Source organism: Periplaneta americana, chromosome 17, assembly GCF_040183065.1.
Source record: "Periplaneta americana isolate PAMFEO1 chromosome 17, P.americana_PAMFEO1_priV1, whole genome shotgun sequence".
Lineage (NCBI taxonomy): Eukaryota > Metazoa > Arthropoda > Insecta > Blattodea > Blattidae > Periplaneta > Periplaneta americana.
The window spans coordinates 92,985,500-93,049,943 of NC_091133.1; the positions used below are offsets into that span (position 1 = coordinate 92,985,500).

General features: G+C 35.2%; 1 protein-coding gene across 1 annotated transcript; it reads left to right on the forward strand.

The window, feature by feature from the left end:
• Window positions 1-16,220: 16,220 nt before the first annotated feature.
• Window positions 16,221-59,637, forward strand: LOC138692757 (sodium channel protein Nach-like). The gene is made up of 12 exons (XM_069815951.1): window positions 16,221-16,319; window positions 21,994-22,237; window positions 32,946-33,152; window positions 37,892-38,052; window positions 39,791-39,798; window positions 40,548-40,693; window positions 49,503-49,635; window positions 51,764-52,049; window positions 52,455-52,508; window positions 52,679-52,847; window positions 54,967-55,076; window positions 59,240-59,637. The coding sequence occupies exons 2-12, from the start codon at window positions 22,029-22,031 to the stop codon at window positions 59,494-59,496; spliced, it is 1,740 nt and encodes a 579-aa protein (XP_069672052.1). The 5' UTR covers window positions 16,221-16,319; window positions 21,994-22,028; the 3' UTR covers window positions 59,497-59,637.
• Window positions 59,638-64,444: the final 4,807 nt, after the last annotated feature.

A 64,444-nucleotide genomic window follows, 5' to 3' on the forward strand; every position in this document is an offset into this window, starting at 1 on the left:
AACTGAGGTGGAGTACACATTATTTAAACTAAGTTATGTATATTTTTCTGTTTTATAGATAGAATGAATAGTTACAATTATAAATAAGAATTCTAGTTCTAAATTCTAATTCTGAATGACTAGAATTAAAAAGATAATGCACACCACATCGGAACTGGTCAATTAAATTAAAATAGCAACATAGTTTAACATTAACACAGTGGAGAGTTGTTTATTTAAATAACGTAACAGTTTTTTTAGTGAAAATGTTGTTTTTAAGTTGTTTTTGATTTATTGACGGTTTGTTTTCAATTAATTGTGTTATAGCAAATAAATTATCTATTATAGATATCTCTGCTCCAAATATTGATTGTTCTTCTGCATCAGCTTATTTACTATTTTATTTTATTTATCAGAATATTTTATATACTTTTCATTTTATTTTATTTATTACAACCATAATTATTAGGGACCGGATTTTTATGTAATATCAAGGTGTGAAATATGTACATATTTATGTAAGAAAAATAAGCTGATTATGTACCAAAATATGTAAAATCATGAAAATATTTCGCTCTAATCATACTGATTTAAACTATCACTGACTACATTTTTACTTCTTTCTTTAGACATCATCCTGATAGTGCTGTATTTTCAAAATTGTCTCATAATAATCTCTTTCTATTATCTAATATTATTTGAAATATATTAACATTCTATGTATTTTAGCTTAATTCTGCTACACAGTTTATTTCAGTGTTTAATTAATAGTTCATAGTATTTTGTTGTTTAATTGGTAAATAACTCTTGTATACATGTAACTCTCATCTAAATCAAATTGTTACGATTGGTTTAAACATGCACTAAAACAAGACGTAAGTGCAAGTTTGAACCAATAAATTATTGAGATTTGCGATAGATTAATTAGTTTAGGAAATTGTATATTTATTATGTAGAACTACATTTGTATATAGATCTTTTGTTAAATTATTAAGTTTGTACTTTTGTGAACTATATCAATAAATCTATCTATCTATCTATCTATCTATCTATCTATCTATCTATCTATCTATCTATCTATCTATCTATCTATCTATCTATCTATCTATCTATCTATCTATCTATCTATCTATCTATCTATCTATCTATCTATCTATCTATCTATCTATCTATCTATCTATCTATCTATCTATCTATCTATCTATCTATCTATCTATCTATGTATCTATCTATCTATCTATCTATCTATCTATCTATCTATCTATCTATCTATCTATCTATCTATCTATCTATCTATCTATCTATCTATCTATCTATCTATCTATCTATCTATCTATCTATCTATCTATCTATCTATCTGTCTGTCTGTCTGTCTGTCTGTCTGTCTGTCTGTCTGTCTGTCTGTCTATCGATCCATCCATCCATCCATCCATCCAGCCAGCCATCCATCCATCCATCCAGCCAGCCATCCATCCATCCATCCATCCATCTATTATTATTATTATTATTATTATTAATATTATAATTATTATTATTATTATTAATAGACTGCCAATAGTAATTATTTAAGTCTCGTTTTGAATTAAGAGAACATTCAGAGAATGTGAAATGAAGTTACAGCGATGGTCGCACTAAATTGTAATGTTAATATGTACAAACTGTTCTGTCCTCATAGATTGCAGTATTGGACGGTTCCGAACCTGTCCTGGAAGATTGATAGTGACGGAGGAACTCGTCCGTGACTAGTAAGCGCACCCGATGTGACAACCGTGGACTCATTGTGCGGAGGCATAAAGGACACCGTGCACGTTGCCAATTGGACGACCTGAGTTGACAATCTCTGCAGACGAGTGCCAACTACCGCCTTCTCCGATGCGTCCGACAACACCCACGGGGAAATCCAAGTATCTCTCTGGTTCAGTCACCCGAAGGCCTTGCATCGAAAATTCAAGCGGACTTGATCAAACCAATGAAACCTAGTCTTAAGCCCTACAATTCAATATTGTAATTTCTTAAAAGTTAATCTGGAAATCAGGATTACAGACAACTTATCGTTTTATGTTACTATTATCTTTAGGGACCGGATTTTTATGTAATTACATATTATATTTCTTTCAACCTAACCGTATATAAATAACAAATCTTTCCGAATCTTGTAATTATCATTATTATATTAAAATTTCATACTACATATTTTTACATATTTACCCCACATTACATATTATGGCTTGGTATTACATAAATCTACATATTTAGGGATTTTATTCATTTTTATTCTCCGAAAGGAAAAAAAACTTATGCTGGGGAAGTTAACAATTTGAAGTACATAGATTTTAAAAGCCTTTTTACCTACCCAAGAAAGGATATATTTCGGGACGAAACATAACGTCCTTAGTTCCAGGAAGTAATAGAGGCACTCACCCCATACCGCCCACTGTAAATATGAGTGAACAAAAGGTAACAATTCTCATACAACTACCTTGTATTGTAAAAATCACTCAGAAAGTAGCGTTGCCTTTATGCGGTGGATGGGACGAGGACGACATGATTTGTCTCCAACTATAATTTGCTCTGCACACGTCTTAACAAGCCGTTCCCATGCGATTTGCAACCTTACCCACCCTCTTCCTAATCCTTCCAGGGAAAACCCATGTCAAGTTTGGCATGAGACTTTCAGGTTTTTGCTTGACTTCTTTATTTTAAATTTAGTAGACCTATACGGAAATTGGATTTTCCGACCAATTAGAAAGTATGGTTCTGGGCTGGAATAATCCTACCCTTTTGAATGGGACAGGAATGTCAATTTTCAAACAACAGTTTGTAAATGCCTATAGTTTGAGGTTTTAGTAGGTACTTGTTTCTTACAGGGAGCAGCTAAAATGCGTGTGTCCCACATCTCCTCTTATTTTCTCCTAATCCAGTAAAGCGAAACAATGCTTGCAGTACTGTTGTGTTATTCATTTCAGTCAGTACTAGTTTTAGTACTTCCAGTACCTATAAAGTGCAAATGAGTTTATCTACTGCTTTTAACTAACTGAAATGGCCCCTGTATCTTCAATCCTAACGACAAAAATAAAATCATGGATTGCGATGGACGAAGCTTTCACTACAGATGGAAAAATAGTAATGTGTCAAGTGTACGGTAATAAAGTCGGATGCTCTATGAAATCACAACTGGAGAGTTTTATCTATCCTACACCTGCCAGATATTGATATTAAATATTTTCATGATTTTACATATTTTGGTACATATTTAGCTTATTTCCCTTACATAAATATGTACATATTTCACACCTTGATATTACATAAAAATCCGGTCCCTAATTATCTTCATTGTTTTTAAATGAGCTATAAAAGGGTTTGCCTGTTTCTTTCAAGAAAAGTACGTCGATGAAAGTTAATCTAAAACTAGAGTGTTCATTTCCCACTCTAGAAGCTAGAGTTCAAATCCGGAAATTTCAAGTCGTATAGGCTACATGTATTTTTTTTTTATTTTAGACGATTATTTAGCGACGCTGTATCAACTACTATAGCCCATTCAAAAGGGAGATTAACTAACCTACCCAGTAATGCGCCAATTTTCAATTTGTTTATTTAATGGTCCATTCCATTATCTCAGGAACTACTGAAGATATCATACATAAATTTTACAGGATGAAGATACAATAGGCCTATACCTCAGCGAACTGACGTAGATTTTTATCTATAAATACAACTTCTAAAAAATATTTGAATTTTAAAAATAATGTTGCTATTTTCTTATTATTTTTATGCAGATGCCATATTTTCTCAGGAGCCTTAAATTATATAATAATAATAATAATAATAATAATAATAATAATAATAATAATAATAATAATAATAATAATAATCCGTCGCACCGAACAGACTGCTGCTGGTCTCATGCCGAAGCAGAGGTGGACAATCATCCAACCAGGATGGAGGTATCGTGTGGTTAGCACGATGATTCCCCCCAGCCGATATAGCTGCTTTCGTAACCGGATTTCGCTACCTATCGTAGCTCCCCAAATGCATCACTATGCTGGGTGGGCACGGGTCCCATACACTGGCCGAAATTTCATGAGACGATTTCTTCCCTCATAGGACTCGAACCAGCGCGCATTTCGTAACGCTAATCCTAGACAGGATGCCTTAGACTACGACGCCATGGCGCGGATACCTTAAATTATAAAAAGATGAAATGTTAAACACATGTTGATAACAATATATTAATTAAATGGATGCAGATTAAGTAGTGTACGGTATGTCTATTAGTTTGACCAGAAAAAAAAATATTTAGATAAAAAATAAGAAAATAAATCAACATTATTTTTAAAAATCAAATATTTTTTAAAACTTGTATTTATTGATAAATTTACGTCAGTTTGCTTAGAAACTTTGCATCTTTATCCTGTAAAAATTTCAGTATGTTAACTTCAGTGGTTCCTGAGATAATGGGTCATTAAAGAAGCAAATTTAACATTAACGTATAGGGCAGTTAATCTCCCTTGATGTAAACACTGCCAGAAGTACAACTCTCATCTGTGATAACAGAAGGAAAGAATTCTTTATTTTTCATTTTTTTCTCGGGCGTACGAATTGTTATTTTACAATTTATAGTAAAGTCATGGTGTACTCTTATTCGTTCTTAGAATAATATAAGACAGCCTAATGTCTAACATGAAAATATCCATAAAAGTGATATTTCTATTATTGACAAACGAAAGCTTGTTATGGCAACGTACTTACGAATAATATTGTTTGTCGAATAAATTGAGAATTGTAAAAATGTGCGACCTAGTTGAAGAAAAACATCCCAGTGGGAAACCACTAACAAGTAACGTCAAAGAAATAAATTTAAATGTATTATCTAAACGGTTAGAAAGAAACCTTGGCGTATTAGCGAATAACGTTCTGAAACTAAAGCTGGAATAGAGTTAGTCGAACATGTGCGCAAAGTTGGTCTAATACATAAAGCATTTGTTATGTCAAGATAAGTTCTTACGCTGGATAGACTATAGGTTATTTAGCGTTGATGGAATTGGTGATAGTCAAATGGTATTTGGCGAGACGAGCCTGAGGATTCATGGGATTACCTGACATTCTCCTTACAGTTTAGGAAAATCTTTGAAAAAAAAAAACAACCAAATAATCAACCCAAGCAGGAATTGAAGCCACGCCTGAGCGCAACTCCGAATCAGCAGGCAAACGAGCCTTTCGGCTGAGGCGCTCTCGTAATCTGAGATATGAGACACTTCAAAGAAATAATCACGAAATAATCAATGTCATGAAGACGACACTTTCTCATGAATTTTGCACTTTCCCAAAGAAGTCTGATCTTTATTATGTTAGCAGTCATGTTTCTACTTGTAATTTACAATACCTGAGAAAATGTATTTTATTATTATTATTATTATTATTATTATTATTATTATTATTATTATTATTATTATTATTATTAAATAGATGTACAGCATGTAACTAATTTTGAACAAATACTTATTCAGTACTTATTTTCATACAACATTAACTTCTAACACTTTTGCTGTTTAATAAAAGTATCTGCATTTAAAAGTGATGCAAATATTCAAGATTTCAATAGGCCAAGATAGGTGGCCTGACAAGGAATGTTGTTTACAATCAAGTTCTTACTTTGGAACTTTACACACAGTTAGGGCTTAAATACTGTAAAAACAAGTTAATTATAAGAATGTAGCTGCCAACATTATAAATAGGGAACAAATTTCTAGTTGTAGTTGTTTGCTGGCCTTAAACGTATGTTATTCAGATATCTCTACGTTTTATGTACATAGGATCCCCCTATTAAAATTCTAAGTGTAGGACCTTACTTACTTACTTACCTACTTACTTATTTACTTACTTACTTATTTATGGCTTTTAAGGAACCCGCAGGTTCATTGCCGCCCTCAAATAAGCCGCCATTGGTCCCTATCCTGAGCAAGATTAATCCAGTCTCTATCTTCATATCCCACCTCCCTCAAATCCATTTTAATATTATCTTCCCATCTACGTCTCGGTCTCCCCAATGGTATTTTTCCCTCCGGCCTCCCAACTAACACTCTAAATGCATTTCTGGATTCGCCCATACGTGCTACATGCCCTGCCCATCTCAAACGTCTGGATTTAATGTTCCTAATTATGTCAGTTGAGGAATACAATGCGTGCAGTTCTGTGTTGTGTAACTTTCTCCATTCTCCTGTAACTTCATCCCTCTTAACCCCAAATACTTTTCTAAGCACCTTATTCTCAAACACCTTTAACCTATGTTCCTCTCTCAAAGTGAGAGTCCAAGTTTCACAACCATAAAGAACAACCGGTAATATGACTGTTTTATCAATTCTAACTTTCAGATTTTTGACAGCAGAGGACCTAAAACGCCTAAATAAACCATAACTCCTATAAATGTCTAAAACACATATATACATATATCTGTACCTGAAAGGTTATTAGACCCTTCCGACATATGTAGGCTACAATACAAAGTTCTAGGTTCTGAATTCCTGCCTAAGACTTTCGCATACTAATGTGCATCAACTATAAATGCCAATGAAAAGATTGCAAGGTAAAACTCGCTTCCGAAACCATCTTCCATCCTATTTTCCTGAAACTATCTACCGTACTCTCTGTCCCGCTAGTTCTACCACTGTCACATCACAGACAAAGAAACAACATCCCTTTCTTCTTCTACTGATGGTATCGGTTTTCGCATACTGTACTTCCGAAGTCAGACATCCAGAGAAAGAGATTAGCGTCAGGTGCGAAAGTAAAAACGAACATGCTAGTTATTCTTTGCCATTTATTGAATGTCAATGGCTTCGCGCAGAAAATGAAGTGATAGCTACTGGTCGCGAATTTTCAGCGCAACCCAATATTAGTCAGTATTGGAGAAATCAAAAAGAAAAACTTGCCGCTACAACTTCGAAAAGGAAACGTGACATCTTTTCGTGGTGAGAAATCGGGAAAGTATCTGTACTTATTTGCATGGTAAATACCGTAATTTACCAACAATGCCGTATTTGGAATTTTTATCTAATTTCTATATTTAGGTTACTGTTACCGGACTTTAAAAACTTTATTTCTTACTGCTTTTTTACATTTGCGTATATAAACTCCTTACTTTTTTGCATTACCAAGAGGGAAAAGGAGTCTAATATACGAGTAAATACGGTAGCAATTAGGTACTTAATGATTTATTGGCCGTAAAATAACACCTGTTTGAATTTGTAGGTAATTCTAGTTGAAACTAATTAATTAGGTACTAGGAAGGCCAAGGACCATTCTGGATTGAAGAGCCAAGATACGAGAAGAAATCATACTAATACTTTCTCAGCGCATTAACACATGCATTTAATAAAAAGAAACGTATTTTCATCTGTTTCAACACTAATCCTATTTTATTGTCAGAATCAACTCTAATGTGTAAGTTACTCTCTAACTCCATCGGCTAGGCTCGTTATGAGGAGGAGTACGATACGCTGAGATCGTTAGCAGAGGGCGTAGCTGCAGTGAAGAGAGTGCCGCTATACTAAAACTGCCAATAAACAACTGTCTGTTGTCGTGCGGGCTGACTGCTAACCAGGCTGTTCTTACAGCGGCAGCCTAGCACTAATAATAAATTGCACCCCCTCCTCCTCTCCCTCGCCCTCAGCGTTAATTTAACACGCGCTTACTCACTGGAATAAACTTTACAGAGCGATAAAGCATCAAATTACCTGGGATTATGGTCGGCGTCATACAGTTTGAACGGTATGGCTACCTCGCACACTGCCGGAAGTCTCGGAACAAGCCAGCTTAACTGACCACAATAAACCTATCGATCTGAATAATTTCCACATTTGTATGAAAACCCTCATCGATGAGATTTGTGTAATGGGACGCTTCAAGTAAGCATAAGAAAACTTACGGTAAGACACTAAGCATGATTTAAGATTATTGTGTGTTTTAAGGTAATGTGCTACTGAAAATAGTAGAATTTTGACAAATTTTATCATTTTTTTTTTATTTTCGTGCTAAAAATGTAGGGTTTCATGTGGAGTATTTTCGTGAAAATTTTATCTCATTATCTTAATTATAAGTAGGCTATACTTTTATATAATTTGGTAGAAGTTGTGTTAATGCACGTGTTATGACGTTAACATAAACTTTAAATTTAATTATCTCACAAAAGAAATTCTCTACGTTTTCAATGACAAATTGTATTCATTTTAGTTCTCAGCGGTTAAAGCTAAAATGATGAAATTCGGCATACTTTTTCATTAATATTTCTATTCGAAAATGTAGAATTTGATTGGCTGTATTCAGCACAGATTTATTGCTAGAGAATTATACGTAAAACAGTATTATTTTTTATTAATGTTTGAACATTGAAGAAATTATACTTTTTTTTTTTTTTTACAAATGAAGAGATTAGAGTGCTCCACTGCACAATATGTAGTGTTACATTTAAGAAGAATTATATTCTTAAAAAAATATTTTTTTTTTTATAAATAGCATTTTCAAATACTTCCTTATGGCTTTTAAGGAACCCGGAGGTTCATTGCCGCCCTCACAGAAGCCCGCCATCGGTCCCTATCCTGAGCAAGATTAGTCCAGTCTCTATCATCATATCCCACCTCCCTCAAATCCATTTTAATATTATCCTCCCATCTACGTCTCGGCCTCCCCAAAGGTCTTATTCCCTCTGGCCTCCCAACTAACACTCTATATGCATTTCTTGATTCCCCCAAACGTGCTGCATGTCCTGCCCACCTCAAACGTCTGGATTTAATGTTCCTAATTATGTCAGGTGAAGATACAATGCGTGCAGTTCTGCGTTGTGTAACTTTCTCCATTCTCCTGTAACTTCATCCCTTTTAGCTGGGTGGTCCTCCAGCTTGGGTGTTGGGAGAAAGGGCTAACAACCCATCACCGTAAAAATACCTTGTTACGAAACCAAACACTAAGCCTTGGAATAGGACTGATTCTCCAGCACGACCACAGCAAAGGAATAAGCATTTTAACTAAGAAAATTAAAGAAAAGAAAATAAGTTTTTTTAAGTGTTTATAAAAGAAATTAAAATGTAAAGCGTGTGATCAAGATAGGCCTATTGATATGCATATTCGGTAAAAATTTCAACTCTCTAGGTAAAAATTGTGGATTTTAGAAATTTCAGTAGCGCATCACCTTAAAGTTGTGTGAAATGTTTGGCCTTTTGCACTGTTTCATAGACGGAGACGCTTAAAAAACTCTGATCCATGTAACGAATCAATCATTAAGGAACAAAATGAAAGGTCAATATGTTTGTTCAATCAATTACCAGGACCACGGCTCTAAATCCATTCTTCATATAGACCCAATTTTTTTTAACGTGACACGTTTATACACGACTGTCAAATGAATAAATGTTACGAAAATATCAACATATTATACACTACAAGCCTATCCTCCTGGTTCCTGGAGTCTAGGTCTAGTACAGTATATTATGCTTCTTACATGCGTTTAGTTTTAAATTAGCCACTAGGTGGAATTATCGATCACTTCTTTTCTATTCTTGTCAAGCTCCTAACATGTCTAGAAAGCACAAGAAGGTTCATTCAGTCATTGCAATGCGTGTTTCAACTATTTGTAAATGAAAATTGAGATCAGCAACTGAACGCCAAGGCACCGTATGGCATGGTTTCGAAGTAAATACACACTAAACTTTATATTTAAAGGATAAAAAATTATGATATAAGATGTATGTGCAGAGACCAGAAATATAGTATCATATACCTGCATTTGTGCTCTAACTGTAATCTTCAGAATTTTTTCAGCACTTTTTCTCATTTCAGTGACCTTTTTTGACGTGTAGAAATATATTGAACTTTAAAAATAAATCAATAAATCTCTCAGGACTCAGGAGGTTAAACAGAGTTTTCAAAAGTAACGCCAAAATTTTAGTCTATGGACAGATCCAATAAAAATATTTAGGCCTACTTACTTACTTATGGTTTTTAAGGAACCCGGAGGTTCATTGCCGCCCTCACATAAGCCCGCCATCGGTCCCTATCCTGTGCAAGATTAATCCAATCCCTACCATCATATCCCACCTCCCTCAAATACATTTTAATATTATCCTCCCATCTACGTCTCGGTCTCCCCAAAGGTCTCTTTCCCTCCGGCCTCTCAACTAACACTCTATATGCATTTCTGGATTCGCCCATACGTGCTACATGCCCTGCCCATCTCAAACGTCTGGATTTAATGTTCCTAATTATGTCAGATGAAGAATACATGCGTGCAGTTCTGCGTTGTGTAACTTTCTCCATTCTCCTGTAACTTCATCCCTCTTAGCCCCAAATATTTTTCTAAGAACCTTATTCTCAAACAACCTTAATCTCTGTTCCTCTCTCAAAGAGAGAGTCCAAGTTTCACAACCATACAGAACAACCGGTAATATAACTGTTTTTTAAATTCTAACTTTCAGATTTTTTGACAGCAGACTAGATGACAAAAGCTTCTCAACCGAATAATAACAGGCATTTCCCATATTTATTCTGTGTTTAATTTCCTCCAGAGTATCATTCATATTTGTTACTGTTGCTCCAAGATATTTGAACTTCTCCACCTCTTCAAAAGATAAATTTCCAATTTTTATATTTCCATTCCGTACAATATTCTCGTCACGATACATGATTATATACTTTGTCTTTTCGGGATTTACTTCCAAACCTATCTCTTTACTTGCTTCCAGTAAAATTCCCGTGTTTTTCCTAATCGTTTGTGGATTTTCTGCTAACATATTCACGTCATCCGCATAGACAAGCAGCTGATGTAACCCGTTCAATTCCAAACCCTCTGTGTTATCCTGAACTTTCCTAATGGCATACTCTAGAGCAAAGTTAAAAAGTAAAGGTGATAGTGCATCTCCTTGCTTTAGCCCACAGTGAGTTGGAAACGCATCTGACAGAAACTGACCTATACGAACTCTGCTGTAATAATAATAATAATGATAATAATAATAATAATAATAATAATAACAACAATATGAATGAATAATAATAATGTTATACATTATTATACATCAATAGTATATGCAGTAAGACAGTGTTCAATAAATCAATAATAATTTGCATATTATACTAGTAAGAGATGTTCTTGCCCTAACAACCCAAGTTCAGAACATTACCTGCTATGAAGTTGTCTGGCATGTGTGCCCATATTTCACTCGAGTTATAACTATAAGCTATGGCATGTCAATGAGCGGTCTGGTCTGACCACCCCACCCGCCTCTGACAGTTCGTCCTCTCGGTCAAGAATAAACAAACCTGCTAATAGCTCAGCGACGATCGTTTCCTGCCGTGCCACCTACTGCGATATCTTTCTTCTACAACATGAATCAAACTACAACATATTTACATATTCTGAATAGGGGTCAAGCCAATTCACATCGAGGGCTTGTATCGATTTATCGAATACTTTGAAAGTCGAGTAAGCTCAAATTGCGGATTCGGGAATTACAAGTTCAATCCCTGGAGAAGGCAAATATTGTCGTCATTTTTTAATTTGTTTCATTTCATTTAATGTATTCCATAGATCTTGCATCAGAATTGAAGCTTTAAGGTGCGGAAAAAGTAAAAATTAATACAAAATATAAATTTTTATATTAAGTTATTTAACGACACTGTTTTATCGTCGATTGGAAATTTATCTTTTGAAGAGGTAGAGAAGTTCAAATATCTGGGAGCAACAGTAACAAATATAAATGATATTCGGGAGGAAATGAAACACAGAATAAATATGGGAAATGCCTGTTATTATTCGGTTGAGAAACTTTTATCATCCAGTCTGCTGTCGAAAACTCTGAAAGTTAGAATTTATAAAACAGTTATATTACCGGTTGTTCTGTATAGTTGTGAAACTTGGACTCTCACTTTGAGAGAGGAACAGAGATTAAGGGTGTTTGAGAATAAAGTGCTTAGGAAAATATTTGGGGCTAAGAGGGATGAAGTTACAGGAGAATGGAGAAAGCTACACAACACAGAACTGCACGCATTGTCTTCTTCACCTGACATAATTAGGAACATTAAATCCAGACGTTTGAGATGGGCAGGGCATGTAGCACGTATGGGCGAATCCAGAAATGCATATAGAGTGTTAGTTGGGAGACCGGAGAGAAAAAGACCTTTAGGAAGGCCGAGACGTAGATGGGAAGATAATATTAAAATGGATTTGAGGGAGGTGGGATATGATGATAGAGAATGGATTAATCTTGCTCAGGATAGGGACCAATGGCGGGCTTATGTGAGGGCGGCAATGAACCTCCGGGTTCCTTAAAAGCCAGTAAGTAAGTAAGTAAGTTTTATCGTCGATGAAATTGGTGTTAGACAGACATTTGTCTTTCAATTGGGGAAAATCTCGGAAAAAACACAACCAGGTAATCAGATCAAGCGGAAATCGAACCCAATCCCAGGCGCAATTCCGATCAACAGGCAGCGCCTCTGCCGACTGAGCTACGCCGAAGGCTGTACAGAAATAAGCAAATTATTTCCATTTACACTATTTTGTATTGTATAAGAACGTACTTGTACCTGCGCTGTGACGTTACATAGGGGAGAGTTGGGTAGTATCGGACATCGGGTAATATCGGGCAGTGAGTCATCAGATGACTGAAAGCAAGCAATGGTCTCTTAAACCAAATTATAGTAATTTAGCAATTACTTCTGATGAGAAAATTTAGTTAAATAATAACATTATCTTGTCAAGATAAAATTATTCATATGAATAATTTTCTATTCCACAAATAATACCTCTAAGATGATTAATATTATTTTTATTTTTCTCTATTATATTTATATCATTTATATTCAGGTACTAACATCTGGTGGTAGTTTATTTCATCTACCACCAGATGTTAGTACCTGAATGACATGGTTACGTTTCTGTGATGTCGCATATAGAAACGTAACCATGTTATTCAGGTACTACCATCTGGTGGTAGATGAAAGAAACGCACTGTCCGATATTACCCGATGTCAGATACTACCCAACTCTCCCCTATACTTCGAATCAGGCAACCTCATTCCAGTTTATAGGTAGCTGGAATAAGGAGTCTAATAATAATAATAATAATAATAATAATAATAATAATAATAATAATAATAATAATAATAATAATAATAGGAAAATATTTCTGAAGTGTGACTAGCTTTCACAACTTGCAGGTATGAACTGGATATATAGAATTATTTAAAAAACAGATGAATAACCACACAGAGGCATGAATAGTGACGTGTATACAGCAGCCATCTTACAGACTCGATAACTCAGCAGTCAACAATCAAATTAACACCTTTTCGACGTATAATAAACATGGTTAACGCATCGATACTTCCGGAATTACATGTTGTGTTATTATCAACAAATACACAACGGTCATATTTGGGAGAGTGTTTTACATCTTGATCTGAAGAAGAAGAGTTTGTGATCTTTCCTTTTCTGTTTTACACGCATTTACGAGGCGTACAGACTGAATTAAAAGTGTTCATTCCTCTTTCAAAGAGTGGAGTCTTCTCTCTATATAATCTAGCAACAGACGGTTAAAATAACGTTGGAATCATAGGAAGCAAATTTGTTTTGTACATAAGACAACTTATAACGGGCCCCGGTGGAGGTGCGTACTCTAATAAAGGCACGCATAGAATTCCACGTTCTTTCTTCCGAGTACCTTTGCGTGGTGAATACAAAGTAAAGGTTTTGTGTGCTCTCATGGCACGTGATTCTTTTGTAAATTTCTTTCAGCCATTGCATCTCCAGTAGTGTATTAATCAGTGAGAATTTACATATTCCTTTATGTTGATAGTAAACTGTAGCAATAACAACTATTCCGAAGACACAAATATATCGGTAACAATACTGTCGAATAAAGTGAAAACTAGATTTTAAAGAAAATGGCAGTGACATATTAGCACAGTCTAGTATATACAGTCACGAAGCTTGAGTTGTGAGAGTGCTAGGAACAATAGACTGTGCCGATACTATTTCTCATTGTTTGTAAAGAGGCGATATTAGCGATCCTAGTGATTAGCAACTATCTATGGTTGCATATTTACTACGTATTAAGCTTCGTGACTGCATATACTAGACTGTGATATTAGCATCAGCAAACACGAAACATTTAAGAATGCTTAAAGTTTCTTCACGACTTAATAACTAGAAAATTACAACAAGAAAATGTTTAAATACATTTCAGTCACAAAATGCTTAACTTTAAACGAAAAAAAGTGGGACTTCTTAATATCCCTGTATAAAAAAAGTTGACAATAGAAGCTTGCCGGTAGTTCCGAAGAATTTGATATAAATATGTATTTTATTAAATTTACTCTTTTTAGGCAATAAATTATATGAAGAGTTTATAAATTATCCTCTAGACCTACATTGCTTTTTATTCCCAACATTTATTTTCAATTATAACATACCCTTTACAACTGAAAATGTCACTTTAATTTAACTTAGTTATGCATTTAAAATAGGTGTATACGCTGAGTAACATACTTTATTACACATAGGGAAACCTGCAGAAAAGTATATTCTATTATCCTTGTGCTAAAAAGAATACATTTTCATCTCCGCTCTTGCTTAAAAAAGTCCCCTGTGCAGACACTTGCATTTCCCTATTTTGACTATACTGAAAAATTACTGACTGACCTTTCCAGCGACAACAAAACGAAACTTCAACGTGCTCATAATTTGTGTGTACGTTTTGTAAGCAATGTTCATAAATATGATCATATCACCCCATCCCTGGAAGCAATAGGTTGGCTTAAACTAGATAAGAAAAGAAATTTACATTCACTTCTCTTTCTCTCCGAAATCTTGAACTCTTCTATTCCTTCGTACCTGTCGTCTCGCTTCACTTACCTTTCTTCCCACCATAATCTGAACACACGCTCTCGCCATGAAACAATACTAACAATACCATCCCATCGCACCTTCTCATACTTATCCTCTTTCACAATAGCCCCTCCAAGACTCTGGAATTTGCTACCTGCTAGCATCAGGGACTGTCGAAATAAAATTGAATTCAAACGCAAACTTACTAGGCACTTGGTCAGTAATTGATTTCTTGTAAATAGTCTCCATAATCTATCACAAAATATTTCAATATCCGATAATTTCATCACTATACAATTTTGTTATTCTAGGTTTAATTTGTAATTCAGTAAATATAAAATATTCTTTGTTTTTCTGTGATAAATTATCTAGCTTTCATTAGTCAGGTAATGTTTTCGTATTTTGATTTTTATTGTAATTGTAAATTTAATATTGTAATTTTATTTGTAACTGTAATTGTAAATTTAATACTAATTGTAATTTTATTCTTCATATTATAGTTGGAATCTCCTGGTAGAGGGGCAGAGAAGGCCTAGGTTAAATAAATAAATACTACTAAATACTACTAATACTACTAATAGGGATTTAACATAGAAAACTGTAGTGTAGTTTTTCGAAGTATTAAGTACTTCGTAAGTGTTAAAATTGGTTAAGATTTGTGTAAGTGTTACAAATGTTACGTTAAAGTTTAGTACGGTACTTTCTCCAGCGTAGTGCTAAAAGTGATTTAGTGTATTCTAAAATCTTTATTTCTGTCGTGTTCACGTTGTGACCTTGTATTTGTGTTGGTTATTGTTTAGTGAACTTTGGTAGGCCTATTTATGACTGATATGAATACTTCCACATTATAACCTTTACTTCTGATAAATTTATAATATAGACTCAAACTTAAGTAATTTGTACTTGAAGTAAGAGGGGTAGTCAAATTAACGGGCCGTCATATAGGCTTATATGTTATTCAGTGTTAGTGAAATGATTTTTTTAACGAGACTTTACAACATTGACAGCTGCTAATTTGACGTTCGTCAAATAAAATCTGACAGCGTCGGTAAAACCGTCTGATAATATTCCATTTACCGACACCCCTTCTATATCCTTGTACAAATTTCCATAATAATATCACCGTGCAAGCCGCCATTCCTGAAATGCACGCATACTTTTATTCTTGAGTCCTTTGTTAGGGCTCTTTAGTGTGTGTCCAGAGGGCGTCTCTGACATTTGTGTTACTAATTGGTTCACCGACAGTCCGAATTGTGTGCAATCAATATCGGGACCAGATGTATTGAGGAAACCTTCCACATCCCGTCACGTGAAGCCGGAGGCGAGGCAGTCTGTTGATTCATACGCCTTTATATCCTGTCACATGACTGTTCGAACTTATTATCGTATCAAAGGGCAAGGTTGGCTGGCACAGTAGCCGGCGCGGTGCACATGTGTTTGGACCAAGACATTGCAGCTCCTCTCAAAGGTAAAGTAACAAGTCTTCACTAAATAATTGTGTCGACCTTGCTGCCATCTGTGGCAGAAAAGGAAGAAATCTGGCTAAAAGGTCTGAAGTTGTGTTTAACATATTTGTGCAATTTGTAAAATGTTACGTATGCGTTCGTTTGAAATTTACATTTTAAACTTATCAGTCAAGATAAATGTAATGATTTTTTTATTTAAGTTTATTTATATTTTATTGTGGGTCCCTATCACCACGGCCTGGCGCGTCCTCAGGTTGCGGATAGAGGAGACGGCCTCCAGATATGGAGGGTAGCTGCGAATATATTGAATAAGCAGTCGTGAACAGCCGATAAGGGGTGGTCCTCCAGCTTGGGGGTTGGGCGAAGGGCTAACAACCCATCACCGTAAAAAACAGCTTGTTACGAATCCTTCAAATATTAAAATGGATTTGAGGGAGGTGGGATATGATGGTAGAGACTGGATTAATCTTGCTCAGAATAGGGATCAATGGCGGGCTTATGTGAGGGCGGCAATGAACCTCGGGGTTCCTTAAAAGCCAATGAAGTAAGTAAGTTATACAGCCTTAACATCTAGGTCATTCTGCGTTTGTAGAATCTTTTGGTATATCAGTAAGCCGTGAATTTTTGTTGAGGATTCTGTTTCCATTGACATGATTTGTGTAAAATTAACTGCTGTCAATTTTTGACGATTGTAATAATGGTGAAATGAAATGATGAAATGACTAGCCTAAAAGTGTCCCGTTAAGGGCAAAGGCCTCCTCCTTTAGAAGGAGAGCTCTATTTGTCTCACGCGGTGAGCTACTTCGCGTAAGAGATGTTTACAACCTTGAAATTGTTCACTTGGTTCATATTCTGCACTGTTTGGTATTGTTTCTTTGTTTCTGTCGCACTGGTTTTAGTCCCTGTTCACTTGTCTTCTTAGGTTTTTCCAGTCTTCCCTATGTCTTGCTCTGCTTGACCAATGGCTTCCTACACGTTCACTGAAGAAGTCGACCCATCTTCTTCTTGGTCTTCCGCGTGACCTCTTGCCAGTGCGGGGATCCCATAGTGTGTCTGCGTCCATCTTCCGTCTCTAAGTCGTGCAACATGGCCTCCCCACTTCCATTTGGTGTTGGTGGCTTGCAGTGCTGGATCTTTAATTGCTGACATCTTTTGTACCACTTCGTTTGGAACTCTGTCCCTCAGTGATAAGCCTAGTATCCTTCTCAGCATATTTCTTTGGCATACTTGGAGACTGTTACGGAGTTTGGAAGTAAGAGACCATGTCTGACACCCATATAACAGTACAGAAGTTACGCAGGTCTCCAATATTTCTATTCTGAGTTTCTTGCTGAGTGTTCTCTCCAGTACGATGAACTTGAGATTCCAGAATGCCTTCCACGCGAGAGAAATCCTTCGTTTCATATCCTTCTCTGTCTTCTGGTGGAAGGAGACTAGCTGTCCTAGGTATACGTATTTAGACACGTATTGTAGTTCTGCACCATCAATTATTAGGTATGGGTGACTCCGGCCCGTTTGACATTACTTGTGTCTTGGTCATAAGAGTAAGGCGATAATGAATATTGCTATGTAAATTTCCTATCCGGCATTTATTTTTGTGACTGAGAGAAACCATGAAAAATGCAGATTGGCCGGCCACGGAGTTTGAACCAGGAACCTACCGAATGCAAGTCTAGTGCGTCACCGTTGGGCTACCTCGCTCGGTTGTAATTATTCTTGTTTTGCTGCCAAAGTGACGTGAATGAAAGAAAAATAAACAAAAAGAAATAAACTTACAGCGAAAGAATTAAAACCTGTCTTTTAAACTATCCGTACACTTAATACTTGTACAGGACTGCTTAATAGACTAATAGTATTGCATCCATGCCTTACATTAATTACTTCCTGCTTTAATAAATCTAATAATATTTTCATTACTCAATATTATTTCAATTTCTTCGTTATTTCCGATTCTCTACTTATCTCTATGATAAATAGCTCCATAGATTCGTCTTACAATTTTCCTTTTTAAAATCTTTAATTTATTGCTATCTGACTCTGAAAGTGTTCAGCTTTCTGCACCTCTGAAGTTAAGTATTTAGGCATAATTTTCGATAATCATTTAAAATGGAACCAACACATTAATTACCTTTGTAATAAATTACGTAAAATAGTATATTATTTTGTTTTATTGAGGAATTACTTATCAATAAGTTTATTACGCACAATATATTTAACTTTATTTCAATCCGTAATTATGTATGGAATTATAGGGTGGGGTCGCTCATTTAAATCCAATTTTAATCCACTTTATTTATTACAGAAGAAAAATAATTAAAATATGTCTTCATAAACCTATTGATTTTCCATCTCAACATTTGTTTTTAGACTTTAATGTACTTAACGTAAGACAAATTTATTATATTGTATTAATAAAATGCATACATAAAAATCGAAATAATTCTGAATCGTATTCTCATAGTTATGAAACAAAAGGTATGAATTCTTTAAGATTGTTTGAACCAAAATGCAACACTGTTACAGTATTTAATCATAGTAGTAATTTAGGTCCAAGAATATATAACAAATTTATATATAAATATCCTAATCTTGTCAATTCTAATAGTTCTAGTATTAAATTTAAAACGTTATGTATGGATTTTATAAAAATTGCAAAAATTGTAAATTTAAATTTATATATTATAATGGCATAGTAGACATAAGACAAATTGTATTGTATAATTATTAATTTCAATTCAGGAATCCGCCCCTGAGCACGAGTTCTACTCTTTCAGGGGAGAGCTAAAGTTTTTCTGTATATATTATATTTTATGTTACAATTATTAGCAAAATAATAAATAAATAAATAAATAAATAAATAAATTAATTAATTAATTAATTAATTAATTAATAAGTAAATAAATAAATTGGCCGTATCAAAGTTTTGTACAGTCTAAGCTTTGTTACTCCTGATAATAATCGTGATGTGAATAATTTTATATTAGCAATATACGCTCTATTTGCTGCCATTAGTAGGCTATTTTATTAACTTCCTTTTCAATGTTATTTGTATTATTAACAACAGACCTCAGGTAAGTAAAATCATTCACTCCTTGAAAACTGTAGGTCTACTATCCTTTTATAAGGCTTTGAAACGATCTTTTTCTTTCATACACAGAAAGCTTCATATATTTAGTTTTAGCTTCATTAATTTCCAGTCTTCATGTTTTGCTTTTCATTTGAATTTTAACAAATACATCTCTCAGTGCAGCTAAATTCCGAGCTATTGTTACCAAATCATCCGCATAGGCACAAATAATAGTATTAGCAACAATATTAAAATGGTCTATGTAATAGCTGCTGATCCGGAGCTGCGTTCGGGCTTGGGTTGGATCCCCCTTTGGTCTCATTGAATGGTTTCTTCCGAGGTTTTCCCCAGACGTGGGACTGAAGCCGGATGGTCTATGGCGAGTCCTCGGCATCACTTCATTTCACCCCTTTGATCTGATTACCTGGTTGGGTTTTTTCCGAGGTTTTCCCCAACCAAAATGCAAATGCCGGGTAATCTTTTGGCGAATCCTCGGACCTCACCTCATCTCACTACATCATTGCAGAAAATTGTAGACAAATAAAAAAATTGTAAAACTGTAAAAATTGTAAAATATTGTAAAAATTTGTAAAATTTTGACTTGTTCCACATCTTAAAGCTTCATTGCTCATATAAGATCTATGGAATATAATGAATGAATGAATGAATGAATGGATGAATGAATGAATGAAGGCCACACCTGTGGAGTAACAGCGCGTCTAGCCGCGAAACCAGATGGCCCGGGTTCGATTCCCGGTCGGGGCAAGTTACCTGGTTTATGTTTTTTCCGGGGTTTTCTCTCTACCCAATATGAGCAAATGCTGGGTAACTTTCGGTGCTGGACCTCGGACTCGTTTCACCGGCATTATCACCATCTCATTCAGACGCTAAATAACCTAAGATGTTGATATTGCGTCGTAAAATAACCTACAAAAATAAAAATAAAATGAATGAATGAATGAATGAATGAATGAATGAATGAATGAATGAATGAATGAATGAATAGGCTAGTAATAATACTATTTCGCTGTAATACTAGGAGGCCTACTAGTAATATTAGTCAAATTAATAGTAGTACTAGTAGTTGTAGAAGTAATTATTATTAATTAGTACTGGTACCATACTGCTGTCGGTGACTCAGGAGAAGACGAGCGCGGAGTGAAGAAAAAGTTTAGTTAATAGAGAATGTTACGACAATAGTGCAATATTTGTACAGGGACATCATTTTATTTTTACTTCAATTTTTATTGTACCTGAGTTTTTGAATGTACTTCACTCCCACCCCTTCTACTAAGGAAGTTCCAACTCCACACAGAACCAAGACCGCAGATAGTAAGCAGTACTGAATTACTGGGTATAGTACGTTCCAGAAATATGTTCGCATTTTCCAGTGACGAAAGAGCTTTAAATATTGAATCATATTTTCGCACAGGTACTGTCCGTTTGCCTACGTCGCATCCCGATTTCCCCCACCTGCTTCTGCTCGCCCCTCTGTAAAAGCTGGGCTGTCTTAGCTCTTTTCTGAAAACATTAATTTCTCTTAGGAATTGGACGTTTACGTAATATTATACAGCTGTTTAATTTAACTTAAATAAAAGGGCCTCGTTAAGTAATTAACTGTCACGTGATTTCCTCCCTTTCTACAATCCTGCGGCATAACCACTTGGACGGACAGTAGATAGCATGTCTGAGTAATTTCATATTTCGGGTCGGGCAGAAGTGAAGATTGAATTCACAGTACGTAGAGTAGGTACAGAATTATTTCAACATGAGTTACTAGTACGAAGGACGAAACTGGCAATTGGAATTAGATGCAATAGTCTATAGTGCGATAATATGCACAAAAGAACTGAAGCCTGTATCGAAATGAACGGCCACCATTTTCAAAATTGTGTTTAAATATTCATATTATGATTATTTTTCAATTTAACTTCTTTCTCTATATTGTACGCTAATGTGCTGTAGACAGTATACACTGCATAATGAATACGTTCGCATGGATAACTCACTTCGTGAGTAAAAACACTTATTCTTAATACAGTACTGTACTTTGATTAAAGAAAAACCTAATGAAAATTATCAAACTCAAAATCGCGATATTTCCTAGTTTACGTAAATGGATGAACTACTTTTCTTCCATCCTATACCTAGTAGAGTGATTTGTGTTTTACGCCAGTATCATCGAACTCCAGTCGTGGAAGGGGGTAGAGAACGGTGTTTCCGGTTCTCTAAAGGTATAGACAGGTTAATATTAAAAATGTCAGTAAAAATAAAATGATGTCCCTGTACTATTAATAAGTGGAAATAATGTTTCCACTTACTAGTAGTACAAGTATTACACGTGTTGTCGTAACTTTATCTAATAATCACTCTTAGCAATTACTGTGGTAGTAGTAGTAGTAGTAGTAGTAGTAGTAGTAGTAGTAGTAGTAGTAGTAGTAGTAATAGCAGTGTCTTTGTACATTGCAGGAGTAGCTGCAGAAGTCGCAACAGTAGTAGAAGTATTAATTTTAATACTGATCATGGTAGCAGTAGCATTACTAGTAGGATGTCGAGTAGCTATTGCTTTATGACAAAAATAATAGGTAGGACATATTTATTGATTGCAGGGGAACTTAATGATTGAGAAGATGCGGATATAAGCATGAAGATTTCAGGATCAGACGTTATGTCCATATACACGTCGCCAAACAGATGGCGGACTGGCGATTCCATAAATACGACGAACTTGAGAAAAGGACACATACTGCAGGCAGCTAGATTCTATTGGGATTATATCAGAGAATTCTGTCTATACACCTCCCAACACGGGTACAAATATATTGCTCAGCCGAAAGCTACCATCATAGAAAGGTAAGGAACTCAAACCATACATTTCAAATCAGTTGCGGCTCGTGAACTTGTGGATTGGGGGAGCTGCAGTAGATTTTGATACATACAAATTTCACTTCTTGATATCATTACTAATAAGTATAGGACAAAAATAAATGCACTACATATCGAAAAATCAAAACTTCCTGACTTAGTTGGGAGATGTCTGTGGCATCATTTGCCGTAATCGCTAAAAAAAAACTAATACCATCGATTTCAGTCTGAATTTCAAATCGGCAGACACTCAACATGCAATCTACCAGTTCATCCTGAATTGTTCTAGAATTACCTTTAAACAGTGGCATGTTCCAAATGATTTGTGAGACTCGTTTAGATTACTCACGAAATACACCAGAGTTCTTCGAATCGTTTTTTCATCATGTACCATAAGAGGAAGTTCATATTGGCCACAAAATTTGATACAATCAATATTTTTAAAAATAATTTCACGATTTTTTTTTTCATTTCTTGATTATGTTTGCGAATGTTTGTTCTGTTCATTTCACTTAGTTGCGCAGCAATATTAGTTTTTCCTAACATAGCCAATGAAACAACATTTTTCAGGTGAGATTGCGAAGATTCGTGCTTTTTAATTTTTAGGGGCAAATGTCCTAAATCTGTCACACCACTCCTAGTCTATGCAGTATCACCAGCGAAGAGGAGGCAAGGAAAACAAAATACAGATTTTTTTTTGTTCACATCCACGTAACCACAAATGCTTAGCGTAAATTTCATTGTTATACTTCCTTACATATATGCACTATTTCGGCTGGATGAAGCTTGAGTAAGATTTAAGTCGGGTAACGGACGACCCTGTAATTTCACTTAATTACATCAATCTTCTCCGCGAGGGAAAGTTGAGAAAAATAAAATTAATATTCTGTAATTCACACACACTCATGCTTGCACATTTACACTGGTTAAGTTATGGTATTAAGACGTCACACCAAAGCAACACTCAGATATACTGATGGTCAACAATGTTCCGAAACTGGAAAAGAAGTCTCTTCCGTATTTTACGTGCTATATCAAAAGGATTCTACTCGTGCAATCATTTTGAGTTAACGCAAATCCTAAGATTCTACTGGAGGCTGGATATATACGTAATAATAAGGCAAAAAATATTAACTTCGTTATATTAACTCGATAAGATTCTACAACAAGTATGTGAAGAGAGAATAAAAATGTTGTCATTAAGTTTCAAGGGAATAGAGGATCCATTTGACGTAGTATTACAATAGCGATGTGGGAGCGGAGGAAAGACCTTCCCTTATCGCCTGGCTCTGCAAGCCACTGCAGCGAAATATGGGTTTTAAAAAGCGGCAGTTTCCCTCTGCTTCCCTTCACCTCTCTACCCCCTGACCATCAAGACACACTCTCTATGAGCTGCCCACCCTGCAGATCCCAGGACGACTTTGAATGCAGTGTCAATTTCAATACAGTCGACGCGCATAAAGATTATGCATAAGATAATAGTACATATTCCCGGCGAGATGAAATATTAAGCATTTTACCAATAAAAGCTGTAACAATTCTTCTACAAATTAAAACAAATATTATTATTATTATTATTATTATTATTATTATTATTATTATTATTATTATTATTATTATTATTATTATTATTATTATTATTATTATTATTTTCCTGTCAAAGCAGGGAGTGCTGCAGCTCCGCAGCTCTTATGGACGAGCCGCCCCTGTTTCAAGTACAATTCATTCAATTTTATATTATCAGAGAAACTAAAACCTTTGCAGAGATGTGGGTTCAACCTCGTGTGAAAACTAGAAATATTTATATTGACCATAACTGCCAGATCAGTTCAGAATACATAATTAACTGGCAGTTTTTTTTGTCAAAAGAGTGAATGAATCAGAGCGTGATGCTAAGCACTAACTCACTAACTCTTTCGTAGTTAGATTACAGGGAATCTTAATTTTGTTTCCCCAAGGACCTTCTTTACTTTTCGGTTTAGATTGGTTTATGCACTTTTTCCACATCGTTTCGCAATACAAATATGTAGCAATAGTTTCATATCTTTTCACCCATAACTAAAACAAATAAAGTTGAATGCAACATTTCTGAATAAAAATACAGCGAGATATCTTCACAATGAAAATCGATACGAAATTAATCCGGATGGGGCAGGGATGTCAAAGCGCCCGTATTACGTGGTCATATTATAATCAATACAAATCCAACAATGCTCACTTTAGCATGAAAACGTACAATCATCTCTCTTAAGGAAATGTTGTGCGGGTTCTTGAGAGCACGTAGTACAGGCGCTTTGACATCCCTGGGATGGGGAGTTTTCACAGTGACGCATAATACTGAGGTACACAAACCTTCAACTTTTTCCAACAAATAGTGATTATTTTTACATCGAAAACATATAATCTATAAACATTTTTACACCGATCAAAGATGCTTTCAGATATCTTCACACCAATACAATAAGTAGTCAGGTATCATTACACCGACTATACTCGATGAAGCGAGGTAGGCCTATTTTTACATTGATTACCGATTGAATCAGATATTTTTATACTAATAAGCAGTAGTCAGGTAACATTACACCGATAAAATCGATGAAGTGGGGTATCTTTACATTGATCACCGATTGAATCAGATATCTTTACACAAATAAGCGGCAGCCAGGTATCATTATAACGATATTATCGATCAAGTGAAGTATCTTTACACCGATCACCGATCCAATCAGATATATTTACATCAGTAACTTGTAGTCAGGTATCATTATACCGATATAATCGACGAAGTGAGGTATTTTTACACCGATCACCGATGCAATCAGATATCTTTAATCCAATAAGCTGTAGTCACGTATCATTACACCAATATAATCGATTGTGATATCTTTACACCGATATAATCGATGAATTGAGGTATCTTCGCCGATGCAATCAGCTATCTTTACACCAGTAACTTGTAGCAAAGTATCATTACGCGGAAATAATCGATGAAGTGAGGTATCTTTATGTAGGCCTACGTCAATTGAATAATGAATACATTTATTTATAGAAAGATAAAGGTTTAATAAAAATTATGGTTTCTTTAAATTATTTTAATTTACATCATATTATCAAACCAAATAAACCTCTAAAGTGTATTTTTTACTGCATACATTTCGATTTTTAGCGCATTTTACTGTATAGTTGCAAGCATTTTTTTTTAAGGTTTTTAATGCATAAAGTTTCGTGGTCTAGTCACGACTCCCTCATCCGACAACAGTAATTGTTTGTGTTTACATTTCAAGTGCAACATGTGTTTTTTGTTTTATTAAAAAAATGTTTTGAGGTCATCCATAGCTTGAACATGGAGACTTTGCGCCATTCTGCCAGTTCCTTCGCAATATATATATATATATATATATATATATATATATATATATATATATATATATATATATATACCCTTTGAATGTTGAATGATGGTGGAAACGTTGAGCCATTGTTGCTACGATTATGACATTTGTTGAAACCAGTGCAATAGTGAACTGTACTAAAAATAACGCATATTGTTTTATTTCACTTTCTATCACCATAACAGACTTATCATTACACCAAAAATAGCCACTCGAAAGCTGTAACCTACCGCCAATAATTAATTCAGGGTGATCAGATATCCCGGTTTTACCGGCACAGTCTAAGTTTTTGATAGGTATATTTTGTCCTACTGTTGCAAAAAACTTTTTCGGGACATAAAAATGTCCCGGTTTTTTTAAATCGATCACTCGCTTTTTATGGAAGTAGTAGAATTTGTGCCTAATTTGCACGTAGCCTGCTTGATTAGTAAAGCCGAGATTGAGTTAGAATAATCACATTTCAACACAAATATACTGACTGTTCTATTTTTGGAATCGTAGTGATGAGAATATGTCCAACGAAAAGATTGTTTCCTGTTTGGTCATTTGAAGCTTTGTCTCGGTAGGATGTGCTTCTTATTTACAGTATATTTTTGTGAGTATAATAATTGTGAGTTTTAATTAATATGCCAAAAAAGAAAGTGTTCATTGTATGATAAACTTGAAGAACATTTTCCGTACATCCCGAAATTAAAATGAAATGACAAAGTATAATGTACGCTGTGTAATTAAACATTTTCAAGACCACATGGACAGAAAGCTAACGGTCGCGGGAAAATAAAAATTAAAATTTGCAGCAGAAGGTACTTTTACTCATAATATCATCTAACATAACTACAATTTTCGTTCGACGGACAGCACTTCATCCATTTAGTTTTTAATAGAAACAGCTTTACTTAGCTATGTCAGCACTAGATGTCAGACGATTTTAGTGAATGTGCTGGCCCATTTTGCTATGAAAACCATTGTGAAGGAACTAAAGGCAGCAAGATTCATCTTTGTGATTATAAACGTCTGAAAATTATTCCTAACCTAGTGAGATATTTTTTTCTAACTTACGTATTAAAGTAAAGGTCAATAAATTTAATTTGTACGGCTATTATCTTTGGCAATATTTAGTATCGTTTAAGGGTGCCCAGGATTTTTGTTTTGAAAGTCTGGTTATCCTGACTATACTGGAATCCATAAGAATAAAAATAGGGGAGAACGAATCTAACTTTAAAGAGGATTGCGGGGAAAAAAAAAACTTTTCCTGAACTGTTAAGTTTATATTAATTTTAAAAAAGAATGTGTGCACATACCAATAAAATTTAAGACTTAAAATGATTGTCTCATGAAGTATTCAATTCAAGGTAATTAATCTGTAGTTAATATTTAATTATGAGAGAAATATATATATATATATATATATATATATATATATATTAAGTCTATTTCCATAAATGCTAAGGAACAATCGTTAATTTTGAAATGTCTGAAGGAATTTTCGACTGGTCATAAATATGAAAACAATTTCCTAGCCAAAGGAGTTCTTCAGATACACCATCTATCTTTTTATTTATCATAATATTAAGTCATGTAAAACATAATATTTATTTATGTTCGGTTCATTGCAATATTTTAAATATTTTCATTAGGAATAGCTATATCTTCCTCATTTTCACATACACTGTAAAGCACTCGTAAACACACGATATTTACACATTGAATACTACTCTGACAATGTAGCATATGATGGGTTAAGTGAAGAAATTGCATATATTTCAAACGTGACACTTGACTTGGAGAGTTCAAATAAACGGAAAACTTGAAGACGCGACTTTATAACTAATGGATTTACATGCTCTTTACTAAGTATAAGTATATTTCAAAGTAACTGTTTAGAAGATGAAGACAAATAACTTACATATGACGTTTGGAACGACAGCAATTAATTCTATGCAATATCAACTGATTTGTGTATTATTTAATCAGATGCACGTTTAATTTACACCATTTCTTGCATGAAAATGTACTTATTGTACATACACACTGTCGCTCCTGTTAAACGATAGCATAGCGCTCATGTTATCTAGAGATGAAGGCATTGTTAGCATTAATAACAGAGTGATATACGCAGGAATGCGGTTTTCAGGAAATGGTTCCTTAACCTTCAAAGTTTTCATGTGTACACTTCAACATTTGCTGCGTTTGTTGTCCGAAGAACATCTAATCGAAACCCTATTTCATATCATTGACATCTGACCCCTAAATTCGAACATTATGTCTGTTGACTTTACGCAGGTATGAAAGATTGCCTTATCAGAAAAACAAACTGGATGCTATTCATAGGCATTTCGCAGCACGCGCTACGAGCGTACTAAGCTAGCCCCGGCTATCCACTGCTTACTTGTACAGAATTCAAAATCATATCCTATCGCTAACACTGGTTTATGAATACGAAAAACGCTGATCATCCACCGGAAACCCGCGCTAAAAATGTCTATGAATACGGCCCACTGTGTCTTTCAATTCGTTCTAGAATGTCCGCAGTCTACTTCGAGGATTTAGTAAAGAACTGGTTTCAAGGATATGGGAGGGGTGATAGTAGGAGGAAGAAGAATCAATATAATAAGTAGACTTCGTTGAATTGCCACACGCAACATGCAATCAGGTTGCCGATGTTCGGTAGTATAGAAGAGGTGAGCGACCTCCCGGTCTCGTAGTATAAGCAGTTCATGTTAAGAGATGTGACCGGTCCAAATAGATAGAGCAGCTACAGATAATGTATACCTATGTAAGCACTTGTTTTTGTATTACTGTGGTTGGAATAGCCAAAGCTTAACATTTGTTCAGTGCAGACAAGAATTCAATCAAACATACCACAATGAGAGTGTTGCTGTTCCAAACAATGAATGGGTCCAGCACCCAAAGTTACCCAGCATTTGCTCATATTGGGTTGAGGGAAAACCCCGGAAAAAACCTCAACCAGAATCAATGAACAGAATATCTTCCAATAGCTGTTCAGAAGGCAATGATTTTACAGCTGCAACAGCGGAACTGTCTGTGCTATTCAATGAATACCCTTGCCCCCGCAGCCAGTCTTGACTCGTTGGAAAACGTGGTTGGATGCTGTTAATTATTATGCAGAATATTACGGCAAAATAATGGAGTCCACACCTGTGGAGTAACGGTCAGCGCTTCTGGCCGCGAAACCAGGTGGCCCGGGTTCGAATCCCGGTCGGGGCAAGTTACCTGGTTGAGGTTTTTTCCTGGGTTTTCCCTCAACCCACTATGAGCAAATGCTGGGTAACTATCGGTGCTGGACCCAGGACTCATTTCACCGGCATTATCACCTTCATATCATTCAGACGCTAAATAACCTGAGATGTTGATACAGCGTCGTAAAATAACCCAATAAAATAAAATAAAATAATGGAGGTAATTGATGCATTGAATAGCACAGACAGTTCCGCTGTTGCAGCTGTAAAATCATTGCCTTCTGAACAGCTATTGGAAGATATTCTGTTCATTGATTCTGGTTGAGGTTTTTTCCGGGGTTTTCCCTCAACCCAATATGAGCAAATGCTGGGTAACTTTGGGTGCTGGACCCCGGACTCATTTCACCGGCATTATCTCATTCAGACGCTAAACAACCTTAGATGTTGATAAAGCGTCGTAAAATAACCTATTAAAATAAAAAAAAACATCATCCTATTAGGATCGTCTAAACTACAACTCTCAGAAGCCCTTAATATAGTATATAAAGTATCACAAACCGTTATCCAAAATAACAATTCACTAATTTCAGAAAAAGTGAAATGTAAGTTGAGAAACATTATTGCTAAAAATTCTGCATATTTACAACTTCGTGTTATAAATGATGTACTATCAGGTCACGACAAGACGTCTGAAATTAGTGTACTAAAAAGTAGTGACTTTCCGTTCTTCAAATATGCACCTGTTACATCGTGTGATGTTGAACGTACATTTTCCCAATATAAAAACTGTTTGAGTGACCATCGGAGGAGGTTCACTTTGCAGTCGCTCAAAATGTACATAATTCTTCATTGCACATATTCAAGGATGATGCGAGTATATTGCATTAAATTTTAAGAGTTAATATATCTCACTTCAAAATAATTGTGTATTTACTTACATGTTTAGACATTTCCTACTTCAACGATCATTCATTATATTTCTTGAATGCAGAATACAGGTTTTATTGTAACCGCAGTATACTGCTCAGTGTTTACATCAGAGGCATACTCCATCCGTCGCACGTCCCGTTCTCATACAGTCTATACCGCGTGCGTAGTAAACCTTACGATTCTCGTGGCAATTCCACGAAGTCTAATAATATTTGGTAAAGTATGGTGTTGTTAGTAGAAAAGAAGCCAATACTAAGGGACATGCTACTGGAGCTAAATGACAGCTGTGAGCAGTATGGAATGAAGATAAATGCAAACAAGACAAATGCCATGGTTATAGGAAGAAAACTAAGAAGGTAAATTTGCGAATCCGAAATGAGGCAATAGAGCAAGTGGACAGAACTTGAGATGTACTATAAACAGTATACTAATATGAGCTGCTGCCAGGTTGTCAAAAGGAGGATAGCATTGGCAAAGGAAGTTTTTTTAATAGAAAAAGGAACATCTGTAGATCTCTTGGAAAAGATGTAAGGAAGAAACTAGTGAAATGTTTTGTTTGGAGTGTGGCGTTGTATAGGACAGAAATATGGACATTACGACGAAGTAAAGAGAAAGGACTAGAAGCATTTGAAATGTGGATATGGGGAAAGATGGAGCGTGTGAAATGGACAGACAGAATTAAAAAAAAAAAATTAAGCTGTGCTAGAAAGAGTGGGTAAAAAAAAAAAGAATAATGCTGAAAGTTATAAGAAAGAGAAAACGTAATTGGCAGGGCTACCGGCTAAGAAGAAACTGCCTACTGAAGGATGAACTTGAAGGAATGATGAAAGGAAGAAAAGTTCGGGGCAGAAGAAGATACTGTATCTGATGATGGGCAACATTAAGATACATGGAGTCTACACCTGTGGAGTAACGGTTAGCGGGTCTGGCCGCGAAACCAGATGACCCGGGTTCGATTCCCGGTCGGGGTAAGTTATGTGGTTGAGGGTTTTTGCAGGGTTTTCCCCTCAACCCAATATGAGCAAATGCTGGGTAACTTTCGGTGCTGGACCCCGGACTCATTTCACCGGCATTTTCACCTTCATCTCATTCAGACGTTAAATATCCTAAGATGTTGATAAAGAGTCGTAAAATAACCTACTAAAGTAAAATAAAAATAGATACATGGATCATATGCGGAGACTAATAGGGAGGCGGGAGCTAGAAAAGATTGGATAGTGATAGTTTGCAGTAAAAGACTTACCCTTGGGTAAAACACTTCGAATGAATGAACGAATTAATTAATTAATTAATTAATGCTTCGGGAGCGGTCGTCTGACAACAAAGCTTGCATGATTTCCACTTTTTGCACATACTGTAGAACTGGAGCTGTTTGTGAAAAATTTCAACCACTACACTCTGAGGTATGCTAAGTTCTTTTAAGGCACAACATGTCGATTTTCTCGGACAGCTTTCAAAAAGTGTGCGAACAGCATCAACAGTCTCGTCTGTCACTCTCTGGTCTCAAACACTACCAGTCTTTTTAAACTTTACAAAGACCTTTGATGGTCTTCACATATGGTGGATTCCGTCCATACTCCCTCAGCTGTTACTCAGGTAGCCCGGTTTCGAGTCCCGGTTAGATTGAGGACTTTTCATTGAAAAATCCACAGTGACAAGGTCGCAGTTCGTGTATCTCGCTTATCTCCCGTTTCCACACGTTAGACCGGCTGGCGACGCGCGTAGGAAGCTGGTCTAGGGGGGTAATTCCATGCAAAAAAGTATGTTTTTGAACCATGATGTTTCAAAAGTTAAAAATATTGTAGCAGGTTATTTTGTATGTTCTAAATATGAATTTCAAGCAATACTATATTCATATCTTTCATAGTTTGGCAGCAATCAGAATTTAAAATATTGGTTTAACAAAGAACACGATTTCATTCATTGAAGTTTTCGTACTATGTAAAGGAAGATGGAAAAATGATTTCAATGCAATTCGAAAAAGGAGAGCCTTTCATTATAAATACCCTTAAAATGAAAAAAAAAATATATATATATAATTTTTTTAAATCATTACCCACCGTAAAATAATTTAAAAAAATAAAGAACACAAAATGCAATTCATTTTTACAGATGAAAAAACATGTGTTTAATTCTTTAGGGTAGCTATATTGATTCCACTGTGAACATTTCAGAATGTTGACTTAAATATCATGTTAGTTTTTAATAAAAATAACTCACCGGAACAAAGGAGCTCAGCAGGTAGGCTCTCCCGTCGTACAGAATGTTACGCGATCAAGGTCAGGGAGACGGACGTTTGAGAGTACTCATCGTTATGAAGTCTCGCGAACGCTGCGACCGCCACACATAGCAAGCGATTTTCAACCGTCGGAACAAAAATTTAATTATTTTATTAATTTAATTATTCACAGGTTTTTTGAGATAAAGTCATAAAACTTGGGAGATGGATTAGGAATAAGATTTTCTTTAATACGAATGAAATTCGCATGAATTTAATTGTTGCATCAGAATATAAAACTATTTCTTTCTTTCAATGAGGTGTTTTTATGAGCATGCCTTAATATTATTCGGATTAGTCTTTAAGGTATTAAAATATGGATATTCAGGTTTACAATGCCGTCTGTTTAGTTTCGATGACACCTCATATAGGGTATCAGAATATTTTAAATGATGGATAACATGTAACTGCCACCCATTTTTCAGTCATCCGCGGTTATAGTTGGCAGTTTAATTTATTTTCATAATAACATTATTAGGCTATATTAAAAGCCCAAAAAATCATGACATCGCTGGCATATTCTTAAAATTTTGTATGGAATGACCCAGGGACAAGCGGGATTACCTGCTTTTAAACCTGGATACTCAGCAACCCTGAGCACAGTCAGCTAATTTGGGTTGGAGATGTCCCTAATATGGAAGTAAGCGTAATAGTTCTCTCAGATGGACGTGGCTCTAGGTTTTGTCCACCCTTTGAGGATGAGGATGAGGATGATGATGATGATGATTATGATGATGATGATAATAATAATAATAATAATAATAATAATAATAATAAGAGCGAATTCTTTGCATGTCCTGACTAGCCTACTTATTTAATAATTTCTGGAATCAATAGAAGAAAGAACCAAACTAACCTAAGTGTACGGTTGAATGCTTCTGTACCTTGTGTCACAGGGTGTTCTGGACTCTGGTGGTATTGACGGCGATCGTATCGGCTGTATTCATAATGGGAATCGAGTGGAACTTCCACCTGTCCAAATACACGATAACGAGCGTGGACACAGCACACTACCCGCTCTGGAACATCCCCTTTCCTGCCGTCACCGTCTGCGGATTCAACAAAGTAGAGAGATCACAGGCCAAGGATTTAATCAAGGAGCTGTACGTATTCTGATCACGATGTCTTGACTTGTGTGCGGTCATTATTTAAATTATAACTTTAAATATGGGGTCAGCTTTATACAAAACAGGATCTGTCCCACATCACTTCCTACAGTATAGGAGTTTGAGATGAAATCAAAAGCGGCACAAATCCTGAATAAGGAAACTGGTGAGACAAAGTTTTATTAAGGACAGAATTGGTTGCTTCGGTAATTTATTTATTCAACAGTTTTATTTACTGTCTTTCTTTTTCTTTCTATTTTTCACTCTTTCTTACATTTTATTTATTTATTTATTTATTTATTTATTTATTTATTTATTCATTTATTTATTTATTTATGTATTCATTCATTTACTTATTTATTTATTTATTTATTTATTTATTTATTTATTTATTTATTTATTTATTTATTTTTCCAATTCTTCGATCTATTATTTCTTTATAAACTGCTTTTCTTCTATTTTATTTTTCTCTTAGCCTCATATTTTCGGCCTTTCTTCTTCTTAGTTTCTTCCTTTCTTCATTGCTTCATTTCTTCAATCTTTCATTTCGTTTCTTCTCTTTTTTTCCCATCCACTTCATTTCTTCAATCTCTTCCTTTCTCTCTTAGTTTTCATCGTCTTTCTCTTATTTTCATTATTTTTTTGTTACTTTCGTTTTTCCTGTCATCGTGTCATCTACTGTTTGTCACAAAACAAGTAAGATTTCTATTAATAATAATAATAATAATAATAATAATAATAATAATAATAATAATAATAAGTTGTATATTAAATTTAATACCTCTATTGAATTATAGAAGCTATTTTGAGACGGTGAGTTGCTAATAAGGCGATGATTAAACATGGCGAAAGTAAAATAACAGAGCAAATGTAAGTACTAGCAGAAAACTTGCTCCACACCAACTTTGTCTATTGCAAACCTCATAGAATCTGACTGGAACCGAACGTCCGTACCTTTCTCTAAGAAACGTAGTTATCTGAACTAAAACTATTCAACCAGCAGATCGATCAGATTATCGGAAAATAAATTATTGTTGTGCGGCAGGCTTCCTTTAAAATATAGTTACTGCAGTTTCTCTTGTCGTTCTCTTTTACATAAATACGTCCTTGTTCGAGGTACAATAACTGAGAAAGTCTAACATTTTTTGCGTAACACGTAGCTAGTACAAAATGTTCCCGCTAGATGTTGCACATACCAAAATGTACGCGTGCTGTCATCTATCGAATGTTGCATAATATATTTTCAAGTGAATAAGCGACCCGCGGATAAGAAACGGCACTATGATGTATCCGTACCTGCTGTTGGGTATGCTCTCTCCCTCTCAGCCTTCTGCACCACGGGGCATATGATGTTGCACCGAATACCCTTTACCCATTTCTAGTGCCGCGGACATAAAAGCATGAAGTATCACCTCGATAGCCCCCTAAATTCCATCATGGCGTAGGATATACAGGGACATCATTTTATTTTTACTTCAATTTTTATTGTACCTGAGTTTTTAAATGTACTTCACTCCCACCCCTTCTACTAATGAAGTTAAACCGTCCTCCACACAGATCCAAGACCGCATATACAGTCATAGTAGCCTTACGGTCATAGTAAACAGTACATTCCAAAAATATGTTCGCGTTTTCCAGTGACGAAAGAGCTTTCAATATTGAATCATTATCGCACAGGTACTAACGTCCATTTGCCTACGTCGCATCCTGGTTTTCCCCACCTGCTTCTATTCGCCTCTCTGTAGAGGCTAGTGGCTAGGCTGTCTTAGCTCTTTTCTGAGAACATTAATCTCTGTTATTTATTTATTTATTTATTTTGCTAATAATTATAACATAACATATATTATGTATAGAAAAAACTTTAGCTCGCCCTTGAAAGAGGAGAACTCGTGCTCAGGGGCGGAATTGGACGTCTACGTAATATTATACAACTATTTAAAATAACTTAAATAGAAGGGCCTCGTTAAGTAATTAACTGTCACGTGTCTATATATTCTATAACCACTTGGACGGACAGTAATTTTATCTTTTCGGATCGAGCAGAAGTGAAGATTGAATTTACAGTACGTAAGGTACTCTTTTATGGAGTAGGTACAGAATTATTTCAACATGAGATACTGGTACGAAGGACGAAACTGGTAATTGGAATTACGTACAATAGTCTATAGTGCGATAATATGCACATTAGAACTGAAGCCTGTATCGAAAAGAACGGCCACCATTTTCAAAAATGGTTTAAATATCCATATTATGATTATTTTTAAATTTAACTTCATTCCCTATATTGTACGCTAATGTATTGTAGACAGTATAATATACACTGCATAATGAATACATCCGCATGGACAGCTCAGTTCGTGCGTAAAAACACTCATTGTTAATACTGTACTGTATTTTGATTAAACAAAAACCTAATGAAAATTATCAAACTCAAAAGCGTGATATTTACCTAGTTTACGTAAATGGATGAACTACTTTTCTCCCCTCCTATACCTAGTAAAGTGATTTGTTTCTATATTACGCCATATCATCGAACTTTTGTCGTGGAAGGGGTAGCAAACGGTTCTCAACCTTTAATCGAAAGGTATAGCCAGGTTAATATTAGAAATGTTAGTAAAAATAAAATGATGTCCCTGTATAAAATATGATGAAAACTTTTTCTTTACTTTTACAAAACTGAAAAGGAAAGAGTTTATTATTTATGTGCAAGGAGTAGCTTAATTTATGATGGACAAAGGCCAGTCTACAGCAGCGTTCATGCATAAAATACAGTAAAAATAATCCATATATCTATTGATAAAAATAACAATAACATATAAAACAAATACATATACTGAATCATCAGGATTCTGTGAATCCTCTGTCACTTTAATTGTTACTTAACGACGATGATCAAATACAAAATCTGGACAAATTCATTATTCATAACATTATGAACCAACATTACAGTTTATTAAAATGAATCCAGAATTAAGTAACCTTAATAATAACATTTTCAGTAAGAGAATTAAATATTAAATTTCCTTAAATTTAAATTGTTCATTATTTAACTTTTTCTTCGTAATTTTTTTTAGGCTAGAGTTTTTTCAGTTTATTTTATAACAATTTTAATTACATCATTTAAAAAAGTCTAGTATTATTTTATGTAACTGGAACTGCCCCAAACACGAGCATTTGCTCATTTCGGTACAAACTGTAGGCTTATATTTTAAATATACAAACTGAATATTTTAAATAATATATTGGTGGAATCACTGAGAGATGTTATTTGGCGAGAGAAATCCGAGTAACTATTTGCCAACCAGGTAGAGTCGGAGGCATTTGGGAAGACGGTCGGTCGTCTGCTACTGGGTGTTCATTTCAAAGTGTGTCATGACGTCACTGTTGTTGGGTCACCGATTTGAAGCGGGTTTCAGCTGATATGTTAGAGAAGTTGCCTATTATTTAAGGCGTTCTTCAATCTGAACTTGAGAACGTGTACGGTATAACTTGAACGTCGTAGCAACAGATGGCGGTCTGTACGGTCTGTGTGCTACCATAACCTCTTTCGAACTGTGTTTTGCGCCGGCAAGTCGTACGCAGGGTATTTGTCATCATCGGTTGCGTACGGTAACATTCCACAACACAAATCAAATGCTCCGTGTTCATGTTGACCGTCGAAGTTAATGTCAACAAATACGTAAGTAATCGTCTTAACCCTCTCCCCATATCCCGACAGTACGTATTTCCAAACAGTTCACATTCCTGCCACTACCGGCGTTACTGTACGTATCGGCACGTACTCTTCAGAATGAACGCCGTACTTGCTAGCCAACTTCTCTGCCTCTTAGATTATACACCTGAGCTGCGGAAGTATAGGAAGATTGAATTCTCTAGGCTCATCAGCTAGCCACATGACGGCATACAGCGAGCCAAGACACATTTTGAACTGAACACCCAGTATATGCGCCTTAGCATTTCTGATATGTGACGTCACAAGCTTGTACAATAGAACCAATCTGAATCAGTCTGTAACAATTGCTTTCCGAGTTCGTTTGTTCGCATGTGAATGTTTCAATACATTGAATAAGTAAAAGTAACATATTCTGTGTGTGCGTGCGCGTGTGTGTGTTTGTGTAAGATAAATAAATGGAAGGAGAGGCTATAAAAAGACAAGTACTACAAAGGCAGACGTGGGAAATGATGTTTAAGGTGTATAATTATTTTTAAAACGTTGACGAGCAGAACGCTGACGGCCATCATGGTGCTAGTTGCAAGTTGCCAACGCGCAAGGAGCGACTGTAAAAACATGTGGTGTGGGATTGAGAACCGTGCAAAGAATATTGTTAGTGAAGGAAAGAGGGTTTATTTGGTGCCATGCTTACAGTAATCAACGGCTAAGGTCATTATTGTCTTTTGAGAATTTAAATTCTCTCCTGCGCTATTTGTATTGCACGCGCGTGAAGTACGATGTGGCAACGTTATACGCTGCCTTGCTCTATCTGTCTCTCTCGACGCAAACGCTAGCAGACGACCGCCTTCCCAATTGCCGTCGACTCTAGTCAGTCTAAGCTCGTTTCGAATTCAGGTTCGAGCTCAACCTCCTGTAGATTCTTATTCCACTAATGTTCATAGGCCTACATCATCAAGTGGTATGCATCGTTTAAGTATGGTCATATAAGAAGATATACCAAGAAGACAATAATTTTCTTTTTAAAAATTGTAGCCTAATCGAAGTCCTACTTCCGGCATTGCAGAATACTGCCCGAAGGAGTAACGCATGATCAAGCGTTCAGCGACATGAAGTATCTTTTGGAGTTACTGGAGCCCAGCGAGCAAAAGGAGACCAAATTCCTGCGCTTGCAATCGATTCTGGACGACAATAACATCACCGTGGAAGAAGTCATGAAAAAGATGAGTAACATAATTCTTTTTTTTTCATCCATTTCAGTTGCCAATTCGAAATTGAACGTGCAGATCCAAAGCATATTGGAAATAGTATTCAATAAACAATATTTACGTCTGGAGAAAAATTAATAGAAATGTAGAGGGGCGAAATTTATCTTTGAGGTAACTTACTGATTTTTTTAAATTATTTATTAAAGCTTATTGTTATATAGTTATGTATTATTACTGTTGTTATTACTGCAAACTCCATTTTAATTACTGTGATACCTGACATGTTATTTTCAGTTTCTGCTACCATGATAACTCTTTCTAGCCTAACCCTCTTATTAAACAGGTACTAGACAATTCACAAATGAACTATAAATTCGTATTATGAAAACAATAATAGCAACGTATGTTTATGAAAACAAATGTGTATATTAAAGACACAGTCTAAAATGTGTCAATATATTGTTTTTATATTAAAGGGTAACTTTTTGTAATGTTAAAATCCAGGTGATATATAGAAACGACATTCAGAATAAGCTCTATTTATAAGTTCACTCTATAAGTGAAAATGTTTTGATCATCGCACAGAAAATAAATGTTTTCGGAAATGCAATTTCAGGAAAAATATTGCTATTCAGGCCGGTGTGGCACTAATAATATTAAAACATAATATATTCAACGAGGGGAATTTTCTGTCACAGGTTAGGAATGAACACAGTAATGTAAAAGATGGGAAAAAATACAAATGGGGAGAGGAATACCCCGAATTTCCCCCCTTTAATTGGAACATTAAGGTAACACATATACAATTAAATGAAAATATCAGTGTCATATCACAATGTGAAATTGTGAGTAGCGATATTATATAAGCAAAGATTATTTTTCTTTGATACTGTTTGAAAAAAGTATGATGCTAAATTACGATTACATCTGTGAGAACTAATGAACTATATATATTAATAGTTGGGAAGTTAAATTATTAAACAGCATCCAGACGAACTCGTAGGCTACTTTGCTTCAATGCAGTTTTCAAAGTCATAGTATGCCTATTAAATTAGTTCTTGAATAGCCCATAATTTACTTCAGCGGCTCTTAAACTGTACCGGTACCCTACGAGTTCGAGGACATCTTTGACATGATATGCATTTTTCCGGACCTTTTAAAATGTTAACTTTAATACCTTTTCTCAGTATAAGACAAGAATTTGTTTAATATAATGCACGACAGTGCGTTTTCTAGTCATTACAACAAAAGATCGCCACGATTGAAAGTTGATTTTACTGAATTCAGAGTTGACAACCTAGATAAGTAGACTATGTTGAAATATTACAAATAACTGCTGTAGGGTTGTAATGAAAACCACTGTGTTCTATGTATGCTACAATGCATGTAAAATTCATATGCAAAAGGCAGTGTTAATAAATGGTACATTAATTATACGAAAGAAATCACTGCATTTGAAATGTACTGAACTTTATTTAAACAATTCAAACTTCACTTAACAAAATGAATTAAAAATTATTCCAACTGAATACGAAATATTACAAGTACAGTATCTGAATCATTTTTATTGCTTCACATTGAAGCAAGGTCCGTGGACGGTCGGTCGCTATCGCTATCGCGATAGCGACCGACCGTCCACGGACCTTGATTGAAGTACTGCAAAAAAAAAAAATTCATATAAACATGCGTCCTATTCTGAATATTTTCAGAGTTACCCACTAATTTGAAGTTGTTTGTAAAATACTTTTGTTCTTCAGTTTTAAGGGTAAAAGAATATTTCAAATAGAGAATGAACTGTTCAGAAGTATCATTTATTTAATTGTATAGCACTCTAAAGTTACTTCGTACAGACTTTTTTTTTCAGTTTTTAACTACGAAATAATATATTTCTCATGCACTTTTGACAAAAAAAAATTGTTACAAATCACGCCACCCTTGTAAGCTCTTCAAGACTGTACATTACGATGCAAAACTGAGCTGTAAAGAATCAAGTTGCTAAAAATCGAGTGATCTGAAAATATTGGGATTAGGACACATGTTTATATGATATTTTTCTCTCAGAATAACTTCAGAAATAAGCTTCGTAAGTGGGGGTTACTACTAGTGAATCAACCCGTATAATAGAAGTCATATTGTTCTTTAAAGCAACTGGTGAACTTATAAAAATCAGATTTAATGTAACTCATAGACTTCTTTTTCTTTAAATAGATCACGAAATTAAAGCATTAAATTCCAACATTTAGAATTGTGCCGTCAATTGAGGAAATTTTAGTTCTATTTAGTCGCACTTTTGTGTACCTATTTCATAATATAGGATTACCGGTGTTTTAAAAAAATCACTTTTAGCAATAGGTGTTCTCTCAGTAAATTTCGGCCAATTTAACATATATATTTTGCATGTTTCACGTCAAAACTTGTGGTTTTTTTCAATAATGTTCATTATTATCACTAACATTTAAAAAAATCTGTTTAAGATTTATTTTTTAGCTAATAATATAGGACTTTATATTGCAGGTGGCGCCACAATGTGAGAAGTTGCTGATTAAATGTAGTTGGAAGGGACGCGAAGTCGCATGCATCAAACTGTTCAGACTACACAAGACGTACGAAGGTTACTGCTGCTCGTTCAATTACGTCGGAATCAGAGACGAGGTTCTCAAGTGAGTACCTAGTTAAATAATCTTTCCCCCCAAATTGATATAGGGCCTATTATCCCTGGCTCTTCTGACATACAATTCTGTGACATTCTTGAGAGTTGGCTATTCCACTGTAGTCGGTTTACATAATATCACAGTCTACTATATACAGTCACGAAGCTTAATACTTACTAAATATGCAAACATAGACAGTTGAAATATGCATCCATAGATAGTTGCCTACCACCAGGATCGCTACTATCGCCTCATCACAGACTTTTTCCCTAGCAGACGATAAAATGTATTGTACTTTCGATATCGTGTTCGTTTGAAAAAATTAACACCTTCCTTCCACTATTGAAATATGAAATACATTAGGTTTATATATTATTTTCATAAAATATATATTATAACTCTAACCTATTTTTCTTACAATTTATAGTACTACAAACGTCTCCTTGTCCCATATTATTATTATTCAAATTATTGTATTTTAGCCATTTACAGTTATTACAACCGATAACGAACATTTCACAGTTTACATAGCTTTTCACAAAAATGCGAAATACGGCACAGTCAATGCTTTTTCGATCTAGATCAGGCCGTAATGTTTGTTCGGGTTTTCTAGTTCAGTGTATGGAGCTCAGTGAAATATTGTATTATAACTTTATTGCTTATCATTGCTAAGCTTTATTTAGTGTAATTTGTCCATAAGTTCCGTTTACTTCTTGTTGCATAATATGTTGTAGAAATAATTACAAAACTGTGTTATTTTAATGAGAAGAGAATTTTACATGTTAACATAATCTGTTCGCGTCAACATTTCAAGTTTAGAATGGAAGCTATTTTGAGGTTTAATAAAAACGAATTTATATTGTGATTTTAATTTAGCACATCTATCTTCCTTAATTGTAGACAGAAAATTTACCATACCACTCCTATGAAATTAGTGTACGTACGATTGTGTTACTTCGTCTCTTAGGTAGTAGATAAATACGTACAATAATTCAGTACTCAATTGTAGTATTAAAATACAGACAAATAGAATGTGACGGGTGTCATACATGCCATTATGTTTAATTATAATGTATAATTGCGAATATAGGAATATAAGTTAAATATAGTAAACATAACCTATAATATCCATATGACATAACATACATATGTAGTGACAGGGCATTGGAGACCACTAAAATTAGACAGAAAGAGGCAACTGATACAGTAAACATAACCTATAATTTCAACATATCTAAATATTCGTGTGGTGCAACTGAAAATTATTGAATCGTGCATAAATGAATGTACAAGAATTTCGCAATATGTAATCGAAATAAAGGCAGGTATTACACATACGAACAACGTAATTTTCACACCAAAAATAATATTACACCTTAACTCGCAAGGAATTATGTCTGAAGTGTCCCCTAATCATTGTTTTAAATTTTATTAATACAATTACGCTACATTTTAGAGAAATATATGTTACTCTTTATGCATTCCAATTAATTTATATGGTTGAAACGCCGCCCTTCATGATCGAGTTAAGCGAGTCACATGGCCTGCCTTACAGCCTGTATTAGATCACGATGGCAGTGACACTGTCTATTGTTCCTAGTACTCACAGCGCTCCAAGCGGCTAGCAACTATCGCGAGAAATGCAACTCGTTGGCAAAAAATCATCCCAAGCTTCGTTACTGTATATAGTAGACTGTGATAATATTAGCTATTTCCTCAAGCTTTGTATTTCAGTCAGTTTTTAAATGTTCATTACTAATAAATCGGACTTTAATTTCTTTATCATTTTTCACGATATAACTACTCATTTCGTTTGTTTCTATTATTTTTATAGTTTTTAAAGTATGTGCGATAAATTCCTATGCATATGCAAGTATTGGGATGATTAGAGATACAGTGAAACCTCTTTGGAAAACATCTCTATTAAGGGGCCACCTCTCTTAGAGACCAATTTTTCTGATAACCAATAAAACAAATATATTTTTAGACAGTCGTTTCATAATGACGTTAAAGGTAGCCTACAGTCCAACAACCTCTATAAGATGGATGAGAGCGGCTTGTTTTAATATGGCGGTTACAAAGTAACTTTCCGCTTCGATTGCTGTACCCTTTGACTTTTGTCTGGTTATTAATGTTGTTTTATTAATCTCCCCTTCATGTGATTGGGATACTAATCAATTAAGTACAGTTGATCGGGTTATGGTCTGCATCACGTTTTATAATTACTCTCTAATTGCAATTGTGTTTTTAATCACTGCCGACATCCTTGAAATGAACACTTCTTTTTCCTTTTTGTTGTAACAAGACGTAAAATCTAAGATGTTATCATAGGTAATATCACAAGAAGTTTCTATTTTGTCAGTAAATTTACGAGAGCGAAGAGTGAACGAATTTATCCAAAAGAAATTAAAACTTCGCGTGACATTATGTAATAACACTATTTCGGGAATAGAATAATAAATAAATAATTAAATAAAGGTAATAACACATACCACTTACGTACATCGTATCGTATTTCACTCGCATCAGTAAAGAATGAATAGACAGTAGCTATATAGTAGGCCTATGCTTATGTTAAATTGTAGCAGTCGATCGACTGAACATTTTGATCGCTTAACCGGATGCCCTTAATCGATTAATCGGTGATACGAAGTATTGTAATTGTATTCTTAATATTGTAGTTGTAATCCCCTGGTAGAGGAGAAGAGAAGGCCTAATGGCCTTATCTCTACCAGGTTAAATAAATAAATACGAGTAAATAAATAAATAAATAAATAAACGCACCGTCCGCTCCTTTTCATAGTCTTGAGTAGAGCCTTAGGGTGCTATGCATAGACATTTCGCTAGCCCGCGCTACGAGCGTGCTAAACTACTCCGGCTATCGACTGATTACTTGTACAGGATTAATATCAATCATGTCGCTAACACTGGTTTATGAATACGAAAAACGTTAGTTCGCTGATCATCCACCGGAAGCCCGCGCTAAAAATGTCTATGAATATGGCCCCTAGTATTGAGTATATAGTCACTGCTTACGTTAGATATGATCAGGAGCGTCATTTCAGTTTTTGCTTGTGAGGGGGGACAAGATTTTTCAGGGAAGAATAGGCTATATCGCGTGGCATACTCAATCTCTTTTTCCACTGAAATGAACTATTTTCCATAACATAAACTGGAGTAAACTTGACCGCTAGAGTAACTTCACCAAAAAAAAAAAAAAAGAAAAAAAAAACGATATCAGATGCACTGAACATATTTTTTAAATTCATTTTTCCCCCATTTCTCAAGTATTTATTATTATTTTAAGTCAAAAATAGGCTGACACAGTTTATTTATTTATTTATTTATTTATTTATTTATTTATTTATTTATTTATTTATTTATTTATTTATTTATCCATTCATTTATTTATTTATTTATTTATTTATTTATTTATTTCTCTCATTTACATATTTTTAGTCATTTATTTATCTATTAATCTATATGACTATCTGTCCGTCCGTCCCGCCTCTATTTATCTGTCTGTCCGTCTGTCCATCCGTTCATCTACTCACCTAACGATCTACCTACCTATCTATCTCCCTGTATATCTGTCTACCTAGCTATCTATTTTTAACTTCTTATCCCACTAGCTTATCATCATCTTCCTATCACGTTTCAGGCCATAAGACCTGTTCCAATTCTACATAAAATTTTCACACCAAACTTTTGCAGCTCTATCTATGGATCTTTTTCCTCTTGATGTATACTGTAGATATAAACAGCTTTGGGGATCCTATGTAAACTCATTCTTTGAAGATGGAATTTCCAAATTTGTGGGTGTGTGTGTCGGCATCGGTAGCGTACTTAGTATAGCGCTGGCCTTGTATGCTCGAGGTTGCGGGTTCGATCCCGGCCGAGGTCGATGACATTTAAGTGTGTTTAAATGCGACAGGCTCATGTCAGTAGATTTACTGGCATGTGAAAAGAACTCCTGCGGGACAAAAATTTCGACACACTGGCGACGCTGATATAACCTCTGCAGTTGCGAGCGTCGTTAAATAAACCATAATTCAATTTAATCCAATTTTGTTGGTACTGGTGGATGTATTATAGAACCTACTCAGGTTTGGGTTCATTTAAAATTTCAATATTCCTTTCCAGACCCTACATCGTATTTCCTGCTGTTTTGCGTATGAATCGAAATTTAAAGGCCGTTATTCTGCTCTTATGATTTTTCTTTAACGTCCATGCCTCACTGCCATAATGTACTGGTGTTGTGCAGGTGTATTCTAATGTGCTTTTGAACAAGGGATGGTCTCATAACTCTATTAATAATAATGGCTGTTGTTTCAATGTATCTAATGATTTTCTCTACTATGTCCTTTTCTTCCAGAAAAGAAAGGTTATATCCGAGGTAAGAACATTATTTATTCTCTCAACTATCTTCTTATACACATAAATTTTACTCAGTACTGATTCTTTTACACAAAATTCTATAATTTTTGTTTTGTCTGTTGATATTTTCATATTATATTTACTTGCTATTTATTTTAAATTATAAATGGAACTCTGAAGGTCGTCTCCTAAGAGTAGCAGAAGGGATAAATCGTCTGCAAAGAGTACTGAATGCAGTTTCAGGTTTCTATTTAACCATGCTGTGTTTTCTTTCATTCTTTTGTTATCCTATTCATACAAATGGTGAAAAGCACTGGTGAAAACTCACATCCTTGTCTAATACCGGTATTAATTTCTTTTCATTCGGGCAATTTTCTATCTAATTTAATCGAAATTACATTTCTTTTCTATTATTATAAATATTTTAATATATTGTTGTGGAACACCATCATTAGTTAACACTGAGATCTATTTACTCTGTCAAAAGCTTTTTTAAAATCTACCAAAGCGATATGAGTTTCTACATTAAATTCTTTATGTTTTTCTAGTAATAATTTCATTAAAAAATACTCATCTGCACAAGATCTTCCTTTCCTAAATCCATTATCCTACTTATACGACACGTAATTTACATACACTTGCTGTTAATATGACGAAGATGCAAATAAATAAACCACACAGCTTTACTGATAAAGACATTTAATTTCAATTAACTAAAAAAAATGTACTTTTATTTACAATAGACAACGAACAGTAATGTAGTAAAGGGTAATGCCTTGGTTTCATTTGAGAAAAGTCATTAACTAGCTCATTTTTATTTCCTAAACGTTTATGAAAGTGGAATATTTTGATACTAAAAGTACTGTATTCACATTTTTTCTTTAGTAATACCCTAGATCATAATGTGTAACAGATACCTCATCCCTATGTTAAAATCGGCAGCATTTTGAAGAGAACAACCGCTAGGATCGCCACCCGTTCGCCGTAAACGAATACGAGATGGCAGTACAGTAGCTAATGCAATTCAAATGGGAATTATGACGTGACTCCTTATGTAATAACTAGATGGCAGCACAGTAAACCTGACAAAAGTTGTTACCATCAAAACCTATAAGGCCGAGCTATCTGGGTATACAGAGTGTTCCGCTTATAAGTATAACAAAAGAAATAGCTATAACTTCTGAATTAATACAAGTATATAGTTGAAACCAACTGCTACAAAGAATGAAAACTGGGAATTTTTGTTACCTTATGTTCCATAAACCTCAACATGGCTTCCATTGGTGGCACGGGAAATATCCAACCGGTATTCAACCTCGACCCAAGTGTTATGAAGCATCTGTGGTGTAACATTGTTGACAGCAGCATAAATTCTTTCTTGTAAGTCTGCCAAATCACGTACTGGCGTCCTGTAGACCTGGTCCTTAACAAACCCCCACAGGAAAAAATCAGGTGGTGTTAGATCTGGTGATCTGGCAGGCCATGTGATGTACGGTGATCCTCTTCCGATCCATCTTGCAGGGAATTGTTCGTCTAAGAATGTGCGAACCATGTTGGCAAAGTGTGGTGGAGCCCCATCTTGCTGGAAAATTGCTCCATCTGGGAGTTGTGGCACAGCATACAGTTGCAACATATCCAGGTACGTGTTTGCAGTGACTGTCTTTTCAGCAAAGAAATAGGGACCAATGATTCTGTCACGCATGATCCCACACCAAACATTCCATTTAGGGGAATCCCGTTGGTGTTCAATTACGACACTTGGATTTTCCGACCCCCAGATGCGACAATTGTGTCGGTTTACTTTTCCACTGACGTGGAAGGTTGCCTCATCTGAGAAACAGACTCGAGTTAGAAATGTGTCGTCATCGTCCACTTTATCCAACATTGTTTCTGCAAAGCGTTTTCGTTCCAGTTTATCATTCGGCGTAATCATCTGATGAAGTTGCAGCTTGTACGCTCGCAAACGCAATCTTTTATGGAGCACTGTATGCACTGTTGTTGGTGGGATGTTCAACTGCACACTAGCCTGTCGAATGGATTTCCGCGGGCTTCTCTGAAATGCCTCGCGAATGCGTTCGACATTTTCGTCAGACACTTTACGCTTGGAATGTTTACCTGCATTAGACAACAAACTTCCTGTTTCTCTGAGCTGCCTATCCCATTTCATTATTGAGACGTACGTCGGTACAGCTTCCCTCGGTCTAAGATTGTACTGACGGCGAAACAAGCGCTGTACACGAATTATGGATCTATGTTCTGCTAATGACAGCACACAAAAGGCTTTCTGCTGTGGCGTCCACATGCTGACTGACTAAAGATACGATACGAATTCTCTTATTTAATGATCTGCGCATGCGTGAGTCTTCTAAAAATAAGTAACAACAATGGATTAAAACTTCCCAATTTCCTCTTTACAATGGTACCAATCTTAACCCATTTGCATGCATTGTTATGAAATTATAACTATTTCTTTTATTATACTTATAAGCGGAACACGGTGTATATGATCTAGGACAATACTAAGCATTTTTTTATAATTTTTCTAATCTCGCCCCCTAAATGACACCTCTGGATGTGAACACATACAGCACTTTAGCTGTAATGCGTAAAAAGTCCATAATTTCTTTTTTTATATTTTTATTAATACATTTTCAATGAACAAATGAAAGAAGCATTTTGAAATAAAAAAAAATGGGGGTGTGACTGTGTCGGGGATACAGTCGTGGATTTTACGTGAATACGTCTAGCTTAATCCGACAGATCTAGACGAGATTTTTCCTTTGGCACAAACCAATAAGCGCGCTAGCACATGGAGTTTCGAGATATACTGTCCGGAAATTTTCGCCCACGCACAAAATGACCGCCAGTTGCGGCGGGCCCCATCCGCGCTTCGCACATGCGTGACCTCAAATCAAGGTCATGCTTGCATCGTAGTCATATACCCGATCGAAGTAGATCACATTTATTTCAATCATGTTATTAGTAGAGTCCTGCGTTTGGTTACTTTGAGTACAAGTTAGATGCACATGGATCATACTAACTTCGCTTGCAAAGGAGGGCTCTGACTCGTTTCCCCTCTCCGTTTCGTGCGTTACATCTGCTTTTTTTCTATAGGGCAGTAGAGGCATGAACAATGAGAATACTACTCACGTACAAAATATACCGTCACGTGTATTTAATAACATACAAAATATTTATTTAAAGCCATCTTATGGACAACAGAAGATTATTCTTACAGTAAGTAAAACGCATCTAGATTCTACATAGGCCTACTTTTTTGTTTCACAATATATTTTTCACCCAAAACATAAAAGCCAATGCTCATTATTTTTCGCCTATTTAAAGAGATTCGAATATTTAAATTGCACTTTTAAAAATTAATAAACAGATTTTATCAAAGCCGAAATTAATTTACAAATAAATAATATGATAATTTATTGAAAGATTTGAAATTTGAATATTCACAATTAAAAATGAGTTAATATTGAAATATATATAATATATTTCGGCTCTGATGTTTAAATTTCTCTTCATTTAGAAAAATGTTTGTAGGTTGTCTTTGTCTCCATGTATTACTGTCTCCAATGCCAAATTGCGAAAATTAATTATGAATAGGCCTACTTGTTTTACAGGCGAACATTGTAACTGGACACAGCCTATGTGCACACATTTATAAATAAATACATAAATAAACGGTGGAAGTTACAATAATACAATAAATCACAATAAAAACGAAATTACTTACACTGACTACTTGCTTTATGAATCTTTATACTTTACAACGAGTGACTGTTAACATTTTAAGTGTTTCAAAAGAAAAAAAATGTTCCTTCGTATTGATAAAATACGTTTTCCTAATGAAATGCTCGTTACCAAATTCTCCTATTTGAACACTCTAGCTTTCTTTTGTTTTAGCATGGTTCACTAAACAGCAGACCCTAAGTATGTACGTTGCGCTATACTCCGTACATAGTATCTACAGTACACTATTGCAAGTTGCTAGGAGGCTTTAGGTAATAAACACAGGAATCTAATTAGTATTTATTAGTCATGAAGTTATAGCACAGTCTAGTATATACAGTCAAGAAGCTCAATACATAGTGAATATGCATCCATAGATAGTTGCCAACCACCACGATCGCTACTATCGCCTCATTACAGACAATGCGAAATAGTACCGGCACAATCTATTGTTCTAGTACCCTCACAACTTAAGCTTCGTGACTGTATATACTAGAGTACTAGACTGTGATTATAGTGTCAGAATTGACTACCATGCAAAGGATACATCACCGTTTCCGTCCTGGTATCACATGTGTCGGTCTGATTTTAAAGACGTATTCGCGTCAGAACAACAACGGCTCTCTTATTTTCTTGTGTTGTCTAAAGAAATATGGCTTTTTATCTCCGTATTAAACTTAACTGATGTATTGTTTTATAGGGCCAAGATGGATCAAGACCAAGATATACCTCGGAAGGCAGCAACAAGCGGATACAGAATGGGGCTTTCGGTAGTAGTACGAAGCAATACCGATGAATATTATGCGATGAATTTAGCGTCATTTGGAGTAAAAGTAGGTGGAAATATTATTTAATTGAATATACAGATCGGATAAAAATAAGTTACAGCAAAATTTTTGTTCAACATATCACCTTTCTAATGTAATATGTTACTAGTCAGCGATGTATGCAATGGAAGGGGAAAGGAACTGGCCAACCTACCCATTATCTGCTGGTTTAGTTGCCTCATGAGTGATGCCTTAGTGTAGGGCTGGGCACATTACGTGATTCTCAGAAATGAGCGCTGCGTGCTTTAAATAGCGATTCTTTCGAGCGCTGTGACGTATGCATACTGTACGTCATTCAGTGTCAATGCAGTGGTTGACTCTCCAGTATGATTGCGAACATTGAAGATGGAGCTTCCGCTCATACAACAGGACAACGTGCTCTTCTAGGTGTAGTCTTCTGAGTTTACATATTAACAAGTCAATGTCTACAGAATCGAAGGCTTTGCTGAAGTCAAGTAAAGTCATTATTGACAATTTACGTTCGTCCCGGGCCTCGCGTAGGTCTTCCGTGATTTTAAGTAATGCTGTACTTGTGTTATGTCCGGCCCTGAAACCTGATTGATAAGAGTCGAGAAGTTTGTATTTGTTTAAGTATTCTGTCAGTTGCTTGTGTACAATGCGTTCCAATGCTTTGGATAGGGCAGGTAGGATGCTGATAGGTCTGTAGTCGTTATAAGATGTCGGTGTTTTGGTCTTGGGAATTGGGTGGACAAAAGCGAGTTACCATTGCTGTGGGCAAGTCGAAGTCATAATTGAGGCATTGAAAATGTGGGTCACAGTCGGTAGTATTACGTCTATGATTTTGTTTAATAACAACATCTTAAAGAAAACGTTTCTCAGGTACATTAGAGTATCTATTTGATATTTATATTGCATTATAAGTTATTATAGGTCTACATTTAGTAATATATAATTTTAAATTATACAAGTATTATGTTACATCATACAGTAGTATAGTATATTACAATTTATGATATACCATATCATATCATATATCATATCATATCACATCATATCATAACATATCATGTATCATATCATATATATCATACTATATCATATTGTATAAAGTTACATATTATATTATATTATATTATATTATATTATATTATATTATATTATATTATATTATACTTACAAATGGCTTTTAAGTGACCCGAAGGTTCATTGCCGCCCTCACATAAGCCCGCCATCGGTCCCTATCCTGTGCAAGATTAATCCACTTCCTATCATCATATTCCATCTCCCTCAAATCCATTTTAATATTATCCTCCCATCTACGTCTCTGCCTCCCCAGAGGTCTTTTTCCCTCCTGCCTCCCAACTAACACTCTATATGGATTGCTGGATTCACATATTATATTATATTATATTATATTATATTATATTATATTATATTATATTATATTATATTATATTATATTATATTATATTATATTATATTATATTATTGTAATCCTTTGCTACATATATTTATATTATTAATAGCCTACCATTATGTAATTGTTGAAACACAGTGCGTATGGGATATGTAAATAAGCCTAATGAGTTGTGTGTGTGCATAGAGCGAAGTTTATTTCAATAAATTAATAAGGGTATTATAAAGTCTGTACTGTACAATGGATTGATGTAATATCCTTATAAACTATTATGTACTGAAAGACTGAATGAATAGAACAACCGTGGCTCTTGTTATATTAATGCAGGGAAGGTAGCTGTAATGTGAGTCCGCCACTGCGTGAGCGTTCTGCTCTGGCTTGCCTTGCGGAGCGAGAGCAGCTCTGGCCGACTAAATGGAGCCGCTCTCATGCCCGGCCCTGCCTTAGTGTGTCACTTATGAGGTACAAACAAGTCTTCAGACAGCTGACTAACAACAACATATCATCTTCCTTTTGGTCTCTTCCTCTACTGGTTTGGCTCATTATACGTTGCATACATTTTATCTTTCCACATTAACGGACGTAGGAAGCGGCAGTGCACAGCGCAGCTGCCCACACGCGGCCCGCTGAGCCCTCGGTTATGAGTCCCCATTTTTTCCCTTTACCCCTCAACTAAGTTTCTAATATTTTATAATAAACTAATTATACTACAATTTCTTTCTTGTAGAACTATTTAATTCTTTTTCCCTCCAACAGGTTCTCGTACATGACCCGTATGATTACCCTGATGTGAACACAGTGAAGAAGTTTGTACCTCTGAGATCCGATCTATTCTTCTCTATTCCACCCTGGGTAACATATTCGACACCGGAAGTTCGTGACATCCCGATAAAGAACAGAGGATTGCGGGGTTGTCTCTTTCCAGACGAGGTGGAATTGCGCAAGATGAAGAGCTATTCCTATAACAACTGTATAACTGAGTGTCGTGAGAACTATACCATACAAATATGTGGCTGTACTCCATTTTACTATCCTAATAATGGTACTGCTTATGGTTATAAATTTATAAAAGTTCAAGTCGTCTGTAAAATATTTAGCAACTGCAGGAATTAATATAACAAATTATGAACATATTGTTAATGTTTCTAATAGAATCAATTCCATTCTATTTAATTTAATGTGTGGTTCACATTACGCAACCTGTTAGGTTATAGAGAATCATTACCTAACTAGCTGCGTAATGAATGTCTTTACAATATTTTTATTAGTGATGTAAATTGAACATTACATAATTAAAGTGGATAAAATCGATACTTCCCTAAAACCGAGGTAATAACAGCATAGGCCTACTTACGGTAGTGGGAGTGGAAAAAATATGTTTTAATTTGAATTACAGCAAGATTAAATATAAAGAAATATAATTGAAACTGGTTTATTTTCCTTACAGGTGGTTACAGAATTTGTAATTTAACAGATGTTCCATGTCTGGCGAAAAATAAAAGTGAGTACTGAATAGTGGTGACAGAAGATAGAATTACTCTACATGCCTTAATGTTTAAAAGTACCGAACCAATAATTAACAATATAAACTTATAAAGTGAAAATACTGGAATGATTAATATAATACTTACTATCTGAAAGCAAATGCATATTTTAATTTTAAATTTTCAGGAAGTCTTGAAATAATGAATCCGGGCCAAAAAGATTTTCAGAAGAATACTCACGTCATCATCGAATACCCTTGCAACTGCTTTCCAGATTGTATAAATTATTACTACCCAATTGAATCTTCAGAAGGAATCATTTCTACAATGACAATCAGCAACAGAGACAATTTCTTGTATGTATAAATATTAGAATACTTGAAATTATTGTTTTCATGAAGATAATCTAGTACTGAGATTTCACAAAGCCTTAGATATTTGCTTGATATTTCTTTGGCTATTTTATCCACTGATAGCTACATAGGCCTATATGTACTTTCGATACAAGAAATGTAGTCTTTGCTAATAAGGCACAGTATACAGGGCGTTTCAGAATAGCTATTCATAATTTTCAGATATGATAGAGCATGTAAATAAACATTTTTTATTAATAAAGTAATGTCCGGAAGTGCTTCCGCATCGAGATAATGTGTTAAATTCAAAATTCTTCACTGGCCTTTTCATCGTCCATGATTGTCTTTAATTATTGTATTTTAGCCATGATACTAACACTGCAAGATAGGATAATGCGTCGTACGGAATCAGTTCGCTCTGCGCATAACGTCATAAAATGAACTGTCGATTAATACTACAGGAGAAAATTTTATCTATACTACAGATTCAATGCCACCCAACGACATACAGCCAAGAAAACGTGAAGACGCTGATAAAATAGCATTATTACAAGAGGAATTAAATGGAACAAGTCATGAAATTTGGGAGATGGATTAGGAATAAGATTTTCTTTAATACGAATGAAATTCGCATGAATTTAATTTGGTGCATTCGAATATAAAACTATTTCTTTTATTCAATGGGGTGTTTTTATGAGCATGCCTTAATATTATTCGGATTAGTCTTTAGGGTATTAAAATATGGTTATTCAGGTTTACAATGACGTCTGTTTAGTTTCGCTGACACTTCATATATGGTGTCTAGAATATTTTAAATGATGAATAACATGTAACTGCCACCCATTTTTCAGTTATCCGTATGACTAAAATATTAAAGATATGGCGGTCATAGTTGGCAGTTTAATTTATTTTCATAATAACATTATTATATTAAAAGCCCAAAAAAATTCATGACATCGCTGGCATATTCTTAAAATTTTGTATGGAATGACCCAGTTGTTAGTTAGTTAGTTAGTTAGTTAGTTAGTTAGTTAGTTAGTTAGTTAGTTAGTTAGTTAGTTAGTTAGTTAGTTAGTTAGTTAGTTAGTTTGCTGCTATCGACGGACCTTGATGATGAGCTGTCTCTTATTACCAGTTGTGCCAACTATACAGTCTTCATTGAACTCTATGGACGATTACTACTCAAGAAGGGTTTGTTGATTCAGTTTCATTTTTATTAAAACAGTTGCATTCTACTTCAATTATCAATACATATTAAACAATCTCTGATACGTGACTATCCATAATACAGCAGGAGCTATAACATAACCTAAATAATATAAACAAGATAAATGATAGAAAAGTTTTAATTAAGGATGATGAAATAAACATGAATCATTTTAAAAGTTACAATTATTGAAAGTACAATGTTGGCAAACAGAGAAACAAATACTAGGGAGGTGATAAAAATTGTAGGACAAGCAGCTATGATTGGTTTGAACACGTCATTCCATACCATTACCACGATATGCATATTACATAGGGTTTTTGGTTTGACATACAGTTTGATTGAACATTAAACTGAAAATCATTTATAACACATTTCCTCTGCTATCCGATCTATTCAAATCAACGATCAACGGACGTGTCTTTAATATTCAAATGTAACAGATTTACCAACATCTAATCACTGACTAACAGTTTCTGTTTTTCCGTGAAATCATAGGCGGCGCTAAGAGCAAGAACGACACAAGTAGGCTAAATGCCAATCGAATTCTTCTGGCTAGAATAATAAATCTCAATTCATTTCGGCTGTAACGAATATTGGTAGTCTTCTAGAGAAAATGTTGCACTCAATCACACTACATTAATGTGCAAGCAAGCCCGGCCGTAGTTCTATCAGTCAACGGCACCTCACCAAAGGGACCGGAGTTCAAGCCTTGGGAGATTTTGTGAGAGACAAATCAGCCGTAAAGCAGTGTCTTTCAAAGTACGTCTGTTTCTCTTGCAATTCCTATTTCATCACTGATGTATAATTGCAATATAAACTGTGAATAGTTTTCTAGTTTTTGAGTTAAATGGCGACATGTACGCAATTGATTAATTAGTTTCAAGCCTGTAATTTATTTATTTTCTGTTACAGCAGTGCAGATTTCATCGAAGCAAACGACAGTGTCTTCAATGTATTCTTCAGTAACTTTTTGGTAACAAGATATCGAAGAGATGTGCTATACAGCTGGAAAGGTTTACTTGGTGCGAATAAAATCAGTTTACATACTATTCTAAAAATTAAGTTACTTTGCGCTTAATTTTACTTTTGGTCGGCAGTCATTTATGACATTATCATATCAGTCTAGGCTTGCCAGATTTTACGTTTCTTCCATATTCTTACTTTTTTGCCTTAAAATACGTATTTCGTAATTTGAGGGTTATCTACGTTTTTTCCCCCTGCAATGTAATTCGTAGATGCGCCGACAAAAGGGGATTGTCACCAAAACTAAGTCTGAAATAATTGCAAAAAAAAAAAAAAAAAAAAACACTTTGACGAAATATGCAAGATCGCAGAAACAATTTTAACTCCATACGCATAATTCTCTTTCATCTTCAATTTCAGTGTTATGACTTAGCGCATTCTACACAATGTTCTTCACACATTTCTCTATCGAAATGTTGACTTAACTCAATTTTGGTTGAAAGGGGACTTTTCCCATTTTGTCCGCGCACCCACGAATTATTTTCAACATGGAGTCTACGAGACATAATATGCAGAGATATATTTTTATAATGCGCTGGTCTTCCATCCACTCTATTCAGACGGCCCGGTTTCGATATCCGGTCAGGTCTGGGTGGAGTTTGTAGTCGACAAGACAGACGTTGCATAGGTTTTCCTTTTTAATTCCACCAACATTCTCCATTTTCCCCTCATTTCATCTACGTCTGGGAGGTTGTACACGGCCTACGTACAAGGATCATCCCAGATCCAGCTCCGATGAAATCAATTAATCAATCAGTAAATCAATCAATCATCCCTTCTTTAGGCTGTAGGTCACTAGACACTGCCTTCGCTACGAAGCTAAGCTGGTGGTCTTTTATTTAAAGACGCAAAGTTTATTCATCGCGATTAGAAACGAAACGAGTGATCGCGCAGATCTCCATGCCGAGAAATTACTGAAAGAGGCCGCGCGGGACGGCTTTTTCATACGCAACTTCGGCGCCTCATGTCTGTAGCAAGGGGAGATAGCGTCGTTGGGCGTGGTCATACAAGTTAGACTATAGTTGTTTTTTTTAAAGATGGGACATGACAGGAGTTTTGCGATCGGAATAACAACTGAATGTCACACAGCGTGGTAGGCCTGTTGCTATGGTAACAACGGTTGAGTTGCCAAACTTACCGTTTTCCTACGTGGCGAGTGCTTAATAGCTCTCTTGGCGACATTTATTGTGCACACAATGTTATCATTGGTACATTTTGTCTTTGATTCTCTGTCAATTTCTGTATTATTTTCTTACCTTCGCGTCAATTAATGTTTTGTCAATGAATGTTTTAACGTCAGCCATCTTAACGTCAATTACTAGCTTCCATCAGCTGGCAGCATGGTACTGCATATTGGCAACATAGCACTGTAGTTCCAAGCTCGGCCGCTTAACTGTCATGTCCCATCTTTCAAAAAAACAAGTAGGCCTATACATTGGTTCATCGTGTAACTAGGCCTACTAATAATATCAACATTCGACTGTGGCTCAGTGTTGTTTATAATAAGCATTTGAAAATCTGTCACTGTTTGCTTCGTCACAGATCCCGGAACGAGTGTTCATACTCCGTGCGTGGAAAGATACATCCTACGTTAAAAAATATTGACTCTCATTTCAATATCCTATACCACTCATGTGCATGTAAAGTAAACACATACAATTGTAATATTTTCGTGTAAAAAGACCTACCGACTGAAAATGCATATACTATCTTGTACGAATATTAAATTAAATTCATGTAATTTTTATTAACGTTATTCCGCTAGACTCTAATATACAGGTAACAAAACAGCTGTTCCGACCCTACCGTGTCGAGCCTTGAGCCAGAGGAGACGATAAAGAAGCGAAGATTAGTAAAGATAGCTCGCTTAGGCCTATTTCTTTGAGTCAAAACATAAAGAGTTCTCCTTACTTTTCTTACAATGTATTCCCAATAACTATTCCTAGACAAACGACTTCGAAATATTCTTCAGAGGAAAAACAACAGCCGATTAGGATTTCAGTAGTTATAAAATAAAAGAACAACGAATTTAGCAAATAAACATGAGAAATAGTTACAAGTAGATTATATTTTGTGACACACCCAAGTGATAGTCCGAGGTCTGTGACAAAGTTAGTTTACTTCAGTGTTGTTACCGGTAACTTATGATGTTATATCTGCATTTGGTTCTTTTTGTCTCGCAATGTAACGGCATAATTATAATATTAATTGTATCTAACCTATACCGTACACCTGCTATTCTTCAGAATAATGTTTAAAATTGTTTCAAAGTTCTTAAAATATATTGTAATACTTCTACTACGTAGCTACGGCTCTTTGAAATGTAGTATGTAACCTAAATGTAATCGGAATATACAATTTGTACAGTAAAGATGGGATGTTTTCCCCCTTCCCTCCATTTCAAGAAAGTGTTTCTTGCCCACACTTTCTAGAATGCTAAGGTTAGGTAATGAGATATTGACATAAATAAAAACTAACCAAATTATTTTTATGAAAAGACTAAAATGTTACATAAACAACAATTGACATTGTTAATTATTTTGATAGCATAAAGTGTATAAATAAATGAGTAAATAAGTCTGTACCGCTTTGATAATGGTACCGTACTACCGCAACTAGACATTTCTTACCTGTATTTGTCATGGCTGGAGACATTTGAGATGGCTTAGAATAAAATTTAACTTTAACACTCTTAATTTTTTTCACTATTAAATGACGATATCTTAAGTTTTCTGAACACCAAAGAAATTATACATTTTCACATGTATGGGCACGTTTTTAAATTCATCGTTGAAACACATTCTAGTATATACAGTCACGAAGCTCAATACGTAGTAAATATGCATCCATAGATAGTTGCTAACCACTAAGATCGCTAATATCGCCTCATTACAGATAATGCGAAATAATACCGGCACAGTCTATTGTTCCTAACACCCTTACAACTCAAGCTTCGTGACTGTGGTTGAACTCAGCAGGATTTTATCGTTGCTCGACGGAACCCGTTTTTAAATTCATCAGATTTTAAAACTGATGAGTGCACCGCTATGGAGTATCGGTTTACAAGTCTGAATATGAAATGAGCAGGCTCGGGTTCAAATCCTGGTTGGAACAAGTTACCTGGTTTGGGTTTTTCCGGTATTTTTCCTCAACCAAATGAAGCAGAATTGCTGGGTACCGGTAACTTTCGACGTTGGACCTCGGACTCATTTCGCCATTATTAATTCACATAACAACGTCATCCATACCATAACTCGGGTTAAATTCACGATACGGCGTGCTGTACTTTCATTCACAGAAGAGTGGTAAGCACCTCAGGCTACAGTGTAAGCTTTCGGGTCCGACAAAAGGGGGGGGGGGGCAGGAAAAAAACTCGCTAATTTCTTCCCAAGAGGGGGGTGCACGGTCTTATTTAGACCTATACAGTATTAATAATGAATTAGAAACAATAATTTATTTTAATAGAATAGAATAAAAGCAAAAGTAAGTTTAATTCATCATACTTTAACTACATAAGTTTTAAAATTCAAACATAAGCAAATTTGTAACAGGTGCCCCTTTTCGAAAAAAATTCACTCAGCACACTTCTGTGGCAGCGAAGTGTTCGGACTGTGTTTCTAGACAAGTGCGAAAAAATTAAATGGCATTTTGAAGGTGATAAAAATATTCAGTACCCTGCATTTTATTAAAGAGAATTATCAATTTCCTTTGAAATTAATTCGTGTATCTTTTTATACAATTCAGTCTATAATAATGAAGATTGTGGTTCCAAAACGCGCTCAGCGCGCGCGCACACGTACACACACGCACACGCGAACACACACACACACACACACACACACACACACTCTATTTCTCTCTATATGATTATGTTTGAGCCCTCTATCATCATATTTTAAGCACGTTTTCTTCCGAAACAACGCCAATCCTTGTCTGAAAGTTTGTGTTATTATGTATGTCACTTGAAAACTCGCTCACTCCTTTGACTGATGGATACAAAAACTAACCCTGCCCTTTCATAAAAATGAACTTTCGCGTTTTGGGATCACACTCAATTATATTTACACTTAAAAGGCAATTTAAATTTTATGTTGTAGTTTTAAATTACCAATTTATACGGAATAAATCACAGTTATAAATTTGATATCATTATTTTTTCTAGGCTCTCTTGGTGGTTTGCTCAGCTTATTCATTGGCTTCAGTTTAATTGGAGCAGTTGAAATCTTCTACTTCTTTACATTCCGTCTCTACTACAAGATTCGGGCTCGTACTGCAAGGCAGCATCTTTCTTCATCTCGCAATAGAATAATCCAAAATATTAGAAGAGGAGAATATTCTCAATTTAATATCACCAATCCCGTACAACATGTCCATTTTTCCCATTATAGGAATTTCAGAAATAATAATAATAATATATAGGTCTACTGTGTAAAAGAACAGTAAGTGCAGAAACTTCGAAATATGACCTGATTCTACAATAATGGCAATGCAATTTAATTGTATAATTCAGTTCGCAATTTCCTGCTGGAAGTTATCTGAATGGTAAAAATACAAGACTGTAAGAACGTACAAATACATATTTCTTTAGAAATTCTATATAACTAATGCTTTTTTCACATACATCTGTTTTCTCACTTGATCTGTTTTCAGCTCAAATGACATACAACATATAAAGCTCCGATCTTGACATGAATGAAGAAAGAGGATTTCTTGCAGAGTTCTTCCGTTTCCCTCCCTCAACATTACAATTAATTTTATTCCACTAACACTCTCCACTTCACTTTACCCATCTCATTTCATATTACTTCATAATATCAAAAATAAGTTTACAGGGTCGTGTACGACATTTAGTGATGATAGATATTAGTGGATAGCCAGATTAATGGTTCTCTCTGCTTACAACCACACACTGGTGCCAGCCAGGAAGACTGAGTTGGTGAGACCCACTAGCATATGGGAGGAGTCACGGTTCCAGTCAAAGGACGCTCAGTTGGCGAAATCTACAGGCATCTGAAGATAGTATGTAATAACTGATTACTATTAGAGGGCTGCCTAAGCCATCTTTGTGGTCTCTCTGGGACTGAAGACTTAACAGTAGGGACTGCATTACTCCTTCTGGAACTTATACTTACACATAATGGGTCAACTATATAGGCAGTGATGAAGTGTGAAGTCAGATCAAGGCATGCACTATACAATTACTTTAATTGCTCTCAAGGAAGTGGGCATGGCTAGAAATTCCTGAGATCTGTGTGAGGTTGATTTTATTGTGAGAGTAGAAAAATTTCTTCTAAAAAAGTGTCTTCTTATGTTAATAAAATGTAGTTAGTTATGAGAGAAGTTCATAAAGCTTCTCTTTTTGGCAAGAATGTAAAGTTTGTGAAACGACGCCAAAATAGCTTTACGAATGTGTATCATTCAATGTTTTTCTATGATAGCACAAATTTACATTAAATAAATATTTCAAGTTGGAGAGGTTATAAGATCACAATGTCATGGCTGTTTAAACTCAAAATAATTAAGAAATAAGTATCCATGGAATGGCGGCCTGTTTTATTCACGTTCATGATTTCATGGTCGTCTAAACTTGCTATATTATAATGAACACAGTGCAGTGGTTACGAACAGTTGAATGCTAAATCTTGTTACATTTCCTTTGGCAGTGCGTAAAATGAATAGCAATGCCTAAAGTGATTACTTACATTTTTTACGCACTAGTGTTTTAAAGACTCACTTTACACACTGATAACAGTAGGTAAAATGCAACTTTCGGCACTATCTTAGGAAAAAGTGTTTATGCAATTTGCGTGTAACCCGGACTTTTGTTTACATTGAGCACTTGCCTACAGCTCATGTTAACAATCTTTCCACTCATGCAAAAAAAAGTCTTGCTTTTCACAAAAATTGCGTAAATAACTCTTATCTACAAAATTAATATTCCACACAAAAACGCATGATGTTGGTTAGTTGATAATATTCGTACATCTGAACCTCCTATATCTGCCATTTTGCACCACAATACGTTCAATAATAAACCAGTGGTTCAATTGAATAGTGCATAATATTCAAGTGAATAGAATTTGAATATTAATACATTATAGAACACAGCTTCATGAAAGGAACAAGAAAGACTGATACGAAAGTGAAAATATCCAGCAATGGTGAAGTTTTTATTTTTCCGCTGAGAATATAAAATCACATTAAGAAGTTTCGTAGTCTATTATTTTTTCATATGGTTAATAAACTCTTCTTCCTTATCTCTATCTCGAAATGTTATTAAGAAAGAGTTCAGTATACTATTTAAAATTAAAGAAAACAAAACATACATTCCTGAGGTAAATTTAATAAAATATATATGAATTACAAGAATAACAAGAAATAACACAATTTTTAATTTTATACATATGTACACAAAATTAATGTAAATATAGTTCTCAAATATATAACATTCATATAAATATTTGTGATCTTTACATAATTATGAACACACTAACATTTACATACATTTGTAAGTAACGACATATAAATGAGATATCGAAGTAAGAAAGAAGCACTTACAGAGGTTGTTCAGCAGTACCGGTACTCTTAATGCCTCAATATCATTAATGTTATTAATAGAATTAAAATATAATTAATATTTTTGTAACATTTCATAGTTCTTAAAATCACTAGGTAATCTCAATTGCTTGAAATCAAGCGCATAATCATGATAATTTGTCTAGTCTATTTACTCACTTCGGAACAGTATATATCAAACAAAACGAAAATTTCAGAAAGACGTCATTTTAAGGAACATTTGTTAGATATAATAACATGTACGTCGTATAATACTTTACTTATTTTAGTAGCTCCTGTAAAATATTTCCAGAAAATTATTTGGGTTGCGTTCTGTTATTTGTAATAATTCATTAGTTGAGCGAGAAAGCTATAAATGAAGTATAAATGCTTTTGCATCAAAATACCTGTGAGATACAGAAATTATTCATTTTATTCATTCATTTAGTGTTTTGCCCAAGGGAAGGTCTTTCACTGCAAACCCAGCTTTCTCCAATCTTTCCTATTTTCTGCTTTCCTCTTTGTTTCTTCATATGATCCATATGTCTTAATGTCGTCTATCATCTGATATCTTCTTCTACCCCGAACTCTTCTCCTGTTCACCATTCCTTCCAGTGCATCCTTCTTCTCAGCCAGTAACCCAACCAATTCCCTTTTCTCTTCCTGATTAATTTCAGCATCATTCTTTCTTCACCCACTCTTTCCAACACAGATTCATTTCTTATTCTGTCTGTCCACTTCACATGTTCCATCCTTCTCCATATCCACATTTCAAATTCTTCTATTCGCTTCTCTTCACTTCGTCATAATGTCCATGTTTCTGCCCCATATAATGCCACACTCCATACAAAGCACTTCATTAGTCTCTTCCTTAGTTATTTTTCCAGAGGTCTGCAGAAGATGCTCCTTCCACAGAAAGTATTATGATATCCTATATTTTTCGGCAGGAACATCTCACTATTCTACTAACATCTTAATAAAAAAGTCGAAATTTCTCTTGTAGCTTACATAGCACATTCTCAACGAACTATTAAATTCAATTATAGTGAACAAATTACTTCAATTTTCCGTTATCATCATCATCGTCACAGTTACTACCACCACCACCACCACAATAATCATCATCATCATTATTATCATCATCATCTTCATCTATCTTCAAGGATGAGTAGACATTCACCAGCACACATCTGCTACTATATATTTGCACTAAATGACGAAGGAATGAAAGCAACGTGCACATACATATGTACAAGAATTTCTACCTCTGCTAACTGTTCCAAGAAAACAGGTGGTAACCATGTGGGCTTTAAAAGCTTAATCTTATACTTAGAGTTTAAAAAAAAAATTGTAAGAATTGTCATACTGAATTAATATAGTCTTTATGTCTTCTAGGTGAACTGCGAGGGCATTCGATAAGTAATAGCAACAATGCCGTAAACCAATGCTCCTAGCGGTGACAATTAAATTCTTGTACTACATAATAGAGCAGCGATTGTTCTTAAATTTGCAATATTGAAAGTCTCTGAGTAGCCATATTTTGTAAATACAGTCGGTTTCTGATTTATAGTAAACAATATAGCCTTACAGGAACGAACAAAGGTGCTTCATAAAAATCCAAGTTGGAAGAGAAAAACATGTAATTCGGTGCTTTAGGGCAGTAAAAGAAGTCTGTGGGAGAGAAGTCCTACAATACTGAACTACGAGGGCTATTCATAAAGTAACTTCCGTTTAAGTCCCGCCAGGTGTGAGGTACATTCTGTAATAAGATGTCTTGTGGCCAAAAACTGTAAAGCTAGTGAAATCCATTGCCAACTTTGTGAAGTTTATGGGCCAGACGTAATGAGTGAAGGTTGTGTAAGACAATGGTGCCATATGTTCAAAAATGGGCGAATCAATGTCCATGATGAAGAGAGAAGTGGTCGACCGAGTATCGTGACTGCAGATCTGATTCGTTTGGTTGACGAAAGGGTTAGAGCAAAGCGCAGGTTCACCATGTCGAAGCTTAGTGACAATTTTCCACAGATTAGTCGTACTCTGCTGTACAAAGTGATTACCGAAGATTTGGGCTACCGGAAACTTTCTGCCAGATGGGTGCTTAAACTCCTTTCTGAGGAACAAAAGGCTCAGCGGATGGGAGCAGCACTGTCCTTTCTTGAGCGTTACGAAAGAGAAGGTGATGCTTTTCACGATCAGATTGTGACAGGAGATGAGGCTTGGTTGCAGTATGTGAATGCAGAAACAAAGCTTCAATCAATGGAGTGGGGCCATACTGAATCCCCGAAAAAACCCACAAAGTGTCGTCAAACACTTTCCACATGGAAACTCATGGCAACTGTCTTCTGGGAGAGAAAATGAATTTTGCTAGTGGAGTTCTTGGAGAGGAATGCCACAATTAATGCTGAGCATTACTGTAACACACTAACAAACTTGAAAAGGGCCATTCAAAACAAACGTCGTGGCATGTTGAGCTCTGGGGTGATTTTCCTGCATGACAACGCCCGGCCGCATATAGCGTGTCGTATTGCAACCAAACTGCAAGAGTTCAACTGGGAAGTATTGGATCACTGTCCCTACAGCCCAGATTTGGCTCCTAACGATTACCATCTCTTCATGCACATGAAGACGTGGCTTGGCTCGAAGCGCTTTGACGATGACGAAGAGTTGAAAACCAGCGTCGTAAGTTGGTTTCAGTCGCAGGCGGCCGAATTCTATGATTGCGGAATTTCAAAGCTCATCAAACGCTATGACAAGTGTCTCAATGTGACTGGAAAAATAAACTAGAGTGTATACTTTCAAACGTATTGTAACC

What these genes read in the sequence shown, in the direction of transcription:
- LOC138692757 (XM_069815951.1), top strand. Translation starts at nt 22,029, where the DNA reads ATGAAGATTTCAGGATCAGACGTTATGTCCATATACACGTCGCCAAAC. An exon ending in AAAGCTACCATCATAGAAAG is followed by an intron (nt 22,238 to 32,945) that starts GTAAGGAACTCA and finishes CTTGTGTCACAG; the next exon opens with GGTGTTCTGGACTCTGGTGG. An exon ending in ATCAGAGACGAGGTTCTCAA is followed by an intron (nt 40,694 to 49,502) that starts GTGAGTACCTAG and finishes ATTGTTTTATAG; the next exon opens with GGCCAAGATGGATCAAGACC.